We start from the raw sequence: 72089 nt of genomic DNA, 5'->3' as shown, positions 1-72089 counted from the left end.
TAAACCCACCCAGCTTTCCCTAACCTTACCCGTATTCCACCTCAATAGCAGAAAAAGTGTTTTGCAATTCAGTATGAACCCAATAAGTACATTGTACTGTGGGACCGAACCTGATTTCACCAAGTGCAACACGTTCCCGGACTAACATCTTTGCTGATCCTGGAACAACATAACCAATCAGACTTGAGGGACAAGTTTACAGTTTATGTCAAGTTTATGCTTACAACCAGGGTTAGGTGCTTCTACATCAGTGTTGTTCACTTATCATTTCCCTCTGATTTAAGAGATATGGTTAGGATTACATTTTTGGACAGGGATGTCAACAAATTACGTTGACCCATGAATTCAGCTAACTCGGAAAAATCAGGACCTACGCCTGCTGTAGCCCGTAGGATGTTTCCATAAAGTTCCTTTCCTTATGCCACAATCACCACTATATTTCCGAGAAAGCATCTAGTTAATGCGGAGATGTTACGTCAGGACGACAGAATAAATGAGCTCTCAGGAAAGATAATGTCGCACGTGACTGACTGAAAGGGAACCACAAGTGTGATGATCTCAGACAAACTCACTTCAGCTTAATACATAACTGAGAGAATATTTAAAGGGTGAGTTCACCCCAAAATGAAACATCTGTCAATAATTACTCACGCTCATGTTGTCCCAAACCCGTGAGAACTTTCTGGCCACTGATAGACTGCAATGTTTTTACCACATTCAAGGTCCAGAAAGATACTGTAAATCCTAATGCTCAAAATATTTAAATCGGTTTGAAACTAATTATTTCAGTCAAATGAACATTGTATCTAGCACTTACTTTTTCTTTCAAGTTCACAGAACTGATATATTTTAAGTAAACTAAACGGTTTCATTGCTTTTTTTCATTTCTTTGAATTTAGACGAACTTGAGTTTAACTGAAACTGGGCTGGGATTTCGCTTTCCCAGCATGCTTTGACCATGGCACTCAAAAAAGGGGAGTATGCTAAAATGAAGTGTTATATAATGTTTTTTGTGTGTGCAAGATTACATGGCAGATTTAGTAGTGATTAATGTTTTGTTAAGCTAATTTAGAAGAGTTTCTGTTAATGTGGGGTTTTTGGAGAAAAGTGGTGTATGCGGCTTGGTTTGAGAGCAATTACGTTAAATGCTTTATATTGCTGCAATCATTCAGCAAGTGCTATACCACACTAATGTTAACATAGCTAGCTAAGTTTACACTAATAAAAATGTTCACATTGAGGTTACATGAACATTTTATGTTAAATGTATGAATGAGTGTACTCAAACATTTCAAGTTAAGATGTTTAAAATAAAATGTATGAGTACAAAAAAAAATTAGCCAATTCTGCTTACTTGAACTTTGAATTTCTTAACTTAAAAATTGAGGCAAATTTGAGTTGCGCCAACTTACAGTGTAGTAAAGTCGTCGTTAAAAATAGTCCATGTGACTACAGTGATTCGACCTTTATGTTATGAAGCAACAGAGAAAAGATTTTTTTTTCTTAACATATACATTTTTTTTATTATCCTAATCTTTTGTTCATTCTAGCTCACCTTTATGCAGCAGTTTAAAAGTAAAAAAGTTAGATTATGTGTTTCATGTTTGTTTCTGTCTCATGTAAAAGAATCACTGAAACTTTGTGACACAGGTAAGTGACACGGAGAAACTAAACACAAGCAAACTAGAAACAGAAACTGAATCTTTGTGCTTAGAATGATCCAAAAAGGTGTAATACCTAAACACTGTGGGCTTCATTTGAAAAACATCTGCGGGCAGACAGAGCTTTCTGAAGATCGCGATTGCTAACTGAAGTGTTGTCACTAAATCTCTGATCACTTCAGAGGGACTGTCCCTGTGCCAAATGTACAATATTGTCGTGCCAAGTAAAAATGACATGTGTAAATTCATGTTTAAATAGGGACTGACATCGTGAACCAGGGACGGTAGGAAGACATTGGCACTGTCCTCTGTGATTAGAGGTGTAAAAAGTACAGATGCTGTCAAAAATCACACTCATTTAAACATTTAAGTACCTAGTCAAAAAATACTTGAAAGCAAAAAAGTATCTACATTTAATTGTACACAAGTTTGTAAAAGTAAAAAGCTTCTTATAGCGTTTCAAATTTAAGCAAGAATTTAAATTCACTTTAACACGGTATGATGCTAAAAGCACAGTATGTTAACTTAAAGGGTTAGTTCACCCAAAAATGAAAATTCTGTCATTTATTACTTACCCTCATGCTGTTGCACACTCGTAAGACCTTCGTTCATCTTCGGAACACAAATTAAGATGTTTTAGTTGAAATCCGATGGCTCCGTGAGGCCTCCATAGGGAGCAATGACATTTTCTCTCTCAAGATCCATTAATGTACTAAAAACATATTTAAATAAGTTCATGTGAGTACAGTGGTTCAATATTAATATTATGAAGCGACGAGAATATTTTTGGTGCGCCAAAACACTGCTTCAGGAAGATTCGGAGCTCAAACGAATCATGATTCAGATCGCGTGTCAAACTGCCAACGGCTGAAATCACGTGACACTGGTGCTCCGAACAGCAGATTCATCACTAAATAAGTCGATTATATATATATATATATATATATATATATATATATATATATATATATATATATATATATATTTTTTTTTTTTTTTTTTTTTTTTTTGGTGCACCAAAAATATTCTCTTCGCTTTATAATATTAATATTGAACCACTGTACTCACATGAACTGATTTAAATCTTTAAATATGTTTTTAGTACCTTTATGGATCTTGAGAGAGGAAGTGTCATTGCTCCCTATGAAGGCCTCACGGAGCCATCGGATTTCAACTAAAACATCTTAATTTGTGTTCTGAAGATGAATGAAAGTCTTGCCACATGAGGGTGAGTAATAAATGACATTATTTTCATTTTTGGGTGAACTAAAGGGTTAGTTCACCCAAAAATGAAAATTCATTAATTACTCACACACGTCGTTCCAAACCCGCAAGACTTTCATTCATCTTCAGAACACAAATGAAGATCTTCAGATGAAATCTGAGAGCTTTCTGTCCCTCCATAGACAGCTACACAACTGACACTTTGACGCTTCAAAAAGTTCATAAAGAGATTAATCCATATGATTTTAGTCCAAATTTCCCAAAGACTTGATTGCTTTATATGATGAACAGACTGAATTTAGGCTTGTATTCACATATAAACATTAATCAGCTCATACATCATTTGGTAAACCGAAGCTCAAGCATGTTTGCTTGACATGCGAGAACCAATGAGGTTCATTCTCATGTGTTACGCAGCATGTTTGAGCTTCAGCAAGGGTTTTTTTTCTCACACGTCAAGCAGTTTCGTTTGAGCTTTAGTTTATGTTCACTGATCAATGTTTATATGTGAATAAAAAGCCTAAATTAAATATGTTCATCATAAAGCAAAATAATCTTCAGAAAATTTGGACTACACCGGTCAATTCATATGGAGTTTTACAATCCCTTTATGAACTTTCTGAAGCATCGACGTGTCAGTTATGTAGCTGTCAATGGAGGGACAGATTTCATCTGAAGATCTTCATTTGTGTTCTGAAGATGAACAAAAGTCTTGCGGGTGTGGAACGATGCGTGTGAGTAATTAATGACAGAAATTTCATTAACACCTTTTATTAAAGGGGCAATCCCACAACCATGGCTTTCAAGCTGGCTAATGACAAAATGCAGAAAGTTTTGCAAAATGCAGGGGAAGTGCCCTTTCACACTTGATTGGTGGAGGCCTTGTTCCTACATTATACTACAAGTAAAATTCACTCAGAATTAAAGTAGATGTAAAATGACAAAACGTATCAGTTATCAACATTTCCTTAAGCTTCGATAGTTTCTAACAATTAAAGGGTTAGTTCACCCAAAAATGAAAGTAATGTCATTAATTACTCACCCTCATGCCGTTCCACACCCATAAGACCTACGTTCATCTTCGGATTAAGATATTTTGATTCCGATGAATCAAAAGTTTTTGAATCTGATGGCTCAGTGAGGCCTCCATAGACCGCAGTGCCACCGATAATCTCAAGAGCCATAAAGGTACTTTTAAAACAGTCCATGTGACTACAGTGGTTCTACCTTAATATTATGAAGCGATGGAGCTGCTTTGGAGCTTTACAATCAGTGATTCGGATCTCTTATCAAATTGCTAAACTGCTAAAATCACGTGACTTTTGCACTTCAAACCACTGATTCGATTCGTAAAGCATCCAAAGGTTTGTTTTGAAATTGGCAATCACAAGATATTGTTGAAAAGTCGTTATTTTGTTTTCTCATCGCTTTATAATATATTAAGGTAGAACCAGTGAACTCACATGGACTGTTTTAAATGTGTTTTTAGAACTTTTATGTATCTTGAGATTTTCAGTGGCATTGCTGTCTATGGAGGCCTCATTGAGCCATCGGATTGAATCAAAATATCTTAATTTGTGTTCCGAAGATGAACAAAGGTCTTACGGGTGTAGAATGACATGAGGGTGAGTAATTAATGACATTATATTTATTTTTGGGTGAACTAACCCTTTAAAGATGAGCGTTAACTGAAATGTTAAATAGTCCTTAGTCAGGGTAGCACCATATATTCAATTTTTGACAAGAATGAAAACAAGGCAGTGCGTTCAATTGATTGTACTGTTGTTTAACAATCCAATCCTAAATGTTCAGTTGACAAAACATCATTCCGAAACAAAATGTTGCAAGTTGTGAAAATGACATACAGTACAGGACTTATATATATATAGTGCTTGCCATTATCCCTCAAAGTCTCATTTTTATCAGTGTTAAATTCAGTATGTATTCTATCATAGTAATTCTAATTCAGTATTCTAACCTGACTAAGGTCTATGACAGTGAATGGGAACCTTAGTCACCATACCTTTTATAGGCAGTTTTAATGTTAAATTAAAAATCAGCTAATAAATTATTAGATAATATTACAATTCTGGCCAATGCCGATAATCATTTTCTTGTTAACGAATAAATGGCCAAAAATATAACTCTATGCTATTTTTTTTGTTAAAGGTGCAGTGTGTAAATTTTAGCGGCATCTAGGGGTTGAGGTTGCAAATTGCAATATAGAGAAGCTACGGTGGCCAACACAGGACAAAGATGTCTTCGTCTGAGACAGCAGAGAGTAGCCAGTCAAGCAAACACGCTCTATAGAGCAGTTTGTCCATTTAGGGCTACTGTAGAAACACGTAAGGGGACCCGCAGTGTATGTACACAGATACGGTGTCACAGTCACATGGACTTTTAGTTTGTTTGTTTGCATTGTCACATGTTCCTTTGTTCTGTTTCCCGCCACATTCCGTCACCATGGACACTCATTGGACCACGCCCACTTGTTAACCTGTCTAGCTTGTTTGTGTCAGTGTATTTAAGTTCCTGTCTGTGTTCAGTTGGTTGTCGGGTCTCGTTTGTGTTTGGATATGTTTGGTGTATGCTCTACTCTGGATTCTGTGTTTCTCCCTGTGGATTATCTAGTAAAGACTTATTATACGTTACTCTTCCTCGTCGTGTGTTTGATATACCAGCATCCGTAACATACGGCTAGTGATGGGCAGATCGAGGCTTCATGAAACACTGAAGCAGCTGAATCAAATGTGCCGTAATGATTCGAGGCTTCGAAACAATCTGATACCCGTCTCCACGGTGACCCCTAGTGGTCAGAGCAGTGCAAATGCAATAAAACTCAGGCCAAACATGCGTTAAAAATACACTTTAACCAATGTATTGCAAAAGTTTTATTTAAAGTAAAATCAATTAAATGGAATTAACTAATCATCTAATAAGATTAAATATAGAGTGTCTGTATAATATGTGTTCTTTTATCAATTTTAAAGGCTTGTTTCTCTGTTCCATGGCTCAAGCTAAACAGGCCAATAAGAGATTAATAACTACCATTATTCATTTTAATTATTCTAATGTATAATTAAAACATGTACAACTGTATAAAACTGATCAGAGATCAGGTAAAACCATAGGGTAAAGCCCTAGACACTTGTTCAATAGTTCTCAGTGAATCTGCATGATTCATGGGCTCACTTTATCATCGCCCTCTGTTGGTGAACCATTGAAATTTCGAACTGTTTCGAAACAGTGATGACGTGATGAAGCCTCGTTTACTAAATCACGTGACTTTGGCAGTTTGATACACGCTCCGAATCACTGATTCGAAACAAAAAGATTCATGAAGCTTCGGATCTTCATGAAGCAGTGTTTCGAAATCGGCCATCACTACATACGGCTCATTCTAAGGTAATAAGAACAACGGTTCATTTATGTAAGGTCTTTATACACCACTGAAAACAGTTATGCATATTATATTGCATTTCTGTCAGTAGATCCTCCTAAAATGCACACATTGCACCTTTTAAGATAAAATTATTTTAACATTTATTTATAACAAACTTGTTTTAAATGCTTCAAGTGTATAACAACATTAGTGTACAGTATTAAAATAGATATGCATTTAAAATTTATTATTTACAGTAATTATGAATGTTTTTAAAGATGTATTTTTGTGTAAAGACAGCATAGGTAATCTAAATATAAAAACAAGTGCACAATTAAATACAAAAAGCTCTAATATCAGTCGATTGCAATTTTGCCAATATGCTACAGATATAACGTTCAAGGTTTGATGGCATATCACTTGTAACAAGTACATGATTAACACTTAAGTTTGAGGAACTTCCTAATACCACAATGAACACATAGGTGTTGCCATTATTCAGTCCAAACAGACTCTCCATTTTTATCTCAACCATGAATCATGAGCAGTTAGTCAGATTACAGAGCAGCTAGAGAGAGTGCAAGTGATCAAAAAAAACAAACAAAAAACCCCCACCACATAATGAGATCAAAAGTCACTTTTTCATATTATGTGCCGTAGAGGCTTAATGATTGCCTTTTATAATAACTCACTTTCTTAAAAACTGAATAATCAACTAATAATTGACTTTTTGGTCAAAAGATTGAGTTTTTATTAAGAGAATGACCGTTAGAATTGACTATTTAAAGTGCTCCTCAGGAATAGTTTCAGGGTAAGGGAAAACGTTTTTCTTCCTTCGCATGACTCAAGTGCAACAAATTTGAACTTGATTCCTTAGCTTCAGCCATTCTTATTGTAATAAGGGCTCTTCTGAGAATAAGCAGGGAGAGCTGCCTATGAATCACTTCTTATTTTTTCTCCCAAGCACTCCCTCTCCGCTGCTACTTCATAATAAACACTACGATTAATGCAGCATTATCTTGTTAAATAGATTAAATTATTGCGTGATGATGAATGTCTAGACTCAGTCACAAACATACTCACTTCTACCCCACAACCCCCTGTTACAAAGCCACATATGAGATGTCAGATGTCATATCAAAGCTTGATATTTTCCACCAGCCTGTAGTGGGCATACACCTGTTCCACTTTTAAAGAAATACTTCCGTTTCAGATCAATATCAGCAACTCGAAAAACTCTTGAAATGTTAAGACATTTGTTTTATTCATTGTTTTATGCTGGACACTATAGTTCATTTATGTAAGTGAGGACCACAAAATAAAGTAAACTGTGACATTATACTCAAAAATTCTTAATACAGTGTACTACTAGTAAAATTAATAGAAATTTGGAACCAAAAATTATTCAAACACTTTGACCTGACCATGTTCTGCTTAAGTGTTATTTGACATAGTTAAGATTTTTTTTTTTTCTCCCTGACAGAGTTTAACTCTGAGATCTTGTCATATTTTATTACCATGTTTTTTAAACTATAGTGAATAAACTGTATTAATGAATGAAATGTTCAAGGTGTCTGAATACATTTTGGTTTGACTTTTGGTTTTGGTTTGTATATATATTTTAAATATTCTACATTAATTTTTTATTATTATTTAATTTAATTATTAAAAAAAAAATCCAAAACTATTATCAAAAAAAAGTTTAAAATTAATTTAAAAATATTCTACAAGTTAAATATTTAAAAAAAAAAAATCTATCTATATATATTTTAATTATACAAACCAATGGTTTTTTTAATGTTTGATTATAAAAAAGATTAACTAAAGATTTTTTAAAAACAAAAAATATTCCAAAATAATTATTATTCAAATAGTCTGCATTCACATTTGATTTTGATCATATGTTGATATGTTGTGTATCAATATGCTTTGTGGTGCTTGGGTGACGTTTTACTGCACTGAAATTTACTGTTTGTTCTGCTACAACTTCCCATCAGTGGGCTCTCAACAGACCACCGGGCTTTCCCCATGCAGTGTATACGTCTCCACCTGTACTAAGAGAATGACCTCATTAGTCAATATCAGCCGTTATCTCAGGCGAGCCCCCTTCCCACAGCCCACAGAGAGGTGGGTGGTCAGGCCCGACAGCCTCAGATGAGCAGGCGCTTTTGAGGTGTCAGATATTTAGGACACCCAGTCAAGTTCAGAGGTGACTGGAGGGAGAGATAAGATTCACTGCGGCAATTGCAAAGACGACACAAGCCACACGTGAACCAACAGAGGCTGTCTGGAAATCCCATGGCCAAGCCAAAGGACAGTGTATGGCAACAAGCAAACAAAAATCAGATTGTGTTGTGATGCGATGTGATGTAAACACTATCAGATAATGAGGTTTGAAAGCAGAGAGGAGTTTTATAACAAAGTGGCATACTCTCTCATTAGGAATATCCAAAAACCTTTCAAACATAACTCTCGACAGTTTCACTGTTAGTCAGTGACTATATGAAATGATTAATTTTAGGCGACTCATGAAACATGAGTCTACTTTTGCAGTTCGTACCAAAAGTTTCCAGTAAACCAACAGAGAGAGATGATGTTGGTGATACATTGGCCCCAAAACGTATTTGATCACTTGCAGCAAATTATATGCCAGTGTTATTAATAACAAAATATTAAATCGAGACCTCACAACTAACAATTTTTTTTCCAATGACCTAAGGGTGAGTAAATGACATAATGTTCATTTTCAACTTTGAACATGACACAACATTTGACAACCACAATGTTTCCAAAGTGTCAGTTGTTTTTACAGTTGAACTTAAAACTTTTACCCATTCATACATTTTCTAAACCGCCTGTCCTATGCAGGGTTGCGGGGATGCTGGAGCCTGTCCCAGCCAATGGCAGGATAACTCCCTGAAGTAAGGTCGCTTAATTACCTCACGTGCAATAGAAGAACAGACTGGTGTGATGGTTTTTGTTTTTTTCGGACAAAATCAAGCCTAAACAAACAGCAGCAAACTTTCTGGAAAAAAGAACTACCATTGGTCTGTGGCAATTGACCCTTCGCCGGGAGTTTGATTGACAGGCGATCTAACCAACCATAATGCCGAATCGCTGTTTTGTCCGACAAAACAGTCGGGAGTTAGTAGACTGACGTCAGTGGACTTGAACTTGAAAAATAGTGTGTACTGACATCTTTCCACAGTTGAAACAAGATTCTTTTTGACGTTCATTCATGTATGTTTGATGCTATAAATTAGCCTAATTAGTAGAAAGACACAAGCTGCTTGAACTGAGGTGCCACAGCAATCTTTCAGGATACATTAAAGAGCCAAAAAAGGTAATTATTGTTTTAATTTCTTTAAAAACGACTTTGTTTCATATCAAAAGTAACTTCTCTCTCCCTTTACTCCGCAATCTATTTTTCATTGCGTGAGAACATGATGTGAACATCGATGTGGTGTGAGAGCGTCATGGCTTGTCGGACATAGCAACAGTAACCAAAGGGGTGGGTCTTTGCCAATGGTCAATTACATAATAGATAGGTGTGGCTCTGAGACTCTGCCTTCTTTGATGTGGAAATCATCTCCGGTTCATTTCTTCTGTTCAGTCTGTCGAGGTCCGATGCAAGTAAATACATGAACACCCTGGAGAGCAGCTTTACAGTAGAAATTGAAGGCTGCTGTCACTTTAAAACCTCATGTATGAATCTAATATCCACCTTTTTCCTACACCCCACGAGTCTTTGCACAAATTATGAGAGTAACTTTCGTTAAACTGTAAACAATCAGTGAAAGATTCGCTCTATGAATAAAATTGAGCGTTTTCAAAAACTGGGCCCAAAGAGATGACATTACTCACCCTTCTTCAGTCAAACTGACGGATATGGATTATTTGTAGAGCAACCTTATGATTTTTATATCATTTAACCTACATCATTTTATTGCAGTTTGGCTGTTCGTCCACATGCAAACGCGGTCACTGAAACCAAACATTTTTGAAAACTTGTGCCAAGGTGAAGATTTACAGAAACTCTGGTTGCATTGTTGTCGGGTAGATGGTGAAACCAGAGATTTCGGCTTGTGACGCTGGAACCGGAACAGGTAAGAACCTTTTTTTCAGGCTTCTGATTGGCCAGCATGGCTTTACGGTTCAGGTTATATCACCACCTGTTGGTTTGGCATGCTCTCGACAGCGTTTCATAGCGTTTTTGTGTTTTCATGTGGACGCAATTATTTTTTTTTTTAAACGGAGGAAAAACTACCCGTGTATGTGTGGACTAGGCCTTCCACATACGCCCTCACCTGGGACAATCATGAGTTTTTTGTTATGTTTTTTCAAGCTTACCAAAAGCAGATGAACATCGTATAATTATATTAATTATTAACTTGGGTCAAGATGTATCCCTTGACAGGTCTTACTCTAACCAGTCTACTCTAACCAAATCAGCCAACATGGTGCTGACCTGCGCATCTCAACTGATCAACCATCCTTTAAAAACCTTCAAAGCAAGGCTGTTTCATTCTTTTCCCATGTTCATCACATTTTCTAGAATTGTCTTTTTGGTAGATAATAAATTGTTACACTGTATTACCACATGCACTTACCACATGGTATCTGATCATGCCCCAGTATCTATTGACAGATTAATTTCCACAGATTCATTGTTACTTCAAACTTAATCAGATTCCAGACCGTATGGGAGGCTTTCGAAGCAGTTATTCATGGCCATCAGGTATTTTCATATTCCTCACAAGCAAGGAAAGCCGAAAGACTTAGACAGTTTGATCGCCTCTTCACCTTCATCTTCTCTCTATGATACAAAAGTTCATCTACATTCAGAATTCAACCTTCTGTTAACAGATCTAACAGACAACTTAAATAATGTAGACAGCACTTTTTTGAGCATGGAGACAAGGCTGGGAAGCTCTTAGCTTACCAGGCTTGATTGGCTAGCTCTTTGAGATGGATTTTGAGATGGATAGTTATGGATCCAGTCTTAATAGACTATTATGCTAGACTGTACACTTCAGAAATGCCTCCATATAAATGCTACAAATGTACATCTCCTCAACTCGCTTGAATATCCCTAATATTGCTAAGAATCCAGACGACCCAATTACAGAATCGAAGATACAGGTATTGATTAAATCCATTAAAACCTGGAAAATCTCCTGGCCCTGACTGCTTTACTGTTGGCTTTTATAAAGCTTTTTCTCCCATTTTAGCTCCTACTTTAGCAAAGCTTTTCAATGACTCCTCTAAGGTGGGCTGCCCTCTTCCTACTTTATCTGAGGCTTCTATTTATTTGTTCCTTAAAAAGGATAAAGATCATACCTCCTGCGGTAGTTATAGACCAAAATCACTTTTGAATGTAGATTTTAAAATTCTGGCTACAGTTTTGTGTTTCCGCCTTGAACGTGTATTACCATCTTTAATTTTTAATGACCAGACAGGCTTCAAGACACTAATTTTTTAACATTAGGAGACGTCTCAACATTCTCTTTTGCTGCCTATCTGACTCACCTGAAGATATAGTGTCTCTAGATGCTGAGAAGGCCTTCGATAGGGTGGAATGGGGTTATTTGTTTGTTACTTTTAAAAAGTTTGGGTACGACTCTTACTTCATCTCCCGAATTCAACTTTTTTACTCCTCCTCTATGGCATCTGTACATACTAATAGTATGCAATCACCCCCTTTCTCTCTTCAATGTAGGACACGACAGGGAAGCTTCCTCTCTCTTTTTTTTCTTTAGAAGGAACTTTTCTTTTTTGTTAAATATTATTTCTTATTTTGCTTTTGTCCCCTTTTTTTTGACAGTTAATGGATTGGGGTGGGGGGTGGATCATGCAAGGGATTAATAATGGACAATATCTTACGGTCTACTGTTTTATATGATGTCCTATTCTGTTTTGTAAGATTTGGAGTGTAGAAATAGAGCACTAAAACGGAAGCAATCCTGAGGACAGGAAATACAAAATGTTTTTATTCAGACAGCTTAATTAGCCTCGAGAGGGGGAAAAGCCAAAACAATAAACCAAAATAGGCAGCTAACAAATTTTAACCTCTTACCTTGAAAAGAAACGTGACCAAAAATAATCAACATAACCTTACCTCCATGGCTAACCACAAAACAGGAGAAAAAGGGGGAAAAATAAACAGGGATCCTCCTCCCTAGCAGTCTTGGATGTCTCCCTTGGTTGCAAGGGCATAGTTTTAGTTTGAACACTGGGGGGTTGAAGTGTGAAGCGTTTTAACAGGGTCCCGGGCATATGCTCCCTTGTGAGGTTTATTTATTTGTTTTTGCAAAATGGTCCAAGCATGCAAATTGGTTGATGATAACTGCAATAAAGTAGCCTATATTTAACAATCACTTTTGCCAAAGTGCCATGGGAAGTGTTTACTTAAAATTTTCCTATTATGAACATTAATTTCCTGTCTCAGGTAATCTCCTGGATTATCTGAAAGCCACGTTTTTCCTAATATCTGTCATTATTAGCTGAAAATATTTTACAGATGGGGAAAACCACTTGTTTAATCAATTTAAGAAGGTCCATATTTTAAAGCTCTTTCTTACTTGTACTCTGCCTTAAAAACAGTTCTTGTAATTGTTTAACTATAGCATTTGTTACAATAAGGATTTAAGTACAAGTAAGACTTTTGATGGCTACTCATTACCATGATTAGGGCAATATTAACTTTTTTCTTTCTATTTTTATCAATAGTATGTGTTATGAAAAATATCAACACATTTACAGATTATGGCTACATCATGCTACAGTTGTAATATAAATCTTTAGTAAAAATATATTCCCTTAAGAGATCATCTATTATAAGTTCTACAACTAGTCTAAATTTATCCCAACAGATAAAATAGAACATGATACATTCTAGTAAATGTGGTCATCAGTTTAAAAAGCTTGCAGGATGATATTTTCCCCTTTTCATCAGTCGTTTCAGTGGCAGTTTTAGATCATGTTCCGACTTTCTCCATAGCATTTTACTACATTCTTAATAGAATTCAAATGGGTTGCACATTTTATCATCAGCGCCGCGATAGAAACGGCTCATGCTAATCTTATCTCACTGTTGGAGCACTCTGGTGAACGCACCTACGGTGATTTGCACACCCCTCAAGCACAATTAAACAACTCAGCTTCAGTCAATATATTGCACAGGCAATTGATCCGTTTAGTAACGCTTTTATAGTACGCTTCTGATTAATATAGAGAAGTGGTGGTATTGTGTACCGGTCCATACCGGCGCATTTCAAGCACTGGAAATAGTCAAGGTTTACACACAAGAAATGATCGGCAACACAAAAACAACTGATCATTCGAGTTGGGAGATGAGAACGTCCAGATGGCTTTTAAATACGCTCTGCAGAAGAACCATCACCAATCCACTTCTTATGACCGTAACTGGCTGCACCTGTGCATTATTAGAAGAGACAGATTGGAGAAGGAAACAACAAAACGTGCACAGCACTAAACATGATATACAGTTCAATATTACGTAACATCTTTCACCACCAAAAGACAGCGCATACATCTCTGAGACGTGTTTATGAACAAACTTTAGATTAAATTCCTGTATAATAAAGGAACCAACGCATCAACCGTTGGTTTAGACTGTGTATGTGGAACAGGAACACTAATTATGATCAGTATATGCAATGTTCTACCGCGTAATTAAATCTTAATGTGGCTCAAAGCCATTAACAAAGCTAAGACTTCTTTTTCAATTGTATCTGTTGACTACCATTGAACTTTTCTGAAAAGTAACCAACAGGTAGTTCCACATTTGTATCTGATTTATGTAACAGTACGCAACAACTCCTCTTGCATCGACTTGATACCTGTGAAAAAAAAAATAGTGCCGTTAAAATTGGGGCTTTACATAAGATATCTTTATCTAGTCTAAAAGCAAGTTGGCATTCTGGTGTCCAGACAAATTTTGGGATGCTTTTAGGAGGTCTGTCAGTGGTGTGACTAATGTGGCAAATTTATGACAGACTCCCCGATAATAACCCGTCATTCCCAAGATACGGCGTGGTTCTCAACGGTTAGAGGGTTGTGGAAACTATCACAGCAATGATCTTTGCATTCACAGGTTTCACTTGTCCTTGACCTACTTACTTTTTAAGGTAAGTAATTGTGGCTTTAACGAATTTGCAATTTGCCAGATTCACAGTCAACACAGAGTGAAAATGCCCTTAACAAATCCATGTCCTCCTCACACGTAGAAGAATACATGACAATCACACAAGAACGCTTCACTGTCAGATAAGTCCTGCAACACCAGATGCATTAGGCACTGGAAGGTAGTTGGGGCATTCCGCATTCCGAACGCCATGACCAAGTGTTGACCGAAAAAGTCTGGAGTCACAAAGGCAGATATTTCGACAGCTCGCGGAGTTAACAGCACCTACCAATACCCCTTCAAAAGGTCAAGTTTTGTTACAAATTTTGCTGGCCCAACCTTATTGATGCAATCATTGATTCTTGGAAGTGGAAACGAGTCAGGCTTTGTTACTGCATCGATTTTTCTGTAGTCTGTACAAAAACGGAATGGCCCATCAGACTTCGGTACTAACAAGCAGGTCGAACTCTAAGCACTTTGACTTGACACAGCCAACCATTATGTAAAATACTTAACTTCAGATTTCATGATCTCTCGTTTAACGGGGTTCACTCAATAAGGATTGTTGTTTAATTAGACTCGTGTCACCCACATCAATATCATGAAATAACGTCAGAGAAAATACTAGGAAACTCTCTAATTAGAGAGACATACACTTACACGTCAGTGAAAGAATGTACTGATGCCCTGCTAGTGATATGGGCAACGGGCCCATGCAATCCAAAATTAATCTAATTAATAACTGTATAGGGTGTAAGGGAGCCGGACGAATGTATTGGTTAGGTTTACCTGCAAGCTGACATTCTACTACACTAGATTGTAAACCAGGCCAGTAAAAATACTGAGATATGCGCAGGAATGTTTTATTCTCTCCCAAATGACCGGCCATTATGTGATCATGAACTCATTTCTGCTGCTCGAAATGAAGAGTGCAATACGATATGGTACCTAGGGGCCAAGTTAGCCTTCTCATTCGCTGCCGAATCCCACTTGCACATTAAAATGTCTTCATCCCAGAAGCATGATTCAGAGAGGTTTACTACCTCCTCGAATTTACACGTTTGCGAGCGCACAACGGCACAGACTGGAAACCCGTTAGGATACTGCAGAGATGTAGTCGAATCACACACAGGGTGCTTAGTCACTGTTGGGAAATGAAAAACGTACTGCAAGATCATTACCAAAGATAACTGCTAACTTTGTTTCCTTCGAGGCAACTACGACATGTGCTACTTTCATTATTCTAGCATTCTTCTGTTTTCCAGGCTTTGCAACCAGCTATAAAATGGTCAGGTTCAAGGCAATAGAAGCAAGAATGCATCTTCTCAGTAACGCTTTTTTGAGAAGTTTTTGACCGTGTCTCTAATTTTTGAGTGTTTGTGAACAAGATTTATGTTTGGCACCATTTTTACACTTTGATGTTGACGTTTTCCGAAAGTATTCTTATAAGTTAACACATATTCATCAGCCAGAATGGCCACCTCCGCTAAGGATGCAATCTTCTGCTAATTAAGATGCACCACTAAGCTTTCAGAAAGACAGCTTTTAAAATCTTCAAGGAATATCAACTCCTGAAATCCTTCAAAAGTAGTGAGTTTTGACGCAGCGCACAATTTCTCTAATATTGTTCTCTGATCTCAGGCAAATTCCAGTTAAGTGTGTTTATCAGATTTATTATAACCCCAAACCTCTGTCTATACGCCTCAGGTACAAGTTCATAAGCCCCGAGTACTGCAGTTTTTACAAGATCTTCAGCTTCAGAGACGCAAACCTCCTGAGCCTTACCGATAAGATTACTCTGCAACATCAGAACCTTCGTATCCCTCGGCCAGTTTGATTTCCGAGCAACACATTCAAAAGCTGTGAAATAAGTGTCAACTTCTTTTTCCCCGAAGGTCGGAATGAGATGAACATATCGGTTTATATCAAATTGCTCAGAGTTAGCAGCACCTATAGCCTGAGAGGTTTGAGCATCTTACTCTCACGCTTCATGATTACTAACGCGGAGAAGTTCAAATGCAGTTAACATCCCTTAAATGCAGTGAACGATTTTTATGTTTCTGCCGTTTAACTTTTTAACTTTCAACTTCAACGCAATCATTGGGTCAGGTTTACGTTCAGAGTTTAAATTTTCACTCGGTTCTCCACTCTTTTCTCTGCTTCACTTTCAACCAGAGGTTACTCTGGCAAAATGCCAAGAGCAATCATTTTAGTAAGGTCAGATTTAATCATTTGTGTTGGTGCAGATGACACAACTGAAATTTTGAAAGTGTCCGCAACGTGCAATAAATCTTCCTAAATTTATCCAGCTGCTCAACAGTCGGATTACCAAGAAATGCCTGAACATCCACTTCCATGATAAAAATTAGGCTACTTCCTAATTATAATGATAGTTTAGTATAGGGAACACATATTCACTATTAACTATGACTTTTCCCTCAATAAACTCCTAATTTACTGTTTATTAGTAGTTAGTAAGTTAGTTGTTAACTTTAGGTATTGGGTAGGATTAAGAATGTAGAATAAGGTCACGCAGAATAAGGCATTAATATGTGCTTAATAAATACTTATAAACAGCCAATAATCTAGTAATATGCATGCTAAAAAGCTACTAGTTAAAAGACTCGAAAATAAAGTGTTACTGAACTTTCCCAGACCGGAAGTGCCTCCCTGTTATGAGCTCTGACAAAACTGCTCCACCACAGTTTCCTGTAAGAGCCGCAAAAAATAAATAAAAGAAAAACACGGGTTTAAAAATAGAGCACCTCAAGCTAAACAGAGGTACTAAGAGTCTCATCTCCCACTCTGAACTTAACTAAACACGAAAGAAATCCTCAGGACAGGAAATACAATAAAAAATATGTTTTATGTAGACAACGTAATTAGGAGATCAACAAAAAGCTTTGGGAACCAAAAGCCAAAACAGCCAGTTAAAAATTTTAACCTCTTTACCTTGAAAAGAAACAGGATCAAAAATAATCTACATAACCTTACCTCCCTGGCAAAACACAAAACAGGAGAAAAAGAGGGGAAAAAACAAACAGGCATCCTCCTCCGTATATGGGTCTCTGGGCAAAAAACTAGGTTTACACATAGAAAATTATCAGAAAAAACAACTGAATATTTAAGCTGGGAGATTAGAACTTGAGGATTGAACATCCAGACGGATTTTAAATAAGCTCTGCAGGAACACCATCGCCAATCCGCTTCTGACGACAATAACTGGCGGCACCTGTGCGTTATTAGAAGAGACAGGCGGGAGAAGGAAACAAGGAAAAAACAAAACATGCACAGCACTAAACAACATCACTTAGAGAAATAAAAACATTACTTGGCACTCCCACAATCTAAAACGCAGTAAGATCGTTAGGAAAAAGGTGGATACTGACATGTTTACATTCACTCAAGACATAACAAACTGTGTTTATGTATACTCATTTCGAAAGTTGTGTTTATGACCATAGATGCAACACAAAACCCAAAGTGGGCTTTTCTTGTCTGTGTTTCACTACTTCTATAATACATCTGGTAGTGCACACACAGAAAGCCTAACTGAACGAAGCACAATAATCTCCATAATTGTCTTTCCTTATTCATTGGAAGCTAAAACTGAAATAACCCTACATCTACATGTCTTTGAGATTCTGCGGGAAACAGAAGCACCTGGAGGAAACTCAACTCAAGTCAACATGGAGAGAAGATGCAAACTCTACTCCGAAGGTCCAGCCACATCTACCCTACCCTATCCCTAAGCCTAAGGTGCGTTCAACTTGAAGCAGTGCTGTGCAGACCTACTGGTTTATGACATTAAAGTACCGTGAGAGCATTTCAAAAGCATATGGAGCCGTCTGCTCTCTAATCGCTCTTGCGGTACTTTGATGTCAAGTGGAACACTCCTCTAATTAGGTTAGGTCTTCAGAGGTGGAGCTGGACTAGGTCAGTTAGTTCATACACACAAACTTTTGTACGTTTAAATATTAATTTTTAATGTTGAAAATGTCTCACAGCAATATCACAATGCTGTTCTCTTCATCATCTTTTCTGAGCATCAGTAGCAACAGCCGCCCAGCTCTGTACAACACACTGTATTCATCCTGAATCTATCATAACTTGATTTAACTTTAGATCAATAATATTATTACTCCGCATTACTCAAAAGCTTATTCTGTATTTACAATCTGGGTAAAGAGATCATCAAAAAGTCTGTTAATAGTCTTCTGGATCTGTCATGGTCACTTTCCAGCTTCCGGAGTTTAATTAGGCCAAATATCTCATTCCAAGTTCCATATCTGCGAAAGACTGACTGAAAAATCGTTAATCCATCCTCTTGCAAATGGACTTGGATGGCCAAAATTAAAAAAAAAGGAACAGTAACAGGAAACAGGTGTAGTATATTCCACCTACATGGTGTCAAGGCCTCTTCACTTCTTCCAGAGAGCAAGAGAAAATGGTATCTTGGCATCTGTGGTCTGTCTTGAATGAATCCAGTGAATCAAACTCCTCCAAGTTGGCTCCTAAGGCTTCTTATGGCCTTCGGGTCTCCGGCTCCGTAGCAGGAAGGCAAAAGGAGCCTGTGCATCAAGAGTCAAACACATTATCACTTCCCTTGTTTCTCCAGTGTGTTTAAGGATGAGGCAGGTTCATGCGGTCCTCGATCAGTGTGTTGTCCGCGCCCTGCGTCTCCATGCATTGCCGCACGGTGGCCAACACTCCGTTCAGACGGCGGTCGAGCGCGGTGAGATGCGGCTCCGTCAGCACTGGAAAGGCGGGATCGTGGGCCGTGGCCTGTCGCATAGCTGAACTCAACACTCCACCTTTCAGCAGGTTTAGCCTATTCCAGGTGGAGACGCGGACCCTTTTGGATACAATCAGAAAGAGACAGAAATAACCTATCAAATCCTTGAAAAAAATAAAATGACAAGATGCAACTAATTGACACTGTTGCTCTTGACATCTCTTACTGAAAATGAATGATTTCCATTTGATTTGTTGCTTCAAAATCGGTGTCAGTGGCAGCAGCATTTATGTTGATGAATGTTTATATGTGTAATGCACATGTACAGTTAAAGCAGCATAAGGCTTTTCATCTATTAGTCAATCAATAGCCACGTTACTATTACCCTTTAAATTGCGCAAACTGAAATTGCGATTTGAAAATACGCCCAATGGAAACATGTCAATTTCTCAGAAACTTGCAAAGAAGTTTTTACGCTCACTTGAAGTGGTTTTTCAGGCAATTCGAAAAAGGAATATTTTGCAAAACTGCAATGGAAACATTTTTCACATTTACAGGTCACCTGATGTATGTAAATTTCGATCATTCTTTAAAGAGGGCACAGTATGTTTTGACAGATGATGAGAGTTCTTCATTAAATTCATAAAAGACAAAAGTATTATGGGAATACTGGATCCTAAAGAAAGAAATGCCACAATTTGAATTTATCAAGACCTCGAAGCAGATAGGAGGGAGAAACACCCAGAAACACCTCATACATGGCCACTCCCAAATATAAGGGGCTTTCTTTGCCATAAATTAGGGCTGGCCGATATATCGCATGAGATTGTCATGCGCATTTCGTCAGTAAAGCCGGTTCCCTGATTGCCGCTAGATCGCCATCACCTGCTTTCAAATGGAGCTGCATTTAATAGACAGAGCCGTAGTTCACTGATAAGCTACGCAATATCGCGTTCATTATCGAAGGCGATTCATCTGCGATATTGAACGCGATATTGCGTGGCTTATCAGTGATCTACGGCTCTGTCTATTAAATGCAGCTCCATTTGAAAGCAGGTGATGGCGATCTAGCGTTAATCAGGGAACCGGCTTTACTGACGAAATGCGCATTACAATTGCATGCAATATATCGCCCAGCCCTACCATAAATGCTTGGATAACATGCCTACGTCTGCTTTGATTAAATATAATGGCTAGTGCAGTGGCTGGTACATGCGTAAACCTACCAACATCCGTTGCCATGATTTTTGGAATGACTTATTGCAAGAGGAAAAGAAACACGTTTTATTCGCATAACAATCAGTTAAATGAAACAACGTCATTTCGCAATAGTTTTTATCAATATTTAGAAAATATCGCAAAAGTTTGGCACAATTCTGTAATGGAAACACGGCTATTATCTCATTAAGGAGATCATGAGTATGTGGAGCAATAAGGCATCCAGGAGGATAATTGAAGTATGGAATATCTGCAAGAATGCCTTATTCCAAAGAATGCTAAATTAAAAGTTTGGGGTTTTAAAGACATTAAGACATTTTTTTTAATGCTTTTGAAAGAAGTCACAAAGTGCTCACGAAAGCTATAGTAAAACAGTGTAAAATACAATTTGACAATGGATTTCTATTTTAATATATTTGAAAATATAATTTATTTCTGTGATGGCAAAGAAATAAACTAATGAAATTCAGCATATGCTGATTTGGTGCACAGAAAATTCTTATTATTATCAATGTTGAAAACGGTTGTTCTTAATATACATTTCTCAGGATTCTTTGATTAGTAGAAAGTTCAATAAAGAACAGCATTTATTAAAAATAAAATTTCTTTCTAACATTAAACGTCTTTACTGTCACTTTTGATGTGTCCTTGCTGAATAAAAGTTTTCCAGTTTCTGACCCCAAACCTTTGAACAGCAGTGTATATATTTTGAAGCAATGTTAAAATGTTTCAAATCACTTAGATGTGGCTGGTATTAAGTAAAATGTTGATATTAAATACAGCATGAATATCAAATGGAAACAAAAATTAAATTGGACTAAAAAAAACAGAAAAACAGAAAAGTCACTTTTCTTCCCAATTCCACACAAATGATGGTATTATTCGTATACATTTTAAGCCAAAAAAAAAACAAACAAAAAAAAACAACCGTCTGAACTACCCACATAATCACGTTCCAGATGAAACCTTGACTCATACACGTTAACACAAAAACTCTCAAAATCAGACTCTTGAAGCTTGTTGTATGTAATTGAAGGTCATCAACATGTTAGTGGTTAGACCTCTGTTTATATTTAAAACACAGACCGGGAAGTATTCCTCACCACAGCCGACAAATGAAGAACGAGGTTAGGGACTGTCTGAGGCCTGTCATTTTTAGAAACCAAAAGTGGTTTTATAAGAGGAATTTAAAGTCACCCAGAAATCAATACTGACACTTTTTATTCTTTTATGGAATACTGCAGTATTTTTTATAAATGATTTATCCGTGCACATCAACATTATTATTATTATTTTATAATTCAATGGCCCTTGCAATCTTTAATAAAAATAACTTCCCCTCCCAGCGACATCTCTTCTATGATGACGTGTTTACTGGTGCTAGGGCGGGATAACCTGTCACTCACACAAGATCCACCAATAGCAAACCACAACCATCCAATCAATTCATTAGTTTTCACATGTCGTCACACCCTTATAAGAATGCCCACCTGGAGGGCAGAACAAGGCTTTTCTCAATTGCATGCCAGTGATTTTTACCAGGTTTGTATTAAGTACTAATGAAATAAGATATACCACAATGATGATGCATACTATGTACAGGCAAGCAGCTGAACCCAGAATATAAACATAACACACAATACGAAAACACTTAACTATTTAACACGTGGCATTCATAATCTGGGCATTATGAGCATTCATATGCTCATCTCACCAGTATACAGTATTCATTATCAATAAGGTTATATATATATATATATATATATATATATATATATATATATATATATATATATATATATATATATATATATATATATATATATATATATATATGATATTCAATGCCTGAACTATATGCAAATTTAATATGTTTAATATTTAATATGACGTCAATGAAAAGCAACAGATGTGTGCTGCATTTTATTTATCATCAGCTAACTTCAAGATCAAAGAATGCAATTGGACAAAGAGCAGAATCTGCATCATTTAGTCACACTGCATTTTAATGAAGAGTTTTGAGCATCTGCGACTTGCTTTCAGTTTCATTTGCGGCAGTTTGTGTGTTGGCTTGCTCAAGACACACAGCTACTCAACTGTGGCGACGCGTGCAGTAGCGCCGTCATGTTAGGCTACTACGTGTCATTACAGGGCATTTACACCTGGTCGTTTCAGATACATATATGATCAGATAGACATACAATCAGAGAAAAGTGATCACTGTGTTTGTGTGAGTACTCACATGCAGCACTGATAAAGAGGGGCGAGAATACTCCTCTCATCCAGAGCGGGATTCCCAAAACTACAGGAGAAAACAATTTTACAAATTGTAATAATTTACAATTTTAAACTATCATGTCCAGAAAACAAAACAAAACGCTTTCTCTAGATCACTGCTTCTCAAACGTTTTCAGGTGTGATACCAGTGTAACAGACTGATGTCTGTTGTAGATTGTACATTTTATTAACATATATACAGGGGTGCACATACGTTTTTCATACTGGTTCTCATGAGAGCACCTGGAGATTCGTTTTGGTGCTCACACTGAACAAAGTGTGACCCATTAAATATAACTATAAAAAAAAAAAAATTAACTATTGCACTTTATTTAGTTAGCTTTTTTAATAAAATAAAGTGTGATAATACAATTATATTTTAAAATTAAAAAAAAAAGATTATTAAATAAAAATACAATTATTTTATAGTACACTTAAAAAAAAATTCAATGCTGTTCATTTCTTTTTCTTGTTTACTTTAAAAAAAATAAAAAAATAAAAAATAGAAATTTTAATGAATTTTCAACATTTTCAAACCTAAAATCAACAAGCTTTTATTTTGCCGGGTTGAAAGGTTGACAGTACAGTATATGCACTGCCGGTTATAGCACTGCCGAGTGAAGCACGTCAGTGAATGTCAGTTTTGATATTGATATATTGATAATATATATATATATATATATATATAAATAAATAATGAACCACTTGCAGAATCTGTGAAAATGTGAATAATTTTAACAAAATAAGAAAGATCATACAGAATGCATGTTATTTTTTACTTAGTACTGTCCTGAGTAAGATATTTTACATAAAAGATGTTTACATATAGTCCACAAGACAAAAAAATTGCTGAATTTATTAAAATAACCCCATTCATAAGTTTGTGAACCATTGATTCTCAATACTGTGTGTGGTAACCTGATGATCCACGACGGTTTTTGTGTTTTGTGATGGTTGTTCATGAGTCTCTTGTTTGTCCTGAGCAGTTAAACTGAGCTATGTTCTTCAGAACAATCCTCCAGATCCTGCAGATTCTTCAGTTTTCCAGGATTTTTTTTACATATTTGAACCCTTTCCAGCAGTGACTGTATGATCTTAAGATCCATCCTTTTACACTGAGGACAATTGAGTGACTCAAACACATTAAAAAAGGTTCAAACATTCACTGATGCTCCAGAAGGAAACACGATGCATTAAAACACAGGGGGTGAAAACTTTTGTTTTAAATATCATTGTTTTTCTTTTAGTACTGCCCTTCGGAAGTAACAGAAGATACTTGCATGTTTCCCGGAAGACAAATTAAGTACAATTTACCTTGATCTTCAAATTCAAAAAGTTTTCACTCCCCGTCTCTAAATGCATCGTGTTTCCTTCTGGAGCATCAGTGAATGTTTGAACCTTTTTTAATAGTTGTGCTTGAGTCCAGTGTTCCGTCTAAGCTGCGCGCGTGTGCGGCCGCGCACTTCTGAAGCCGCGGCTGTGCAGAAAAAAATAATTGCCGCGCAGAGAACAGACATGAAGATCATGTGTGGGGAAATCCATTTGATTGTAGTAGTTTAAATGAGAAACAATTGCAGTGCTCTGGACAACCGCTATAGAGTTATTGTCGCTATAGAGTTGGAACCGGTGAATGCGGTTTACAGGTTTGATAGAAAGAGAACGATTGAGCGCGTGTGAGCTGGTTGGTCCTGAGCCAAATCAGTCGCGGTAAGAATACTGTAATGTTTGTGGTCTGTGGACTAAATACCTCAATACGAGAGGCAACGCGAAACGAAAAGAAATGTGAAATAAAACGCCATGTTTTAATGAAAAGTGGTGGAAATAATGGATGATGGGCACAGAATGCTAACAAAACTCTGAGACATTTACAATTACACTCCCACCACAGGTGTAGCTTAAAAACTCAAAATACATCAGTGATATACCTCAGTTTAAATAGATTTTTGTGTGTGGTGGTGGTGTGGGTTTCAGGGATGTTTAGGTAACTATAAACGAGTTAACGTTCACTTTTCATAAAAATATTTAGCTATCAGTTTAAATGCTTCAGTTTGTTTTCACTTTATAATATATTAAAACAAATGGAAGCATTTAAACTGATATAATACTGTATATCCATTTAAATACTTAAATATTATATTATATTTTATTATATTATAATGAAAGCCTAATAAAAAATTGATCTCACAAGGGGATTGTTTAGGGCTCCTTGCCACAAAAAAATCTTGAAACCACCTGGTATATAAAATCTAGGAAATTCTTAAGCAATAAACATGTAATTTTGATGGTTTAATACTGTTTTTTGTTAATAATTGACTGTACAAAACACATTATGGTTGTTCCAAACCATCATTGTAACTGCTTATATTATATTATTATAAATTAGAGGGAACATTGCTTGAGATTTTCTGAAGAACAGAGCTCAGGTGGACGGAAACAAAACAAAACGGTTGTGGATCATCCAGATAACCACACAGTATTAAGAACCAATGGTTCACTAACTTTTGAATGGGATTATTTTAAGAAATGTAGCTATTTTTTGACTTGTGAATTATATGTAAACATCTTTAATGTAAAATAACTCAGGACAGTACTAAATAAAAATGTGTTAAAATTATTCACATTTTCACATATTCTGCAAGTGGTTCATATACCGTTTCGTGCAACTGTATATATAACAAACATTTCTATAATTACTTGGGTCTATCAACTTGTTTGTAGGTGACTAGATCTCTATATTTTTCATCAGTTTTTTCTTTTTTTTCTACCTTTTGGCATTGTCCAGAAGGATGAGCATACTGGCTCCTCCATCATCTTGGAAACTCTCATAGTGATGGCGGTCAGCATTGCCGATAAGGTAATCAAAAATGGCTGTGTCGATAACATCCAGGAGCCTTGGACCGGCATCATAAGGGGGCATTTTCTTCACGGCCTCGCAGTAGCTCTCATCATACTCCCACCTAACACACACAACACAGCCATTGATCGACACAATCAATAAAAACAGACACATCCTCTTGAACAGTGTTCATCAATTCACTCCATCAGCTCTGGATAAATGTGAATTTCTCTTTAAAGTCTGGGAGAAATCTCATTCTCACTGTGTTCCAGGTGTCTGATGCTCAGCGCAGGTTTATGGGCTCTGAAAACCCATCAGGTCACCTGGCAACGGCTCAGAAACAGAACAATGACCACTGCGCTCTGCAGGGGGCTGATGGGATGTTCAAGAGCACAGCGCTCTGTCAATGTCTACACCGAGTCAGGACATTTAATAAACATACAGATAAAGATTAATTGCGGTTTATGTGAAAAGGAAACAGAAAGACAGCATTTGGGAAAAAAGGACTGATTTTCCTTTTTGAAAATCTGATTTTCTTACCATTTACACAGTAAGACCCAAATGTATGAGCAAAATTTCCCACACCGCTACATCAATAGGGATTTTTAGGGGGCCACCCAAGTGAAATCTAATTATCTGATGTGATTTGTGATGCAACCCTGTTGTTCTTTAAATTAAAAAATGCTCAATTTAGAGCAACTTGGAGTACACAGATGAGGAAAGGAGGAGGATAACACAGAAAATCTGCAAAATGACACTTCTCTTCCTTAAATAGAGTGCTGCAGAGATGACATTTTTTTGTAGGCCAGGTAGCATTGCCCTGGTTCCCAGAACAAAAAGCCAATAGGATTTTTTGTATTACTGTAGAAAATAAGCTCTGACTGTGACCAACAAAAGTTGGTTTCTTACACATTTTGTTCATCAAGATATTCTTCAAAAATTTACAAAAATTTCTCAAGACTTCACCATTAGGCTTCCAACAACTCGTTCAATAATTAATATGTACTCGTAAAGTTTAAGGGGATAGTTCACCCAAAAATGAAAATTCTGTCATCATTTACTCACCCTCAAGTTGTTCCAAATCTATATACATTTCTTTGTTCTACTGAACACAAAGGAAGATATTTTGAAGAAAATTTGTAACCAGGCCACTTTGGGGCACCATTGACTTCCATAGTAGGAAAAAAATAAAATAAAACAAATACTATGGAAGTCAATGGTTCCCCAAAACTGTTCAGTTTCTCACATTCTTCAAAATATATTCCTTTGTGTTCAACAGAACAAAGAAATTTATACAGGTTTGGAACAAACTAAAGGTGAGGAAATGATGACAGAGTTTTCATTTTTGGGTGAACTATCCCTTTAAGTTAGAATAATTTGCACGAGCACAAGGTACAAACAGAACTCAAGAAACGGACTATTAAATAGATGACAAGCCACTTGTTAGCAGGCTTGCTTATCGTCAGTGTTACTGGTGTTACACAGTGTTTGGCCATACACTGATTACTTGCCCACTGCGGCCATCCTGTCCTTTTGTTTTTTTATAAAAATAAAAACCATTTTAGTTGGACATCGGATGCTACTGAAAGTGTGTCTTCTGCTTCATATACAGCACGAGCTGCAGAGTCGCAGCACAGTGCAGCAGGAGTCAGATTTCACTTATCATGTGACGAGAATAAGGAGAAATGACTGACGGGATGATGGCGGAGGATTTGGTGAGCAACAAGATTTGCAGTGACATCCATATTTGACATCCCTACCCCACCATGACATCCCTACTTGTTAGCAACATCCCTTTTCAAAACAAAACACATAAAAATCTAGAACACAAAATTAAAAATAATAATGAATGTGGTGTTCCTGATGTATTTATGTCATAGAATAAAATATGAAAATATCTTGAGCTTGTGTTCACCACAGACCTTATTTCAGGTATTCAACCAAAAACCCCCCAAAAAAACAAAAAAAACAGTGAGTTTGGGATGATTGAACAAGAAGTGCAAAAATACTACATTAAATTTCCAAGTTTTAGGTAAACCTGAACATATGAACAAGGACATATTTTGTACAAACGGAAAACCATAATGCATCTCAGTACCCACTCCCCTCCCTTTTTTTCAGGTTTCAGAGAATTACAGACCAAAATAATTTATGTGTTTTTTGCTGTTTAAATAGTAGTCACAATATGAACTGATTAGTAATAGCCAAACCAGACTCATGTTTCATTAAATGGCTACTAAAACCAAAAGTTTCCAGTAAAGTGTCAAAGATAGAGATAAGGTTAATTATATGTAAAAGGGTTTCGTGCATTTTATACTGATCTGTAGCATCTAGTAGCAGCAAACAGAGGAAATGCCCTCAATGTTTTCCAAGAGCTCTTCAATCATGGGTCCAAGATGAACATGCACCAAAACACTATCGACCAGAAAATGGCATCAATACTTTTCTGAAGTCACTCAGTTCCCTTCACAGATGCATTCATATAAACTCCCACCCTCAATTCAATATTTATATTTTTCTTCCAATATTTCAAGCATCACAAACAGTGAGCTTGCTGTGCCTGGTACAGTGTTTGTGCTCTTCTCTTTACATCTGTATTCAGAGTGTCCCACCTCTGGTCTGTTAATGTCCTGTTTACAGAATTTGCAATATTTTCCACACAGATGACATTTTGGGAAATTACTGCAATGCAGTTTGTGTGCAAGTCCAAAGAAAACAAAAACAAAAACAGTTGACTGGTGCATCTCTATTTAAAATTTAATTAGAGCCTGCCATGGAGAGACAGGAGGAAATGAGACTGGAAACATTCTGGAGACCAGGGGCTGGATTCTCTTTTTAAGAAAGCAGTTAAGAAAATTCTTAAGATAAATTCTAAGAAGTTCTTAAGAATGTTCCAAAGTGCAATTCTTAAAAAAATGTAAACAGTTCTGAAATATTTCCTTAAGACCATCTTAATTTTTACTTAAGAAGAAATTGAAAGGTGTTTATTTGATTGAAATTGCTGAAGACTCACTGGATGAAACACACCTCAAAGCCCGTCACTGCCTGTGGTTTACTGTAGATATAATAAGCGCGCAGACTATTTTCGTTGTGATTGTTCGACTGGAGTTAATCACTCAGCATCATGTTTTTAATGCACCGTTAAAATTGTTATTTGTCAGTTATGATGCAGCGTTCGTTCCCATTCATTTGTTCTCAGTCTTTTTCACGCTCTCTTTAGAGTTAATGCGTCCTGTATCTGTGTAAGTGGACTATTTACTTTTTTCCTGCATGTCATGTGCGGGTCTCTGTACTGGTTTGAGTGAGCGCATCATATGCATTGCGTATGCGCAAATGATCAGTCATTCTAATTTCAGACTTTAAGTCTGGAACACACCAAGCCGACACCGACGAACTAGTGGCAACAAAAGCAGACTGCCGGGTTGGCTCACGTCGGAACAAGACATTGGTTCAAGATCAAAACGAAAAAAAAACAAATTATTCGCAGAAATTAAGCAAAAAGGTTTGCTTGTTGTTTATTTACTCATTTATTTAACAATTTACTTCATTTTATTATCACGGGAAATGTGGCCGATATGTGAATCAGTGTCCATTTTGCGAGCAACTGGCCATAAAGGAAAATACCACGTCGCAATATTGAAAATATTTCTATTTTAAACCATGAAGGCGAGCTAGTGGATCTCACACAATCAATGTGCAAACTTTGCATGAGAATTATGCAAGTGAAGAAGTCTCAAACTCCAGTCAATTATTCACTACAGAAACTGAAAGTAAAAACTGACTAAGCTTTTGGCATCCGACGCTGAAATAACGGCGCATATTCTCTCAGAGACAATGAGAGATTAATCTAATTTATTTTCTTGATATTTCTTTTGTGGCCCATAGTGAGAAAAAAAATAGTATTTTTGTGAATCGAGATGTATTTCATGTTAAACAAGTTGTTCTTTAAATGAGGAGTAAGCTATCTAACTCATATTTTATTGTCCTCGCCATTTATGCTGTGATGCTTTATGATATCGCAGGGCAAATGAATTGCAATATTAATTTAATAATAAAAGAAGCATTATAATAAGAAAAATAATTTAATAGCCCTGCATGCCCGTCCGCTATATGCCACTGTAAAGGGATAAATGGCGTTTGGGCACGGCATCAAATCGATTAACTGTTTTATCCAAATCCTGCATGGACCATTCAGTGTTCAGTATTGTCTCATGATGTTTCTCATGTGTTTTCAGTCGGCGCAAGCAAGAAAAGTTTACTAGACTGTGGACTAGCTTTGACTCTCTGCTCAGCCGGATTTTTATGGCCATGGATGGTGCGCGTGCATGCAACGAACGCGTCTTTCCACGCTCGGGCAAAGGAGTATTTTTGAACGTCTTGCGCGCTCAGGGGGCAAATGAGTATCTTTGAAAGGCTTGCGCGCTGCGACTCATTCAGACGCTGCATAGAAACAGCTGCTGTTGTGACTCTGGAAAGCTGAGTTTACAGACGCAAAATAAAAACATATGTATTTTTAATAATACATTTTTCAAATTATATATAGGCATTCACAACAGATATGACTATTTCCAGACCAAAGTAGTGTCTGGAAATAAAACGAAATATTCTGGCACCTTTGATTGGGTGGGCCAGCCATCAATCTGGGTGGGCCAGTGCCGCCTTGGCCCTTCTGTAGCCTCGCCACTTGTGTACGTACATGTTTAAGATGAAATTTACAGAAAGTTTCATAAATGAGACCCCTGAACAATGCGGTAACCTCATGATTTATCCCAAAATAATAATGGTAATAAAAATAAATCCAGAAAGGTAAGCATGATATTCAGGGGCCATATTTACAAAACATTTTTCTCCTAAATAGCAGTAAAAGTTCTTAACTAAGAGTTTTCTCTTAAAACGGGGTTGACCTCGTTGCTATGGAGTATACACACAGTGATTGGCTGATGGGGAGGAGTCAGGGATTTAATCATAGAAATATTGTAGAATGAGGTGTCGTGTTACCATATTAAAATAAAGGTTTTAAAATACAAATGTTGCATTGTTCAAATACATTTTTAATAAAAATGTTGCCATAGTCAAAATAAAATGTTGCCATATTGTTGCCATAAAGGTTTTAAAATGTAGGCTAATGTCACTAATTAAACTAGTATAGAGTTAATTGTCCACCTCTTGGATATCTGCATCTCAAGAGAATGCAGAATTCAAGCGACAAATTACGTTTTATAAACAAAGTTTGGGAGGAACACATTCAAACAGTCTTTCTAATCAGCTCGAGAGGAGGTATTTACAGACGAGAGCAGACTCGCCTATAGTTACTTAGACAGTTTTCTGCATCCCTCCGTCAACTTGCTCCTCACTCTCGGCTGGGGATATAAGGAGAACTCTGGGTTTGGGCTAAATTCCTTGGACAGCACGCCAAATACGCTTATTATATATATATATATATATATATATATATATATATATTTTTTTTTTACTCTATTCAATCATTTGTAAATGCAAACTCATGAAAACCATTGCTACAGGTGATCGGACAATATTTATTTATTTGTTAAAGGTTTTTTTTTTTGGCGTCTCATCGTAGATTCAAATCTATAAATCAAAATGCATTGCATTTATGAAGAAAAGGTTCAGCACCCAAGGCTCTATCGTTATTCCCTCAATGGTGTTCAGTGTCTTTGGGTGGATTAGGACTGTTTGTGATTTGCTCTTAGTGATTTAGGAGTCCTCTTGACTACTCCTAACTTTTCACAGATTTAGGAGCTAGTTTTAGCCTTAAAATGCTTTGTGAAATACTCTTAAAGCAAAAATTTAGGACTCCTAAAATAAGGACTGACACGCCCATTATTTTTAAGAGTTTCATTGCGCATTACATTTAAAATCACCTGCTCAAAACTATAACCCAAAACTTAAAGCAGTGTTTGCTTTTGGTTTTGTGTTTGTAGGTTTAGGAAAAAAGTGTGTCTCATTTCAGGAAATGTGTCTTAGGTGGTGGTAAAACTAAAAACCCTACAGTCTTCACTGAGAATTTCATTTTTCTTTGCTGTTCTTTCATTTTGATCAGTTCCTGTACCACAGCCAGAATGTGTGAAAATGGCATGCTGGACCATGCTATCCTTGGCTAACCCAAAGACCACAAGTTTAGCAATGCTCAGTGAAAGTCCCCATTGACCATTAGATACTCATAAACAGCCCCACCACAAACTTTCAGGCTGAAACTACGCTGAACCACTAATAAACATATCAGTGTTCACCTGTACACTCATTTGAGTCAAATGTTAAAAATAGATGGTGAAGGGAGAGAACTAGTGAAAGATTTGAAAGAGAATTACTATACCTGGCGAGTTTACCCTCTCGATATGTCCGACCCCACGGGTGTCTGTGTTTCTGTAAGGGCCAGACATCAGGGAGCCACAGGGTAACCGATCCCTCCATCACATCCCCCTCTGCACATGCAGGCTCAGTCTCACGACAGTAATAACACTTCCCATAGAAACATGTATTATTTCCTACAAGAAGAGACAAGATGAAAAAAGATGAAAAATGGAAGGAACTGTGCTGCTCGTGAGAGGATTGTTTTGAAGGAAAGAACAGCTGGTTATGAATCTTCCCCACAGGGAACTCAAATATACTACTTGACTGAAGCAATACTGTTCACCAATATACCTTTTATTATGTGACATTTATCAATGGAAATTCAATGGAAACTGTCCATTCAATGGGTTGTACTTCCTTAAAGGTTTAAGCCTTGATGAAGAGAGCGCAAGGTGCTGCAGCGGCGAGTAGGACAGTGATGCACGCGTAAAGGAGTGATTGATTGTTCACGGCACTGTGTACAAAAAAATACTTCACTACACAATTATTTCGTTATTTTCGTTTATGCTTATTAGCATTAGGCTATACAGAAAGGTCTGATTTACGCACTTACTTACATTTACATTACATTTATTCATTTGGCAGACGCTTTTATCCAAAGCGACTTACAAGTGAGGAATACAACAAGCGAGTCGCCATGAGGCAAATAGACAAAAATGAAAATTCTGTCATTTACTCACCCTCATGTTGTTTCAAACCCGTTAAAACTTTTGTTCATCTTCTGAACACAAATGGAGATATTTTAATGAAATTTGAGGGATTTCTGTCCCTCCACAGACACTTTGACACTTAAAAAATTTAATAAATAGATGTAAAACATGATCGCTTTATATGATGAACAGATTTGATTTAGGCTTTTATTCACAAAAAAACATTCAGTTTTGGCAGATAGGAGCTCAAGCATCTTTGCTTGATGTGCAAGAACCAATGAGGTTCATTCTCGTGTGTTACGCAGCACGTTTGAGCTTCCACAAGAACCAATGAGGTTCATTCTCATGTGTTACGCAGCATATTTGAGCTTCCACAAGAACCAATGAGGTTCATTCTTGTGTGTTACGCAGCATATTTGAGCTTCCACAAGAACCAATGAGGTTCATTCTTGTGTGTTACGCAGCACGTTTGAGCTTCCACAAGAACCAATGAGGTTCATTCTCATGTGTTACGCAGCATATTTGAGCTTCCACAAGAACCAATGAGGTTCATTCTTGTGTGTTACGCAGCATATTTGAGCTTCCACAAGAACCAATGAGGTTCATTCTCGTGTGTTACGCAGCATATTTGAGCTTCCACAAAAACCAGTGAGGTTTATTCTCGTGTGTTACGCAGCACGTTTGAGCTTCCACAGGAACCAATGAGGTTCATTCTCGTGTGTTACGCAGCACGTTTGAGCTTCCACAAGAACCAATGAGGTTCCTTCTTGTGTGTTACGCAGCACGTTTGAGCTTCCACAAGAACCAATGAGGTTCATTCTTGTGTGTTACGCAGCACGTTTGAGCTTCCACAAGAACCAATGAGGTTCATTCTTGTGTGTTACGCAGCACGTTTGAGCTTCCACAAGAACCAATGAGGTTCATTCTCATGTGTTACGCAGCATATTTGAGCTTCCACAAGAACCAATGAGGTTCATTCTTGTGTGTTACGCAGCATATTTGAGCTTCCACAAGAACCAATGAGGTTCATTCTTGTGTGTTACGCAGCATATTTGAGCTTCCACAAGAACCAATGAGGTTCATTCTTGTGTGTTACGCAGCATATTTGAGCTTCCACAAGAACCAATGAGGTTCATTCTTGTGTGTTACGCAGCATATTTGAGCTTCCACAAGAACCAATGAGGTTCATTCTTGTGTGTTACGCAGCATATTTGAGCTTCCACAAGAACCAATGAGGTTCATTCTTGTGTGTTACGCAGCATATTTGAGCTTCCACAAAAACCAGTGAGGTTCATTCTTGTGTTACGCAGCACGTTTAAGCTTCCACAAGAACCAGTGAGGTTCATTCTTGTGTTACGCAGCATATTTGAGCTTCCACAAGAACCAATGAGGTTCATTCTTGTGTGTTACGCAGCATATTTGAGCTTCCACAAAAACCAGTGAGGTTCATTCTTGTGTTACGCAGCACGTTTAAGCTTCCACAAGAACCAGTGAGGTTCATTCTTGTGTTACGCAGCATATTTGAGCTTCCACAAGAACCAATGAGGTTCATTCTTGTGTGTTACGCAGCATATTTGAGCTTCCACAAGAACCAATGAGGTTCATTCTTGTGTGTTACGCAGCATATTTGAGCTTCCACAAAAACCAGTGAGGTTCATTCTCGTGTTACGCAGCACATTTGAGCTTCTGCTAGAGGTTTGTTCTCGCACATCAAGCGAGTTCGGTTGAGCATCTGTTTGTTTGCTGATCAAGGTTTATGTGTGAATAAAAGCCTAAATTACATCTGTTCAGCATATAAAATGTTCATGTCTTCAGAAAATTTGGACTCATTATGAACTTTTTAAAGCCTCAAAGTGTCAGTTGCGTAGCTGTCAATAGACGGACAGAAAGCTCTCAGATTTTGTTTAAAATATTTCATTTGTGTGCTAAAGCTGAACTAAAGTGTTATGGGTTTGGAATGACATGAGGGTGAGTAAATGACAACAGAATTTTCATTTTTGGGTGAATTAACCCTTTAAGCCTTGTTCACACCACCAGCATACATTTCAACAGAGAGTTAGCCATTTCCGATGACGAGTGACAGTTTGTGGCAGGACATAAGTAGGGTGACCAGACGTCCCGAAAAATTCGGGACAGTCCTGAAATCTAAACTGTTGTCCCGAATCCCGAATCTGGCCCTAATTGTCCCGAAAATTATACTAAAGCAAAATCTTGAGAAGTTATTGTCTGATAAACATTAAAAACTGTCTGAGGAGGTTCGTCCTGCAACCAGCCCCCGCCGCCTGCTCATTGGCTGCAGCATCTTTTTTCTAAGTTCTAAAAAAAATACCGTAGGTGGCTAGGCGCGAATTTAGATATGCATGCTCTTTTTGTTTTAAGCCTTGATGAAGAGAGCGCAAGGTGCTGCAGCGGCGAGTAGGACAGTGATGCAAGCGTAAAGGAGTGATTGATTGTTCACGGCACTGTGTACAAAAAAATACTTCACTACACAATTATTTCGTTATTTTCGTTTATGCTTATTAGCATTAGGCTATACAGAAAGGTCTGATTTACGCACTTACTTACATTTACATTTACATTACATTTATTCATTTGGCAGACGCTTTTATCCAAAGCGACTTACAAGTGAGGAATACAACAAGCGAGTCACCATGAGGCAAATAGACAAGAAGTGCTCATAATGCAAGTTATAGGCAGTGCTCAGATTATCATAAACTACAATAGAGAGGGATTAGAGGAAGTGAAAGGATAGGAATAAGTGTCAATGGTTTTCATGATGAGGTTAAGTGCTCACGAAAGAGATGGGTTTTCAGCTGTCTTTTGAATATTGCCAGGGATTCCGTATTCCGGATGAAGGCAGGAAGATCATTCCACCAGCAAGGGACAGTGAATGAGAATGTTCTGGAAAGTGATTTCGTGTATCTCTGTGATGGTACCACAAGCCTTCGCTCCTTTAATGAGCACAGGCTTCTGGTAGGAGTGTAGACTCGTAAGAGTGAGTGGAAGTAGGAGGGTGCTGAGCCTGTGGTAGATCTGTAAGCAAGCGTCAACGCCTTGAATTTGATGCAAGCAGCAAGTGATAACCAGTGAAGAGAGATGAAGAGAGGTGTGACGTGGGCTCTTTTGGGCTCGTTGAAGACTAGACGTGCTGCTGCGTTGTGAATCATTTGTAGAGGCTTGATTGTGCATGATGGCAATCCAGCCAGAAGTGCATTGCAGTAATCAAGCCTAGAAATGACCAGGGCCTGGACCAGAAGTTGTGTTGCATGTTCTGCTAGAAAGGGATTGATTTTACTTACAAAAGTCATTATTATTTTTTTTTTCACAATGACATTTGAGTTCATGATTTTGTTTTTTTTTTGTTTTGTTTTTTTGTGGCAGACTAAAGACTAATGACAGACTGTTTATCTTTGAATAAAAATATGTTTGGTTCAGGTTTGAAATACATTATGTTCTTATTGGCTGAAATTACATCCCGAATTTCAGCCAATCTCATCTGGTCACCCTACACAAGTGATATGACAAAGTGGAGAAATGTTTACACTTTATGCAGATTAAAGGGATAGTTCACCCAAAAATGAAAATTTGATGTTTATCTGCTTACCCCCAGTGCATCAAAGATGTAGGTGACTTTTTTTCTTCAGTCGAACGCAAATTATGATTTTTTTAACTGCAACCACTGCCGTCTGTCAGTCAAATAATAGCAGTAGATGGGAACTTCAACTATAACAGTAAATAAAACTTGCTTAGACAAATCAAAATTAAAACCTGCGGCTCGTGACGACACATTAATGTCCTAAGACACGAAACTATCGGTTTGTGCGAGAAACCGAACATTATTTATATAATTTTTACCTCTAATAGACCACTATGTCCAACTTCGTTCAGCTTCCTGTTAGTGAACTGTCTTAACTGATAACAGGTAACATTAAGACTCTTCCTACTAATGATCTTTATTAGGGTCAAGAAACTAATGATTTGTCAAATTCACAAGACATTTTGGCAAACTAGCCAGTTTAAATTCTATTTTGATAGTCATCTGGTTAATGATTTAAAGGGGACATCTCATGAAAATCGGTACCTCTACCAAACCAGAAAATGTGAAAAAGGTGTGATGGAAATATTTATGTACTGGTTTTAGAAATATGCAGACTAAGGATGCTCAGATCAAAGATCATGTAAGCTTACTAAAGTCACTTGATTAGCTCAGCTCAGATCATTATAAACCAATCACAAGAACAAATCAAATTGAAAAGACTAGAGTGACATTGATTTTTACTCAACTAAGGTTTAAATGTGTATGTACCTTTCTATTCATTGAGACTCGCTTCGTTGTTATGACCAGTGATCTCCCGGCCGTAAATAAAACTTCATTTCTACAAAGAGCAACTTGGAAGTCGTGTCAGGTATATGCTGCGCAGCTAAATAGAAGATCCTACGCTCAAAAGACAACAAGTGTAACAGCCAAGTGTGATTGAGGTAGTGATAGTAGCTTCTTGACGGGACGCCGTCACCATACTTCAGGGAAGCATTGGATTATATTGTAAGTATTCAGGAATTCAGGGAATTACCATGAGATACTGTAGAATTTTATTAACAACAAGGAGTTGTTTAAATTGTCAGTGGTGAAGTCAGATTTGTATTGAGAATTTCCACGACAAAGGACAACCCAGTAACTTTGTTTTGGTAAGCCTTTTTTTTCAAGCATGTGAAAAACGAGCCGCTTAGATTAGTGACGTAGGAAGGGGATCTTATTATAATATTACCGCCGCTTAATTTGCACGTTTCCTCCCATGGCGCCGCCATTGTTTTCACAAGTGACAACCGTGTACCAGTTCTAATGCCATGGCAAAAGTTCGAGCAAAGCATGCTTATTTAGAGTCTCAGCCTCAGAGGAGACAAGAGAGCAGTGGATTTATTTTCAATGAAAATCCCCCAGAAACAGTAAGCAAAACCTACTTGTGTGCGCAAATCTATTCAAGCTGCAGTGCTTTCTCAACCTTGGACAGTAAAGTCAGTGCTGACTTATATGTTTGTACTGTACATTTTACCAATGACTGTTTTGAGGACAATTCACAATACGATACTCAGGGTTTTTCCTGGCTCTAAATGAGGTGGAGGTGGTAAAATCCTGATCACGAAACCCTTTTACAAGCACGAATTTAAGTTATTTTAATATTAAGAGAATAAGATTTGTATTTTGAGAACACTATCATATATACAGTGTTTTCCACAGGATTGTGTGTTTTCTGTGGTGGTTGTAACTCTGTCCTTATAGGGGGGTTCGGGGGCATGCTCCCCCGGAAGAAAATTATGTACATTTTAAAGATGAATTCATTAATCTGGTGCACTTTGAGAGTTCAAAATTAAGAGCTCCAACCCATGTTCAGTGTGCAAACTGAACAAAGAAAAAGTTTTTACCTGAACTTTAAAGGGGACTCTATAGGGCTTGTGTGACATTTAAGTAGGCTGCTTTTAAATAAGTATCTAAAATAAAAGTTTAAGAAAATAAAAGACAGAGCTGTAGTTCACCGACAAACCACGCAGTATCGCGTTCATTATCGAAGGCGATACATCTGCGATATGAACGCGGTATTGCGTGGCTTATCAGTGATCTACGGCTCTGTCTATTAAATGCCGCTCCATTTGAAAGCAGGTGATGGCGATTTAGCGGTAATCAGGGAACCGGCTTTACTGACGAAATGCGCGTGACAAAAGCATTCGATACATCGCCCAGCCCTAACTAAAACTGTCACTGTTTCAATACATCATTGTTGGAAAACACTCATCAGAATAACTTCTGTTAAGCTTGTGTATATTTCATCCACCAGCAATTACTTGGAATGTTATTTAGTATTACTTGTCCGGCTCAACCCGCCGGATTATCTGATGCCGATATAACCGCGATCCATGCATCACTTTTGTGTACTTTCGCAGAATGTCCTGAGCGGCTCCATTCAAGGCCAGCAAGTTGTAGTGCCGGAGTGAAATTGATTTTCTGTTGTAGGGATGGGCGAAACGGTTCGAAAATGGACACAGGCCGGGAAGCTGCAACGGAACTGTGATAAAGAGGTATCTGAGCATGTGACTGCCTGTCTGAGTTTTGTGAACACTTGGAATGAAATTTGATGGAGGTGGCCGCCTTGTGATTCTCTATGCAGGAAAAACCCTGTACTGGCTTTGACCAAAAACTTTTGCTCAAAGGTCAGGAATCAACTATTCTAGAAATCAGCAAGGACCCTTCAAACTGTAAGTAACGCATTTAATTTTTAAACCAGTAATGACAGTTCAATTTATAATGAATAATCCTAGTATTTTTTCTTCAAAGAATGCTCTCTTTATAATGACTGAAGCTGTTGATTTCTGGACACTTGCCAAAACTCCCATTATAGTGACACAAAAAAAAAAAAGAATCTCTTGCTGTATTTAAATCATGTTTGCATCGTTAGTTACAGTGAAAGCATTCTGTGAAATAGCAGAAATTGCATTGCAATGACGAGATCACTGCCTTCACATGATTAACAGACATCAGCTCAATGCTCATCACTGCAACCTTCTATGTGATAGGAATAGATCTAAATATAATGCAATAATCAACACTTTTCACAAATCGCTAATCTCGACAGCTGTAATAGAGCTTCCACAAGAACCAGTGAGGTTCATTCTCATGTGTTATGCAGCACATTTGAGCTTCTGCAAGAGGTTTGTTCTCGCACATCAAGCAAGTTCGGTTGAGCATCTGTTTGTTTGCTGATCAAGGTTTATATGTGAATAAAAGCCTAAATTACATCTGTTCAGCATATAAAATGTTCATGTCTTCAGAAAATTTGGACTAAACTGCTCAATGCACAATCTCATTATGAACTTTTTAAAGCCTCAAAGTGTCAGTTGCGTAGCTGTCAATAGAGGGACAGAAAGCTCTCAGATTTTGTTTAAAACATATCATTTGTGTGCTAAAGATGAACTAAAATGTTATGATCTTGGAATGACATGAGGGTGAGTAAATGACGACAGAATTTTCATTTTTGGGTGAACTAACCCTTTAAGCCTTGTTCACACCACCAGCATACATTTCAACAGAGAGCTGGCAATTTCCGACAACGAGTGACAGTTTGTGGCAGGACATAAGTGATACGACAATGTGGAGAAATGTTTACAATTTATGCAAATTAAGAGCTACTTTCAGGAGTGACAGCCAATAGGAGTGAAGACTGTCAGTAGACTTCGACCGTCTGAAGTTCAGACAAAACAGAACAGCTATTTTATAGTGATTTCACAGTTCTTTATGATTTTGTCAGTAAACATACAGTACATGAATGAAAAAAAAAAAATGATTCATACATTGATAGTTCCTAATTATGATATAATGAGCAGTTTAGCACAGATGCAGTTAATATTAAAACAGTGTTCTCTTCCTCCTAATGATCTTTTTAGGGTCAAGAAACTAATGATTTGTCAAATTCACAAGACATTTTGGCAAACGAGCCAGTTTAAATTCTATTTTGATAGTCATCTAGTTAATGATTTAAAGGGGACATCTCATGAAAATCGGTACCTCTACCAAACCAGAAAATGTGAAAAAGGACAACCCAGTAACTTTGTTTTGGTAAGCCTTTCTTTTCAAGCATGTGAAAAACGAGCCGCTCAGATTTGGCTCCCCTAGTGACGTAGGAAGGGGATCTTATTATAATATTACCGCCGCTTAATTTCCTCCCATGGCGCCGCCATTGTTTTCACAAGTGACAACCGTGTACCAGTTCTAATGCCATGGCAAAAGTTCGAGCAGAGCATGCTTATTTAGAGTCTCAGCCTCAGAGGAGACAAGAGAGCAGTGGATTTATTTTCAATGAAAATCCCCCAGAAACAGTAAGCAAAACCTACTTGTGTGCGCAAATCTATTCAAGCTGCAGTGCTTTCTCAACCTTGGACAGTAAAGTCAGTGCTGACTTATATGTTTGTACTGTACATTTTACCAATGACTGTTTTGAGGACAATTCACAATACGATACTCAGGGTTTTTCCTGGCTCTAAATGAGGTGGAGGTGGTAAAATCCTGATCACGAAACCCTTTTACAAGCACGAATTTAAGTTATTTTAATATTAAGAGAATAAGATTTGTATTTTGAGAACACTATCATATATACAGTGTTTTCCACAGGATTGTGTGTTTTCTGTGGTGGTTGTAACTCTGTCCTTATAGGGGGGTTCGGGGGCATGCTCCCCCGGGAGAAAATTATGTACATTTTAAAGATGAATTCATTAATCTGGTGCACTTTGAGAGTTCAAAATTAAGAGCTCCAACCCATGTTCAGTGTGCAAACTGAACAAAGAAAAAGTTTTTACCTGAACTTTAAAGGGGACTCTATAGGGCTTGTGTGACATTTAAGTAGGCTGCTTTTAAATAAGTATCTAAAATAAAAGTTCTTCTTTGACAAAATTACATTCCTTAATAGCCTATAAACAGGTTTACTCCCTTAAAACTAAAATTGTCACTGTTTCATTACATCATTGTTGGAAAACACTCATCAGAATAACTTCTGTTAAGCTTGTGTATATTTCATCCACCCGCAATTACTTGGAATGTTATTTTGTATTACTTGGCCGGCCCAACCCGCCGGATTATCTGATGCCGATATAACCGCGATCCATGCATAACTTTTGTGTACTTTCGCAGAATGTCCTGAGCGGCTCCATTCGAGGCCAGCAAGTTGTAAGTGAAAGTGATTTTCTGCAGTAGGGATGGGCGAAACGGTTCGAGAATGGACACAGGCCGGGAAGCTGCAACGGAACTGTGATAAAGGGGTATCTGAGCATGTGACTGCCTGTCTGAGTTTTGTGAACACTTGGAATGAAATTTGACGGACATAATTCTCGTAATTCTCTATGCAGGAAAAACCCTGTACTGGCTTTGACCAAAAACTTTTGCTCAAAGGTCAGGAATCAACTGTTCTAGAAAGCATTCCGTGAAACAGCAGAAATTGCATTGCAATGACGAGATCACTGCCTTCACATGATTAACAGACTGTCATCTGCTCAATGCTCATCACTGCAACCTTCCATGTGATAGGAATAGATCTAAATATAATGCAATAATCAATACTTTTCACAAATCGCTAATCTTGACAGCTGTAATAGTAAAAACGTGGTAAAAGTATTCAAAAAGATTCCACATGTAATACTTATTTCAACTGCAAAGATGTCATCCAATCACAGCAGTGGGTGTTCAAGTCTTACAGCAGACACGCCCCTTCAAACAGGGTGCTTCTCAATATCCCTCCTCGTTTCCTCGCTCCTCCTTCCTCCATCCTATGACCCGGAAACCGATACAGCTCAGCCATCTTGAATGACATCTCAACAAGGAAAGGAAACGAGGACGCACAAATAAGAATTGAGAAGCACCCACAGTGTTCAAATCAGAGGGCTGAAATCAGGGTAGAAAAAATTGCCTTTTATTTCTAAATTATGACAATTTTTGATGTAAAAATCATATTAACATTTTAAGTGCACCTCAGGAAACATAATAAAAAATCCATTTCATGACCCCTTTAATATATACAACAACACTCTCCATCAGCAGACAACTAATTCGTAGAACATTATATCTTAGTTTTACCCTCAATATTTATCATCTGTGATCACATTTTCTAACCGTATGTCCAGACGTGCAGTCTACCAATAACATTAGAGCAAAAGCACTATAAACACCTACAAGTGTTCTGCATCAACAAAGTCGCTGGTAGTGTGAATAGGGCTATAGTCTTGTATCATGAGTAATTTCCATGTTTCCATCACCAGGACACTTTTAGAAAGATGCATTTTCACATCACAACATCTATCATTCATAGCATTCTCTTTTAAGTCACCAAAAATTATACATAATGCCACTTTGGCGAGGGTTGATTATTGTGGTTTCAATGATCAACAAAACTGTGGATGGTTGTTTTACATGTTGGTCAGATAGCATTTAAGGCTGGATTTACACTGCAGGTCTTGATGATCAATATCCAATTTTTTAGACGACGTGCTTAGTGACCTGTATCTGATGTCTGCATTTTACACTACACTTGGAAAAACCTTTCTAATGCAATAGTTACATCTGGACATCAAAAAAATACAAATTCTTCATGACAGTGACTATGTACTCAGTTCTGCTGGAAGTGTGCGAATGGAATAATACTCAGGTGGTAGATATTTATCAAATATGTCACAGCTTCTGGGTTTGAATCTGCAGTCGTATAGGTTTTTTTACTCATTAAAACCAAAATGCGTTCATCAGTGATTGTATACCAAGGGCAGGGACATGTTTGTGTGTATTTTATTTTATGGTTTCAATGGAACGAATGGGTAGAGGCTAAAGCGTGCATCTGTGCATGAGACGCCGTCACTGACAACAGTGGCAGCGAGCACTCAGCATGATTTCAAAAGCAACACATTTCAACCTCAGATTGCCTTTTATTTAACACAAACTAACAAAATGAATACTCTGCTAGTCAACTAACGTTTCATTTGTTATGCCAGCAGTTATATCACCCTGTAGCCCAAGACAGGTTGCCCACTGAAGCTAAGCAGGGCTGAGCCTGGTTAGCACCTGGATGGGAGACCTCCTGGGAAAACTAGGTTGCTGCTGTAAGTGAGGCCAGCAGGTGGTTTTCACCCTGTGGTCTGTGTGGGTCCTAACACCCCAGTATAGTGATGGGGACACTATACTGTCAAAAAACACCGTCCTTCGGCTGAGATGTTAAACCGAGGTCATGACTCTCTGTGGTCGTTAAAAATCCCTGGATGTCCATCGGAAAGTGTAGGTGTGTAACCTCAACATCCTGGCCAAATTTACCACTGGCCTCTGTCTATCATGGCCTCCTAATCATCCCCATATACTGATTGGCTTCATCACTCTGTCTCCTCTCCACCAATAAGCTGGTGTGTGGTGGGTGTTCTGGGTCAATATACCTGCCGTCACATCATCCAGGTGGATGCTGCACATGGTGGTTGAGGAGATTCCCCCTTCCATATGTAAAGAGCTTTGAGTGCCCAGAAAAGTGCTATACAAATCTAATGAATTATTATTATTTATTATTGTTATAGGTATTTCCGTACCGCAAAATATAAAAAAAAACAAAAAAAAACAAGTGTCATATTTACATGGGGAATAACCGATCTACTTACAAGGCAGGTGCAAATGCACGTTTCTGATTCATATCATATATATTGATATATTTCCACAAATGAATGAGGCCTGAAACGGTGAATATCGGAATCCATGCGCTTTTTCCTGCTTACATGGTAGTGGCTCATATTTGGCTCATACTAGTACAAGCTCTAAATTGGACTAATCTTTATTATGACAAACAAATATCTGGTTTTGTGACACTTTGCCCCAAAAACAAAAACATCTAAACAATGAAAGTACTTTGGGTTGAATATGCCAATAACAAAATTCATGCAAAGTGAAGCACTTCTGTTTTTGCTACAATCTCAAAAGTGGTGTTAAGAATTGCAAAATTGTACTGGTATCTTATGTACAATTGAAATTTAGTAAACAAACTAGAAAATTGCTGTATTTAATATCATGAAATCGCCAGGTGTGGAGCACAATTTTCTGCCCCAGAACCTTCTTTTCTGTGTCGAAGTATGTATGAAGCGTTTCCAGAATGGAGAACGAAGATGAGAGAATGTGAAAGAAAAGCAAGAAAAGCAAAAGGGTGAAACTGACCGTGCATCAGGAAAGTGCTCAGCAGTTGATCTGTAGCTACTGGCTTTATCTCTGTTCGCAGATTCATAAACCTCCCCACCACCAGGGGTGCCCTCCTAAAGCCCAGGATCCTGTTGGAAGTTATCAAAGAATCTCATGACTCATACAGTAACGACACATCAGCATACAGTTGGTTATCACGCTAGGCATAAATGCCATGTAATATGGACAGGTTTTTTCTGTGCACTACATGTGATAGTGTTTCAATGACATAATGAATCATATATTGATCAAGATTACGATTAGGGATTTTCAGTGAACTAATTGTGCACCTATGTCAACTAGAGCAGGGGTTTTTGAACTTGGGTCTGGGACCCCAGGGGGCTGTGTGGGTCAATGGAAAAGTTCAGAGAAATATATTATAATAAATAAATAAATATATAAAATACAGATTTACATCATCTGACATTATTACTGTTGACTGTTATTCTGTACTATAAAGACTGGTAATCATGAGATTAATCAATTATTTTATTCTATTGGCAGCTACAGTTAAGCATATTCTAATATTCAAATTTTCCAGACAGTATTTTACATATTTTCATTCTCCATAATCATTAAAATAGACTACCGTTCAAAAGTTTGGGGTAAGATTTTTATTTTTAGGTTTTTTTTTTTTTTTTGATGATTTTGAAAAAAGTTCTTATGCTCACCAAGGCTGTATTTATTTGATCAAAACATGCAGTGATATTTAACATCATTACTCCAGTCTTCATTCACATGATCCTTCAGAGATTATTTTAACATGCCGATTTGCTGTTCAAGAAACATTTCTTATTATTATCAATGTTCAAAACAGTTGTGTTTCTTAACATTATTGTGGAAACTTTGATATTTTTATATTCTTTAGTCATCATGGAATGATGGAATAGTTGATAAAAAAAAAAAAAAAATCGAACTGGTGCTGCGTTCATTCCGTAAGTAGAATAGGGAAGGCGTAGGACATACAGCGTGAGCTTTTTGAAGAATACGAAAATGCGGTTTTGGTGGAAGCACTCGCAAGATGACCATTTGTTTATATAAAGCATATTTATTTAAATTTTTTTCCAAAATGACCGATCGTTTCACTAGATAAGACCCTTATTCCTCGTCTGGTATCGTTTAAAGCCCTTTGAAGCTGCACTGAAACTGTCATTTTGACCTTCAACCATTTAGAGGTCATTGAAGTCCACTATAAGGAGAATAATCCAAATAATTTCTTTTTGATTGAAGAAAGAAAGACATGGACATCTTAGATGATATTATCAGGAAAATTTTATTTGAAAGTGAACTAATCCTTTAAGCCATTACGTTGTTCTTTTGGCGGTATGTTTAGGATCATTGTCGTGTGAAAGGTGAATGACCTCTTCAGCTGTCTAGCAGAGGGACACAGATTTTCCTCAAGACTTTGGATGTACATGGCAGCATCCATTTTCCCTTCAATCCTGACCAATCACCCAGTCCCCACTGAAGACAAACACCCCAACAACATAATGCTGTCACCACCTTGCTTCACAGTAGGTATGGTGTTTTGGGTGGTATGCTGTGTTTGGGGTCAGTAAGTATACTTTTGAACAGCAGAGTAACTAGCTGCCTATATTTTAAGAAGCAATATACTGTATTTGGGGGTCCACATTAAAAAGTTTGAATCTCCCAGCAGAAGAGCATGTTTTACTACTGTTTTGACCCAAGGTTTTATTTACAAAGTTTTTCTAGACAAGCTGAGCACTGTAACCAATCACAGACATATCAACTGTGTCCATGCATGCAGAAGTGAATCTGAGGCCTAAAGGGATCATTCAACCAAACATGTCTTTCCAAGTCTGCATGCAGTTATTTTTCTTGTGGAATACCAAAGGGCTTCAATTTCAATCTGTTTCTCACACAAAGCTATCGTACTGCTTCAGAAAACATATAGGACACCAATAGCTAAGACTTCTTTTATGATAATCCAGTGGTGTTTTTTGCTATGTTATTTTTGAAGCTTCGTAGCCATGGTCACTAAAAACATTTGTATGGAAAAGAGTAAACAACTTTCTGTGTGCCACAAAAAAATTAACTTCATATGGTTTTGGATTGAGTCATGACATGAGAGTAAGTTGGGAGTAGCCAATGGAAATAAGAAACACTGCCTGACAAAAAGCTTTAGTTGAAAGCAAAGTTGCATGTTTGTGAACAGTCAATAAGATCATGCTGAACAGGAAGACAAGTCATTGTAGTTTTGGTCAGTAATATCGTTTACAAGTATACAAAGTCGTAGTTAATAGTTAGCTAATAGTGAGAATTGGACCCTAATCTAAAGTGTGACCAAAGATGTTGTTTTTTGTTTGTTTGTTTTTTTAAATCGGGTAGACAAATATATCAGTGAAGTTTGAGATTACATATGGAGACGTGAAGAAACACTGCCCAGTTGGAGAAATGCACAATTCCTGTGTGTGTGTGTGTGTACATTACCTGTCCAAGTGGAAAGCAGCAATTTCTGCATTATGCCGATCATACCCTGCATAGGGCTCTCCCTCGACCACATAATCTCTAGCGTACCTAATAATGAGAGACAATAAAGTAGAAATACATATAACACACGCAGACAATATAAGAGAAAAGCAAAAGACAACAAAAAGATGAAAACAAAAAATCTTGTTTAGCTGTGTCCTAATGAACTCAGGCAATGTGCAAGCTTAAATTAAATTATTAGTTTTTGCCTTCATGTCTCAATGTCTGTAGTGTTGTGTTGTGTTGTGTATACAAACTGAATTCTCATTGGACCAAATTCCACTATATTAACTATCAGATCTTTGATTATGTTCTGACTGGCTGTAATCGTGAGGCATCACACAGCATTTTCACATTCAGTATGGACACTGATATGATTACAGTAATTAGTATAACTAGTCAATCCATGACATCCTGACATAAATTTACACACACTCCTTTACTTTTATTACTTGTTCCTTAAATAGCAGGATGTAATGAGCAAATAATAGTTTCAATACCCCAGGACTGATACCTGGACTGCATCCAACACACACAACGCCCACATAAGTCTTAACGCAAGACCGATTTTTCAGCACACACTTGTTTGGCAGACTGTACATTATTCTATTGATAAAACCACATATAATGAAGCGGATATTACACCCACAGAAGACATGAATACTGTGGCCACGCCATGCTGCCTGGAAACCTGGAATATTTCTTTTTACCTGTTCAGAATTTATTGACTTAATTGAGACTAAGAGTGCTGCTGCCGCAAAAAAAAAAAAAAAAAAAAAAAAAGTAAGGTAAACACGCAGTCAGCACGCAGACAGCATATTCTTCCAGGTCATTTTGAAACTACTGACACTGCAGCAGATTTTTAAGAAGAAAAAAAAAAAAACATGGCTAAAAAGGCTTTATTATAAAACCTTATTTCTCAATCTTGCTCCTGCAAAGTGCAAAGCTCAAAGCAAAAAAAAAAAAAAAAAAAACTAACGCTGCAATCCATTCAATGTTATTCTGACTTTCTAACCTCCTATTTGGAAGATATTCCACATTCCACGTTGAATGGCACACAAGTGGCATGCCCAATTCAGCTGTTTGGGATCAAAATGTTCAGTGCAAATGGATTGTGTCTGGATGTGAAGCCATTAGAGATAAGGTGTGTCTGATCGATGACCTTAGAGATTAAGGACACCAGGAGAGTTTCCTCACTTATCTAAAGTCCCTGTAGATCCATGATAACTCTAATAGGCTCAGACGAGAGCAGGCAGCTGAACTCACCTGAAGTAATGACAGATCAGCTTTGTGCTTTATGTGCACATGCTATATTATTCTAGAAATATACTGGTAAAATTTTACAAATAGGTTCAATACTATTATTTTATGATACCTAATGCATCAACTAAAAATCTTTTACAATGTTTATTACTGCAGGCTGATGTTAATTTACAAATAATGTACTAAGTTACTAATGTTCATTTTTAATTCATCTAATTTTTATTAATACAACTTGAAATGTTAAGAATTTTTTTCAGCAAGGATGCATTAAATTGATCATAAGTGACAGTAAAAACATTTATAATGTTACAAAACATTTCTATTTCAAATAAAAGTTAAACTTTCTATTCGTTAAAGAATCCTGAAAAAATGTATCACGATTTCCAGAAAAATATAAAGCAGCACAACTGTTTTGAACACTGAAAATAAGAAATGTTTCTTGAGCAGCAAATCATCATTTTAGAATGATTTCCGAAGGATCATGTGACACTGAAGACTGAAGTAATGATGCTGAAAATTCAGCTTTGCAGTTATTTTAAATTGGAATAATATTTCACAATATTACATTTTTACTGTATTTTTGATCAAATAAATGCAGCGTTGGTGAGCAGAAGACACTTCTTTCAAAAAATTAAACACATTTTACTGATCGCAAACATTTGAATGGTAGCCTATATGTAGAAAATACATTAATCTAGTTTAATAAATGCTGTAAAAGTTTTGTTTACTGTAAGTTCATTATTCATTGGTTATTGCCCTAATTATTATTATTTATTTATTTTTACTTTATGTGTTGGTGGTGTGTATTACCACAATAGGAAAAAAAGTGAAAGGAAGAGAACATAGAATGAAAAATAAGATCTTTTTTTGGGTAAAAAAATATGTCTTTTCCTAAAGGAAATGTTCATTTGTATAATTGTATTAAATGTGTTTGAATTTAAAGACATAATAAAGTATAAAAATGCATGGGCATGAAACTGAATTTAGTCGTTTCTTTCCTGTTGTGATGTATAAATGAGGGAAACGACTTCTCGAATGACAAAATGATGTTGGACGGTTGTGGTTCGCTATCGCAACAGGAAATGTAGGTCATTGGCGGTATGTCTTTCAGCTTCACTGCACCTAAATTCAGGCTAACAGTTGTTTTGTTATTAATTGTTTGTCACATTTTCCGTTGCTTCCAGTTTGTATTTTTGTTTCATATTCTACTACTCTTGTTATGCTCTTTGCTTTGCTACACATGCTCAGACTTTGCTACAAATGCTCAGACAAGTCTCTGAAAGGTGCAGTATAAATAAAAAGGACTATTATTACATCTCTTATTCATTCATTTCTTTTTCTATTTCACTCACCAAGTTTTCATTCTCTAATTTGCTCACTCACTCTTCCCCTCACTCTCCCTTTCGCTAAATCACTCACTCCTTTCATTTTAACCTCATTGACATTCTCATTACTTTCTCTCTTTCGTTCCCCATCTTAATCATTTTCTCCTCACCTCTTGGGTTTGAAAACCACTTTCTGTCCTCCGTCGAGCACCAGCAGAGCCTTCAGCTGGGTGCCTTTATAGCCCACATCCGCCCTTTCCACGTGAGCGGTGGCCAAGGCGTTCAGCACAGCGGCTAGCTCGGGCGTTTCGTCCGGGTACACCTCCCGCGGACCCACCCACTGGGCGGCCACTTCCCAGGGCGACTGCAAGGTGTGTGTGAGGCGTGCGCCTTTGGACAGGGCCAGGCTGGCTTCCATCTTGCGGAAAGCCCGGAGATCACGCCGGCTGGCGGCCGATCCCTCCCCTCCATCCAGCAGGAAGACCTTGGCCAGGCCGAGGAGAAAGAGCACAGCGCACAGCACCACCACACGCTGCTTCAGCTTCATCACCTCCCACAGCCAGACGCCCACCACGGGCCCACCACGCCTGAGTCTGCCAGGAGACACGCACTTACGCCTGGGACATGGCACTGCCCGCTGTCTGACCAACACCACCACCTGTCAGACTGGACAGGAGTGAGGACGGAAGACACTACCTGTGAGAAGAGAGAGCATGGTTGTCATTTTAACAGAGCACAGTTTTGACTCAGGATAGGTCTATCATGAGCCAGTGCTGTTATTTATCAAGGCTTTGAACAAAACTTTACTGAATAATGGGCCTCCTTCATGAAACTTTTGTAAAATTTGAAGTAATTTGTGTGTAAAATTGACCTTCCTGAAAACGCTCCTCCGGATTCACAAATGCTTCGTAAACGTAGACAGGTGAGCAGCTGTTTGGATACATTCACTGACAGAAAACTAATCATGTTATATAGCTCAACACAGTAAGACTTGATTAAATCTCATGATTTACCACGAGTACCATGTTTTACCATGACTAATATTGATCTAGCTTACTGCAGTGTGCAACAAGTGTCTCATAGTAGCCGCCGAGTAAACGCCGAGTAGCATTATAACAACCCCACATACGCTTGAGCGTGCTCGTCTGCGGCATAATAAAAGCTCCACTGCTCTCGAGCCGTGCATTAGCAATCGCTCCAGCGGTCTCATACTACAGTAATATTAATAAATCTTTAATACATTAGATCATCCATGAATATGATTTCTGCCCAAATCCCATCGGATTCTTTTCTACCAGCTGTAGATGTGAAGACAACACCTCCCATAATTCCGCGAAATCAAGGCATTGAATAAGCGACCTCTAGTTGCGAAAACTACATAGGGTGCCTTTAACTTCTCCATTGTTGTTCATTAGTTGTACAAGTAGGATATTGGTCAGTGTAGTATTCGTCCCATCTCTCCTCCAATGATTGGACAGTGACAAGCGTTGCCTATTACCCAAAGTTGAACACAAAAAAAATAAAAATAAATAAAGACTACATTTCAACTCGTGTAATATTATTATGGTACATAGTGCATCAAAATGTAGTGTCATCAATTTACCTAAAAGAACACAGAACGTTCAAATGTTTTACGCACCATTTACACAAGGTGTAAATTTCTTTCGTACCAACTAGGGCTGTCTGGATATTAGATTTTTCACACCACTATTATTGTGGCCACAAGAATTCACAATGTCGATATATCACGATATCTACAGAATCCTTGGGGGGAAAAATGTATCAGTCAAATTAATTTTTACTTTTTTTATTTAGTTTTTCTTTTTCAGGTTTGCTCCACATTTTTTTAAAGTGAAATTTAAGGCTTTTTAAGACCTGAAGAAATAAAAATTAATACTAGCCTAGTAGCCTATAAATTAGGGCTGTTACCAATCAAATGAAATCATTATCAACAAAATCCATCTTTGCAATACAGAGGTGACACAGTATGAGAAGTGGCATTAATATATTTACACAGCATTTACAATTTACCTACATAAATTTAATTCAATATTTAAATATGGAATTATTTCTAATTTTAACTTTTTAATTAAAATGTAGGTGGCAGCAAGTCACCGTCTTAATGAGTTCATTCATTCATTCATTCATTCATTCATCCGATTTGTTCAAATGATTCATTCATTCAGGAAGGAAGCAAGTGACCATCTTTATTGAATAGGTCATTTAATCATTAATTATACTAACTGAATCCACATTTTGAACGAATCAGTTTAACAAAAACATTCCTGTCTGTTGCACGACACTCTTGCTTGTGTGATATTGTACATCATATCATATGATATAAGTTAATGACAAAAACTAGTTGAGGCAAAAAATGCTGTGTATCTTGAATTTTGAGGGCATATAACTGCATGCATAGCTACATCACACTGAGTAAGACGAGTAAAGAAAACGCAGTACTTATTAAAAGAATCACCCTTTATTTAAATATATGAACACAGAAAATCGCTGTTAACAGTTTAATATAGCCTAACATTTCCCATTCCATGACTAGTAAAATAATCGCAACTTACTCTCTGTAAAATGGCGTAATCCGCAGGGTGATAGACACGGAGGTGGGTAAAAAGATTGGTGGTGTTACCACCCTTCGCACTGATGTAGCCAGGCAAATTCAAAAGAGTGTTTTCTTTGAAGCCGGAAAACTCTCATACTGTTGAGCTTATTTTATTCTGGAGTGGACAGAGCCTCTCACCCTCTTCTCGGAATAGAGAACCCCAGGGATGACGTGTTTTTGTAGGCCAACCCAGAAGTTAGTGGCGCCCGGGTTCCCTCGATTAAAATCCTATGCATTTTTCCCATAGACTTTTGGAAAATCGCAGAAAATAAGCTCTGTGTTTAACAAAGGGTTATGACACTTACACGTTTTGTCTATCAAGATAATCTTTACAAGTTAACGCAACATTTATAGATTTTGAAGCCTAAATAAAGTCGTCAGATATAAAAAGCTAACAGTGAGCTATAAATGGACTGCACATGGTCGCGGATCAACGTCACCACCACCAAGTATCCTCAAACTTTATTTAGAAAACAACTTTATTTATAAACATGCTCGCTGATTATGATCTGCGCTGTGTATGAATACTTTTTCATGAGAAATGCTGCCCAAATGTCCCGTTTTTAATGATGACGTCTAAAGTCCCCGCCAAAGGAAGTAGTCCCTTTTAGCAATTTGTTAGCAACCGCCGATTTTAAGACACAGTAAAAGTTTAAAATAAATCACAAGTGGGTTATAACTGGTGTGTTTTATGTCATAGATTAAAACGTGAAAGTATTTAGAGGCTTTGTTTACCACAGACCTTATTTCAGGCGATTTAGCAAAAACCAATTCAAAAAACCCATAGACTTTATGCCGTTGGATCCGGAAGTCCTAAAATGCTAACTCGCTTCTGGGTTTTGCCTACAAAAATGCGTCATCCCTGAGGCAATCTATAGCTGTGTGTGCTGCGTCTTCTTGTTTGACAGGTGTCAGCGTTAAAGTGCAATACTGCCACCTGAGAGGTCAACCAGGTACTGGCGCTGGAGTATTTACTTGTCATGATATCATTAGAGTCCTATTCATTTTAAATATTGTGGTTATCGCCGATACCGGTATATTGCCACACCCTAAATTAACACAATGTCAATATTTCATGCTTTGAATGTCACGGCTATCGTCAATACCGGTATATTGCGACACCTCTAGTACCAATTAACATTTTGAAAATACGAACATTTTCACGAATCTGAAAATTAATTACAGAACGGCTTTACACAATTTACACAAAATTTGTTCTGCTCATGTTTCATGAATGAGGCCCATGAATGTGTAGCGCGCCTCCCATCCAATAACTGCGATAATCTTTGTGCTTTGTTACTTTTGATATGAAACAGCTTTCAAATTCTGCCAATTTTAATAAGAATTTCCAACAAACATCATTTTGGAGCTCTTAAATGTGGTGTGAAAGTTCGCTGTAGAGCCTCGTGGATTGATCATCTCTTCTGCTTTACTACTAGTAATATCACGAAACAAACATGTATGAACATCCGAGGGTATGTTAAAAGATACAGTACAACTTAACAAAATCTGTATCATGTCATATGTACAGGGATGGAAACTCATAAGGGGTGAAAAAGGAGACAAAAACGTGAGACATCTCCCCAAGAGGCTCTAGACGGGCATACCTAAAGTGGTTTGCAGAACTTCGCACACTGGATATAAAACTCCACGTCTTTAAATAAGAGAAACAAATACATTTTAACAGTCACTGGTTGCCACCTACTGGCATAACAATGTAATAGATACAATCTTTACTTGAAGCGTAACATTATTTTCAAAGGTCATTTACTCCTTCTGATCGTGATTACGCGGCACAGTTGAATTTTACCCACATTTGGTGGGTGTTCATTTGCATAGAACATCCTGTGTGTGTAAAAGCAAACTGTTTAATTACGTTGTGGTTATGACATTGTAATAGTAGCGCTCAACTAAAGTTTTATTTTTTGGCAAAATGGTAATGTTAGTGGTGTTATACAAGTTGTATTTGGAATAAAAGTACACTAGCAAACGTATAATGCTAACAACATTACATAACTACAGGTCGGCCATGTCAGGCTAATTAGTCCCAAGCCTGACATATCGTTACTTATGCCAATAAAGGTTACCATAACGCTACTTTATGTGATTTTTATGTTAAGGCATGCAGGCAGATCTCCCAGAGATGGCTCTCTTCCGTCATGTTCAATCTTTCCAGGATCGTTGCACAGGCAAAGCCATTTTAATCAGCTTACATTTGAACCTTTAATAATATAGTAATGCACCAAATGACAGGGTTTCCTGTATCAGGGACAAAAATTGGCATGTACTGTACCTGATATATACTTATCGATATCAAATTGAATCAATATTGGAACTGAATCAAACCAAATCATGAAATTTGTGTCGACACCCAGCACCTATTGGTACTGTCTGACTGCCGTGAGTCAACGCAGACAGACATGACACTGACAGGCGCAGAACAAAATCAGAGCACTTCACATAAGAGCACTCAATGATGCAGGAGAGCTTCCTCAGTTATATAAGACATACCCGGATGTGTCTGTGTTAGCATTTCACATGACACTCACCAACTCAAATCCTGCGAACGTATGATTTGGAGTCCAGCCCAGTGTTGTGTTCAGGGTGGGGCTGCCACCTGTCTGCTCAGGTGTGTCTGTCTGTTACTGTCTGGACGAGACTGCTGTCTGGGGCATCTCTGAGCAGTCTTGATCTCCTTAAAGAAAAAGAAAGACAAAAATAAGAACACAAAGCTTCCAGTGCATCAATAATTACAGCTAAACTAGGTGGGTCAATGTAGAATTAGTTTATTCAAAAAGACATTAAAAATGCAAATCATACATACATTCATTTGAATGCACCTCTTATGATGAGCATGTTTTTAACTTCTGGATTAAAATTCAAAGATATATTTTGGGAGGAAAAAGAAATGTCAAGGTGATGCAGCAGATTTAATATCATGAAGAAAAAATGCAAATAAATAAACCATTAAAGGAGCAATATTTTCTGTCCGCTAGAGGTCGCTAGAGGCCTTTTCAAAACAAAGTCATAACTTGATGATGCCAAGTTTGAGCGCGGAATCTTGGGACATGTGGTCCCAGAATTGGGATAGGACTCGGGAAGAAATCATGTTCATGGATGTGATTATTAACGTTACTGTAGTATGAAGCAGAGCAGAACCGAGTGTTGTGGGAGCTGAATGAGGCCGCTGGAGCGATTGTGCAACACACACCTCATGAGCAGCGGGACTTTTATTATGCCACAGTCGCCGGCGCCGCTTCCACTTTTCCGGTCATGAGTATGAGGTAACAGCTCTGTTTATCATATTAGATACATTTGAGTGTGTTGAAAATGATGTTATAACGCTCGGCAGCTGCTGTGAGACACATGTTTGAGACACACTATAGTAAGATCGATTTTAAAATATTATATTAAATGCTTGATGGCTTGGCTTTAATTTTAAAAGGTGCCCTAGAACGTGTTTTCACAAGATGTAATATAAGTCTAAGGTGTTCCCTGAATGTGTCTGAAGTTTCAGCTCAAAATACCCCATAGATTTTTTTAAATAAATTTTTTTAACTGCCTATTTTAGGGCATCATGTTTCAATGAAACATTTAGAAAGACAATTTACAAATATCACTAAAAATATCATGTTATCATGGATCATGTCAGTTATTATCGCTCCATCTGCCATTTTTCACTATTGTTCTTGCTTGCTTACCTAGTCTGATGATTCAGCTGTGCACAGATCCAAATGTTAATACTGGCTGCCCTTGTCTAATGCCTTGAACATGGGCTGGCATATGCAAATATTGGGGTCGTACATATTAATGATCCCGACTGTTACATAACACGGTTATGACGCAATTGACAGGCGGCTCCTCACACATCCCGGAGCCTTGGTTAAAATTAGTTGGAAACATTTGGGATGTTGTAAGTACTCTATATAATGAACAAAATATATAACACTGGCCTAGTGGTTTTTACATATTTTACTGCAAAATTCTTTTTGCATCTTCAAAATGTGTGCACGCACTAAAACATTCCTTGAAAATAGTCTAAAAATGAATATCTTGAAAAACTTGCTACATATTTTAAACTAGATTTTAGTGACTTTTCCTCTTTTTCCCCTTTTTTTAAAAAAAAAAAAAAAAAAAAAAACATTTTTCACCGAACCTTGTATGCTAACATTCAAATGATTGGGGTTGGTAATTTTTTTTTTAAAAGAACTCTCTACATTTATTTGATAAAAAAATATAAAAACAGTAATATTGAAAAAATATTATTTATTTAAAATAACTTTTTTTAAGAAGTCACTTATTCTTATCAAGCCTGCATTTATTTGATCAAAAATACAGAAAATACAGGAATATTGTGAAATATGAATACAATTTAAAATAATTTTTTTCTCTTAATATATTTCAAAATATAATTTATTTATGTGATGCAAAGCTGAATTTTCAGCATCATTACTCCAGTCTTTAGTGTCACATGATCCTTCAGAAATCAATATATTATGCTGATTTGATACTCAGTTATCATCAATATTGGAAACCGTTGTGCTGCTTATTTTTTTTTATATAACCTGTGACACTTTTTGCAGGATTCATTGATGAATAAAAAGTTAAAAAAGAACGGCATTTATTCAAAATAGAAATCTTTTCCAACAATGTAAATATTTACAATATAATATAAATATAATAATCACATATTTCACAATATTACTGTATTTTTTCTGTATTTTTGATCAAATAATTGCAGGCTTGAGAGACTTCAAAAACATTAAAAATAGTAATGTTAATGTCACTGTATTTTGAAATATAATTTATTCCTGTGATGGCAAACAAGAATTGTGTGCTGCTTAATTTTTTTTTGTGGAAACCGTGATGCATGTTTTTTTCAGGATTCTTTGATAAATAGTAAGTTCAAAAGCCTGAAAGAAATTATTTTCTAACAATGTGAATGTCTTTTCTGTCCCTTTTGATACGTCCTTGCTGAGTAGTGTAATGTATACAAAAAACCTTGATCGAAAGATGGATTAGATTGACTCTGTCTTATAACAACAAGCCTGCAACATTCATGACGGATCTCAGGGCCTAAATTAAAGAGAAAGAGCCACCCAAGCAGAAGCATCGGTTTCGGCCCAAACTCTGCAATGCTGAGCTCTGGCAAACTCTCTCTCAGCACTTCCTGATCTCAGCCTGGGGCTTATCTGTGTGTGAGAGCTCTGGCACTCCAAAGACTTCTACTAAACACACACAGACCTTTACTACAGCGCTCTGTGAGCTTATATACAGTATGTGGAATCAGCCCACTCAAGACAACAGCATGCAGCCAATCGTTTGGCAGACATCCACAAAATACATCGCTTTGATTATATAACATAAGACGAAAATCACAATGCAACATTTTTTCCTCATGCTATATAGATCTGTGTCAATTCTCTCTGGTGCCTAAACATTTCTTTAGACCTGAGACAAATGCTCATCCAAGGCTCAATGATAAAGATGGCCTTAATGGAGTCAGTTTGAGAGTTTCAGGTCAATATATCTTATATTCTTTTCCTTAATCATTTGCGTGTGTGTGTGTGTGTGTGTGTGTGTGTGTGTGTGTATGTGTGTGTGTTTAATAATGCATATAAATGGGTTTTTCTGAAATGCTCTCAACAATGTTGTTGTGAATTTTGTTGATTTAAATACGTCACCAAGGTCAAGTTATCTGTCATTGAGTTTCATTATAGCTATAGAATCTCCAGCTATTATTGCAGTTCCGGTTCTTACATTTGTTTGGTCAAGCGATATTCCAAGAGTGCCAATTGAACTGAAATTGAGCACAGAGGAGTGGAAGCTGAGTGTTCAAAAGTTTGGGGTCAGAAAGATGAAATGCTTTTAAAAGAAGTCTTTTCTGCTCACCAAGGCTGCATTTAGTGCAGTTCAACAGTAATATGGTAAAATATTACTACAATTTAATATAACTTAACATATTTTGAAATTGAATTTATTCTTGTGATGAATTTTCAGCATCATTACATCAGTCTTCAGTGTCAGAAATCATTCCAATATGCTGATTTGCTGCTTTTTTTTTTTAAACATTTGTACGGAAAGAGGTCCATGGCACAATTTTTAATATTTCATTGGTGAATAGAAAGTTCACATAAAGTGTGTATTATCCATAATGAAAAAGCCCTGCATTTGTACACCACTAACCCAGAATATCTGTCTGGTCTTTAATCGAGTGATCAGCCCAAAAACGTTTATCATCAGCCACATCCAGGTGAGTATTTGTACACTCATCCTGAGAACCGGAGCGCCTGCAGCATATCCTGTACACGCAGGCACTAATGATACACAATCCGCCATTCATATGAGCTCCAGCTAGGCGCTAACACACGGTTATCACACCTACTACACAAACAGGTAGATTTGTACATGAAAACAGAGGTGCTTTTACATATAAGATAACGTTAGTCAGTAAGGTTACTACTCGAATGACTGGACCTCTGCTGTCATGCGTTTAAACACAACTAATATTGACTTTTAATACATTTACTCAAATAAAATGACATAAAACAGCTTGTTTAATATCCAAATGTTAATAAAAATGTGTTTTCCCTGTCGCTCAATTTTATGTATTTTATGAGCAATAGTGCTAACGGCGGTTAGCCAGCTAGCTCATAATTCCCTCGTTTTCTTCATATTAAAGCCAAAAAATGACCACAGATATAATCCAACGACAGCCCTGAGCTCACTAAGGGTGTCCCCTCTATATATGAGTGTGAGCCGTGCTGTGAATGAGTTTGAGTCATAGTTTTTAGTCAGAGCAAACCCGCACGGCTAACAAGCTAACAGTGAAACCGTGACATTTAAACGTATCGACTCACCCTTGCGATACTGACAAAACATTCAAACAGAAAAACCCCGACGGTCAGCCGCTCACACTTCGACACGTTTATCGTCGATATCCAGCCGCCTGTCGGTCAGGCTCCATTCATTTCTGCTGCTGGCGCGATTTGAGTGTCTGCTTCTCTGCGCGTCTCTTCCTGACTGTGTGTGAACACACAAACACACACGAACCCTGCGCGTCTTAAAGTGAACACGGCATATTAGTGTTTGTGGGTGCTTAGTTATAACAGAATTTAAAATACATCGAATAACTATCCTCATCTGGGTTTCAAATGTCACATAAATTAACAACAAATGCAACAATACTTATATATTTAATACAAATTCATAATTTATAGTAGTATTTATATAACATTGGTTATCTATCCATCCGTGTCTATCTGTCTGTCTATCTATCCGTCCATTTATCTATCTGCAGTCTAAAAAATGCTGGGTTGTTTCAACCCAAATTTGGGTCAAATTTGTCAATTTTTGACCAAAATTTGGGTTGAAACAACCCAGCATTTTTTAGAGTCTATCTATCTATCTATCTATCTATCTATCTATCTATCTATCTATCTATCTATCTATCTATCTATCTATCTATCTATCTATCTATCTATCTATCTATCTATCTATCTATCTATCTATCTATCTGTCCGTCTATCTATCTATCCATTCGTCCATCTATCTATCCATCCATCCGTCTGTCCATCTATCCATCCATCCGTCTGTCCATCTATCTATCTATCTATCTATCTATCTATCTATCTATCCATCTGTCTATCTATCCGTCCATCCATCTGTCTATCCATCCATCCGTCCATCCGTCCATCCATCCATCCATCCATCCATCCATCCATCCATCCATCCATCCATCTATCTATCTGTCTGTCTGTCCATTCATCTATCTATCTATCCGTCCATCTATCTATCCATCCATCTATCTATCCATCCATCCGTCTATCTATCTATCTGTCCATCTATCCGTCTATCCATCCATCCATCCATCCATCCATCCGTCCGTCCATCCATCCATCCATCCATCCATCTGTCTATCCATCCATCCGTATGTCCATCTATCTATCCATCTATCCGTCCATCCATCCATTTATCTATCTGTCTATCCATCCATCTGTCTGTCCATCTATCTATCCGTCCATCTATCTATCTATCCATCCATCATCATCTATCCATCTAGAGTTTCCATGTTTAATAGGAACATTCCATAGACAATGATTTTATACAAACTGTAGGCCTATATTCTGCCATCTAACCCTTAAACCTACTTATCACAGAAAGCTTTCTGCATTTTTATATTTTCCAAAACAAACAAAAAACATCACTTAGTATGATTTATAAGCTGTTTTCCATCATGGGGACCAAAACATGTCCCCACAAGGACAAGGATTTCAGATATTGCCATCTTTGTGCCATTTTGTCCCCATATTGCAGGGTTATGGGGACAAACACTGTGTTATGGACACACACGGACACACTCACCTTTGATTTTCTTCTAGTCTGTCTCTTGCTGAACAGCAGGGGGAGGTATCACACAGTGTAGAGCTCCATTAGAGTCTGTGTTATACATGAATATACAATTATCATTAATCTATAACATTCCTTATATTACTGTCATGTTGCGCTTAATCATGAACATGTGAAAAACTCTTAAAGTTCAACCAAAATGAAAATGAAAAATTATACCCACCCTCACATTCTTCCAAACCTGTATGACATAAAAAAACATATTTTGAAGTATCCTGGGAACTGGTTTTGGTGGTCAGTGACTTATATAATAAATATATATATATCTTGAATGACATGAGGGTGTGATGAGTAAATTATCTTTTCATTTTTGGCTGATCTAAACCTTTAACCCCTCTTTAAAACAAAAATCCTGTCTTAATCATCCTCATATTCATATTTTTAATGTGTACATAAACAAATTAAATTGCTGAGCTACAGCCTATGCCCTTTTTTTTAAGTGAATGACTTCAATTTGTTGCATGCTCACAAAAAAACCCCTTCATGTGTCTTCATGAGACTGTTTTTGTCCTTTTTAGTGCTCGACAGCTGTCGTCACCACCCTCTGTCAGAGTATTAAATGAGCAGCCTGGGGGATTGTAGCAAACTCCTTTTGTGTTCTACAAAAATTGTGTAGTGTTCACTGGAAAAACAAAACCTTACTGAAGCCCTTTCTGTGTAAAAATGTAGCTTTTCACACAAAAGGACATCAAAAACATTCTGCCCTCCTCCCATGCCCATCCTTTGAGTACAGTATGGTTCTCACATCTTTAAGAAACTCAGCTAAAAATACCTCACTGAAAGATAAAGGATCACACATTTAAAAGAGCAGCACATCCAGATGCAGAGATTTTTATAGAATACTTGTTTTAATACAATACTAGAGACTAGTGAAATTCAACACAAGCTTAGACACAATGTTCAGAATGAAATACTAGCATACTGCTTATGAGTGTTGGAGTTATATAATCAGATTACTTTTCTCAAGTAACTATAAGTATTGCATTACTTTAATTAAATTTACAACAAAATATCAGAGTTACTTTTTCAAATAAGTAATGCTGGTTACTTTGTTTTCCATTTATTGACTGAAAGCTCTCCTGTCTCCATGTTGAGAGAAATAAAGTGCAGGTGTTTTGTCCGCCATGTAAACATGATGGTTATTGTAGTTCTAGACTAAATATGAGCATGCAAAAACAGATTCAGTATTCCTTAAAGGGTCATGAAACCCTAAACCAAAATTTCTGAGATTTTAACAGAGGTATGTGTGTTGAACACCATTGAAGACAATGTTAGCATGTGTTAGATTTAATAGTAGGGGGGAAATGGTTAAATTTTAGTTTTTATACGCTATTTTGGTCTTCCGGGTATAAAATCTTCATCCTTTCCACGTCACAGGCTGTGACGTGGCAGAGCACGATAGTGCTTTGATGACTCATCGGTGTTTCATAATTATTAACGAGACTGAGTTTTTTTATCCAATGAGAAGACACTCTCTTAATTATTCATGACACCACGTGGATCTTTCCAATGACGAGGACGGTTAACAGCACTAAACAGCGAGAGAGACTGACTGACTGACGGTGCGTGTCTGTTGGCGAAGAGCGAGCGGGTAAGCGTGAGTGTTTTCGGTTCATTCCTATTGAAGTTGATGCGCGCGTAAGTTAAATGTGACGCTCAACTTCCATAGGAATGAATCTAAAAATGCTCTGGTCGCTTGCTCTGCTCCAGTCGGCACGCAGCCTGACTGACTGAGCGTGTTGCAGGTTCGGCGCGTAGATCTATGGTATGTACGCAAGGTTTTTTTTTAAAGCGTTATATATATATATTTTTTTTTCAAATATATGCATGTATAGTGTGTATATAAACAACTATATATAATTACACGTGTACATAAATTGTTTTAAATAGAATTACGATAACTGTAGTCTGTAGAATATATGTAGCAGGGCATTCAGTAACTCTTGAAAAGACAAAAATAAAGTGTCAATGTATTTCATTAGATTTTAACTTTTCCAGTGTTTTTTTAAAAAAAATGTAGTATTTCCTCATGTTTTACCACTGATTTTTAGTGACAGTCGATATGCATGGGCTACTTGCGATGAGTTTCCCCCCTCCCCTCCTCTCCTGTCTTCTCACAGCAACCACGCCCATTTAAGTTGCATTTTTCAAAAAGATTGTGAGCTAGACTTGAGCTGAAAGAGGGGGGTTTCATGACCCTTTAAATAAATAAAAAAAGCAAACTGAGATTACATAAAGCTGCAATAATTATCTAATACAAATATACGTAAGGGATTAGTTCAATAATCTATCTAAATGATAATTACTCCAAGATTTACTCACTCTCAAGCCATCATATGACTTCCTTCTTTCTGATGAACACAATCTGAGTTATTTTAATAAATATCCTGATGCATCTAAGCTTTATAATGGCAGTGAGGGAGGATCAACGAGTGTGAAGCTGAAGAAAGTGCATCCATCCACATCCATCCATCATAAACGTACTTCACACGGCTCCGGGGGTTATTAAAGGCTTTCTGAAAAAAAAAAAAAAAAATCCATCTTTAACAAGTTATGAAATATCTAGCGTCCGCCAGATCGCCTTCTGTATTCAACATACAAAGAAAGTGTAAAACTCTTCCAGTTCAAATATCTGACGCTACGTCCTATGCGATGCCAGTTTACACTTTCTTTGTAACTTGAATACGGAAGGCGTTTTGGCGGAAGCTAGATATTTTACTTCATAACTTGTTAAATATGGATTTTTTTTACACAAATACATCGCTTTGCTTCAGAAGGCCTTTATTAACCCCCCAGAGCTGTGTAGTACATTTATGATGGATGAATGTGAACGGAGGCACTTTCTTCAGCTTCATACTCATTAATCCTCCCTCACTGCCATTATAAAGCTCGGATGCGTCAGAATATTTATTAAAATATCTCAGATTGTGTTCATCAGAAAGAAGAAAGTCATATACACCTAGGATGGCTAACAGATTGGGCTAATTTCAATCCGTTAGTCTTTGTTTCTGACCATCAATGATCCAATTCAACCATACTAGTTAGCAAAAATGACTATTTGTGTTTAACTTTTTATCTCAGAAATAATTCTTCTGTGATCCAGAATGAGAGGTTTGTTTCAGCTGTGCCCTCTACTGAACAGGCATGAATTTGCATTTCTTTTTGTGGTAAAGGAACATTACAATTGCCCAAAATATAACTTTTGTTAATTAAAATAAATAAATAAATAAATAAATAAACAAGCAAGCACAGCCCAGGTGACAAAAAGTAGTGCAAAAGTAAGTGTAACTTTCCATAAAAAGTAACTAAGTAACGCAGTTACTTTTTAGGGAGTTACACAATATTTTAACGCATCCCAATACTGCTGCTTACTGTGTAGTATACACCACTTATTGTCTTAAAAACATGAAACTGTATACAGTATGCAACAATAATTAATAGTAATATGGCACATTGCCATCACATGACCTCAATGTTGCATGCTTAAAGGGTTGGTTCACCCAAAAATGAAAATAATGTCATTTATTACTCACCCTCATGTCGTTCCACACCCGTAAGACCTTCATTCATCTTCGGAACACAAATTAAGAAATTTTTGTTGAAATCCGATGGATCAGTGAGGCCTGCATAGCCAGCAATGACATTTCCTCTCTCAAGATCCATTAATGTACTAAAAACAAAATGCTCCGAAGCTTCATGAAGCAGTGTTTTGAAATTAGCCATCACTATATAAGTCATTATTTAGTTTTTTTTGGCACACCAAAAATATTCTCTTCGCTTTATAATATTAATATTGAACCACTGTACTCACATGAACCGATTTAAATATGTTTTTAGTACATTAATGGATCTTGAGAGAGGAAATGTCATTGCTGGCTATGCAGGCCTCAGAGCCATCGGATTTCAACAAAAATATCTTAATTTGTGCTCCGAAGATGAACGAAGGTCTTACAGGTGTGGAACGGCATGAGGGTGAGTAATAAATGACAGAATTGTCATTTTTGGGTGAACTAACCCTTTAATTCTGTGAATGGGATCAAAGATTGTATCCAATTAAATCTGAAATAAATTTTTTTTTTGCATTTTATGTTTCAGTCAGAGTGTGCAGAGTGATTATCATTAATGAAAAATAAAACAAAAATCAACTGAAATAAAAATAAAAACTACATCTTCATACAGTTTGTTAAATAGATAATGTGAAATGTGAAATAGCAAACAAATCCCTAATGTGATTTTTGAAAATATATATTTTTTATACTTTAATTTTTAAACAATAAGATACTGTACTAACAACTGTGTCTGTAATGTAAATGATGAAACTAGACTAAAATTTTCATAACTCCACCGGCCACATGATTGCCACTAATTCGCCAGTATAACACTAGATTGTGCTGAGAAATGTAATGGCATTAAACATTTTTAATGAAACCAGTTTTCAGTTACGATAGCCCTAAATACTAAAACTACAATAAAAACTAAAATTGAACTAGAAAAGGAACATAATGGAACGTTACACCATGTCCTAACTAGACGCGATAACATTCCAGTGTCTAATCACACCAGATAAGACGCAACGCAACTATGAGACACGATAAAGTTGATCAAAAATCAGAGCCAATCAGAAGAGCTCGTGGGCGGGCTCTCACGGCAACGAAATCAATAAGTACCATAATCAAATTCATGAATATTACACCATTTTAACATTATTAAAAATACATACCGAGTTACTGAAACAATCTTTATCGTAGAATACACTTGTCAGTTCACAATGAGTTGACAGTTTGAACATTCTTGTTTCTGAGGTGAATTGTCCATTGTTGCTTTCAGTACGGCTATAAAAGACACACAAAAATAGAATCGTCACGTGTCGCCGTCGCGGCTAGTTAAGACAAAAAAAATTCTATAAAACTATAATAATAACCCTGGTCTTAACAATTAATGACTCAAAAAGACATTAAAAATCATGACTGATAAATGCAACTTGGGTTTGTATGCCAAAATGGAAATACAAATTCAGGCCAACAGCAATGCATTGTGTGATGCTCTCTTATATACTGTCTTTAGGCAAAAAAAAAAAAAAAAGTATGCATACAGAAAATTCACATACTACATACTAGTGATGTCAAAAGTACCAAATTTTAAAAATCTGACGCTTTGAGCGCTGTTGAGCGGGTTCGTAAACACCTCTGATTGGCCACTGTGTTCACGCACTCATCAGATATGTCTGTGATTGGCTACAATGATCAACGCATGGATACGGAAGAGGATTAGGGCCAAGCAATAATAAAAAAATAAAACCAGATTAAATCGAGATAAAATCGAGATTAAAGTTGTTAAATTTCGAGAAAAAACTCGTTAAATTTCAGGAAAAGTCGAAATAAAATGTTGAGAATAAACTCGAATAATCGCATTAAATTATGAAAAAAAAAAAGTCATTAAATTACGAGAACAAATTTGTTAAATTATGAATTTGTTCTCATAATCTAACTACTTTTTTCTCGTAATTTTTTCTCAAGTTTATTCTCAACATTTTATCTCGACTTTTCTTGAAATTTAAAGCTTTTTTTCCCGTAATTTAATGGGTCTATTCTCAACATTTAATTTCGGCTTTTTTTCTCAAAATTTAACAACTTTAATCTCGAGATGGTTTTATTTTTTTATTATTGCTTGGCCCTAATCCTCTTCCGTACATGGAAGCATTTGAAAGCGTTTGAAAGCAGGCGTCTATCAGCGGACCAGTCCTGCTTTCAAACGCTGCTGTGTCTATCTGCGTAAGCACTTGGTGAAGAGCATCATTGATGACTATTTACAACGTTTTTGAAGAGTAGATCATTGAAGCCAATAACAGACGTATCTGATGAGCGCGTGAACACAATGGCCAATCAGGGATGTTTTACTTCACAGCGCTAAAAGCAGCACATTTTTAAAATTTCATTACCGACTTGGTATTGAAGTCGGTACTTTTGACAACACTACTAAATAGTGCAGGAACAGTAAGAATAGACCTTTAGTATGCAATTCTGAACAAAGACACACTTAGCCAAAAGAAGAATACTAGACCCATGGATTAAAAAACAAACAACCAAAAGTGTTTATTATTTTTGTCCTGTCTGGAACCCAGGAGCACATCTCTTAGGTCAAAGGTCATAGCGCTACCTTGGGTCATGGGTCCCAGTGGGTGTGGGATCAGACAGTGTGGGTGGGAGCAGGTGATACAGGATGGCACAGAGTGAGACACACACACACACGCAAACACACACAATCAAATTCATTTCTGAAACAACTCACTACAAATCATTATCAGTCCTTTGTAACACCATCACATTAAACGTGTGATGCAGTGACGTTCAAACAGCCAAAGAAAGCGGCAGAGAAGATGAGAAGTCCATCTGTCAATATCACATGTGTGTATAATATCACACGTATTGTACATATAAAGACAGTGAAACCGAATAGCACAAAGTATGTTGGAGGATTTCACTGAAAAGACTGAACAAAACTGTAAACTGTATAGAGCGGGGAAAAAACCAGCAACAACAAAAATAACATTTATCATTACTGTAGTTACAGAAAAAAAAAAAATCCATGAAATAAATGTCATGGACAATTTCATTATTGTTCACAGAGAGAGAGAGAGAGAGAGAGAGAGAGAGAGAGAGAGAGAGAGAGATGTAGTGTGAAATAAACAACCGAGGGGAAAAAGAATCCAGAAAAAAAAATTAAAAAGGTCCAAAAATGTATTTCATGACAGAGGCAGCTTAGTCACGATTTCCACTGTTCTTCTGTCTCTGTTTATTAACCATTCCATTCCACCGTTTATTACTATTCCATGACGTCAACTGTTATCCATGTCTAAGGAACATTTTAGAGAAAGAAAGCTAGACAATGCTGTGGAGCCAATAGAATTGTAATTTACTTTGGTCCAAGTCCTCGCTGGAAAAGGTCGGTGACTTGTCAAGATGCATAAATCTAAAGTCTGGCGTGATGTTTACGAGCATACAACCACTTTTCCACTTCATTTAATTGGAAAAATTCCCATTTCAACACCTTTGTGCAAAGTTCATTTGATCACGACCACACAAGATCTTCCGAAACTTCACCGCATGTGCCATGACGACAGCTCAAACACGACAAACCAGCCTCACAGAACTTCACAGTATGAGCAAAAATAACATTTCTCCGTTCATGTAAAGGCTTTGTCGGCAGCTTTTCGAGTGTCTCATTCTGCTGATTGACTTTCGTTGCTTTTTTCACCTCTTGTCTCTTTTATGTGGCAGATCTCAGAGCTTCTGCACAACCCAAAGTGCTAACTTCTGATATTAAAAGCACAGAAGAAAATAAACGTATGTAAACAAAATACCTACCCCAGATCAGCTAACCAGTCACAACCAGCATTTCTCAACTGTCTCATTGTTGCCCCATATACTACAAAATCCTCCCTTTTATGTCAAAGACACCTTACAAAAATATTCTGTTTAAAGAAGACAAGCAACGCAAGACTTCCTCTACCTCAGCATTCAATCATCTCCACTCAAATCCACGCAAAAACACCACAAAGAAAATGGCGATAACTTGTTGATGAAGTCAGGCCTTGTATAAACCTGTTGCCAACTCCCCCATTACCATTTATTCGTGTCAATTTGGTTTATTATTGTTGGTCAAAGAAAGATACTGCAACACTTCAACACTCGGGAAGAAGTTTCTTGCGCACATTATTCAATCAAAGTTGGAATCATGGATTCATTTATTGCCCAAGATCTTTTCTCCTATTCTCAGAGAGTTTGAAACAAGACTCTGAAACTCAGTATGGCGTTCCACACAAATGGAAACAGTAGAGCTGAGCTTGGAAAAATAAACTAGTCAATGAAAAACAGAAGAAGAGGATCTTATGGAGCCCCTAATGGGTAAAGAAAAAATATGGGATGGAGGAAAAATTACTTGTCAATGCTTCTGCATTCTCTCGCAAATGTTTTGCATTCCAGAGAAATTTTGCGTTCTCTTGCTAAAGTTTTGTTCCACAGTGAAATTTGCAAACACAAAGTTTCTCAGAGGAATGCAAAACGTTTTGGAAGTGAACGCAAAGTTTCTTGGGAACAGAAAACGTTTTGCATTCCTCTGAGAAACTTTGCATTCGTTCACAAAGCATTTTGCGTTCCCCCGAGAAACTTTGTGTTTGCAAATTTCACTGTGGAACAAAACATTAAGCGAGAGAACGCAAAGTTTCTAGGTGTAATACAAAACGTTTAGGGAGAGAACGCAAAGTTTCTCTGGAACGCAAAATGTTTAGCGCGCGAACGCAAAGTTTCTAGGTGTAATACAAAACGTTTAGGGAGAGAACGCAAAGTTTCTCTGGAACGCAAAATGTTTAGCGAGCGAACGCAAAGTTTCTAGGTGTAATACAAAACGTTTAGGGAGAGAACGCAAAGTTTCTCTGGAATGCAAAATGTTTAGCGAGCGAACGCAAAGTTTCTAGGTGTAATACAAAACGTTTAGCGAGAGAACGCAAAGTTTCTCTGGAACGCAAAATGTTTAGCGAGCGAACGCAAAGTTTCTAGGTGTAACAAAACGTTTAGCGAGAGAACGCAAAGTTTCTCTGGAACGCAAAATGTTTAGCGAGCGAACGCAAAGTTTCTAGTTGGAATGCAAAACGTTTTAAAAGAGAACGCAAAATGTTTAACGAGTGAATGCAAAGTTTCTGGCTGGAACACAAAACATTTTGTGAGCGAACGCAAAGTTCCTTGGGGGAGCCAATATTTGTGTAAGAGCACAAATGCATCGAATTATTATTTTTCCTCTCATCTCATATCCACCCCCCACTACCATGTCCCATAAGATTTAGTCACCATAAAAACAAAAGATAAAGATGGACCCATTTAATCAAACATCCTGGTCCGGCGGGATAACGTCTCCTCCTTTAACACGAATCATTTGTTCTAAGCTTAACAGACGACATCTCTTGTTCCCAAAAGAAAATGATAAAGCTGTTCTCTAAATGAACAGAACCTTAATGGCTCAACGAGAAGAAAACATCTCCACCATCCTACTGAAGCCAAGTTGAGGTGGCGTTACTTTCGAAATGACAAAATATTATACATGTAACATGTTAATGTAACAGACAATTAAAATAGTCTAGACATGTGCAACTATCCCAGTAATACTGAAATAAAATAATAAAATAAAACCACATTAAAGCAAAACATTACATAAAATTAAATCATCAACAGCAGTAAACGAGGGCTGCTGATGCTGTGAAAAACACTAGCGCACAAGTGCCTTATCTCCTGCTCCGTCTCCCACCGTTCACAATATTCCATTGGAAAACCACTGGTAGATTGGAGAAAAAAAACTAAAAATAATAGTACTAAACACAAGCTTGGAGATGTAAACCTCTGTGCCCACTAACATTCACAGCTTGAAAAGTGTGTTTATGTACGTGTGTCCTCATAGACGACTCGTATTGTGAATCCGGAAGCGAACACACGATTCTTTTACTGTTTGATTGAACTGGTGTAAACCGGTGCTTATTGCTGATGTTTTGAAGTCTTCAAACATCTTGATGAGCTCTTCCTTTCTCAATCGTTTCATCCTACACACCGTCCTGTTGAACATTTCAGGTGTCTTCTAGCAAAACGAACATGTTTGTGTTGATATAAGCTAAAAAGAAAGCTACAGGATCCATAAAAGAGAACAGAAGTCGAATAGAAAACTCTGAAGGAGACATTCAGAAGAAGAATAGAGTCTTTTCATCTGGAATTCATTGAGTATCGGAGCCCTTTCTGGTTGCGTTTCGGAGTTGGGTTTTAATATGTGAGGGTCTTCCATTTCCTGCAGTTGAAAATCATGTGTTATGCTTGCATGAGCCTAACTCAAGTGTGCAAAGACACAATCAACGTCTTGTGTGATTATGCGTTTGAAGGTCGATTTTGGAGAGTCGGAGAGTTTCCAGGGTGTGCTTTGTCAGAGGAGGAGGAGCGTGGATTAGATTTACAACCAGTTAATACATAAAATTCAAGCAACAAACAAGGTAAAGAAGGTGTAAACAAACTCCAGAGGTCCATGAAGAGTCCATGACTCCTTAAAGAAGAAACCAAGATCCTCACTTTCTGGGAATCAGATGGAAGGAAGTGGAGGAAGTGTAAAGAAAATGTAAAAGGAATAAGGTCCTTTCAGGTCAGACCAGCAGAGGGGACACCATTGCTGCTGCGTCACGCTCTCTTTCACACACACATACACTCACACTCTGCTTGTTAAGGCAGTGGTGCTCGAGGAGTTTGCTGTGGGGTTCAGGCTGGGTGATGGCAGTGGAAAAGCTCCAACGCACACAAAAAAAACACAAGTCATTTGCTCTTTTATTCATCTCTGGTCTCTCCTCCTTCCCCAGCGTTCCTCATATTCCTCCGCTCTCCTGTCATCCAGCTGCTCATGAACTTGATTCTTTCTGGTCTCACTTATTCAAAGGACATTAGGTTCGCTGGGACCTGGAATGGAAAAAGAGAAAGTGACAATGATCAAATTTCATCCTGCACTGATATATATTTGGCATCTATTTCAGATGGTCAATCCTCTAGAGAAACCCCAGCAAAAGACCAAACGATCTTTAGCCCTATTCGGACGGTGATTGTCTCTCATGTGGACATAAATTTGCATGGTACCTTGGTGATAAAACTCATGCATTCAGATGGTGATTTATTCATGGAGAAGCGAGTTTTGGGATCCTACGAACTGTAGAACACGCTGCTCACATGGTCGCATGAATGTGTGCTGTAAATAAAATGTCATATGCTTGGAATAAATAAATTCATATTTAATTAAAGGTGCCGAATTAAAAATTGAATTTATCTTGGCAGTGTCAAATAACAAGAGTTCAGTACATGGAAATGACATACAGTGAGTCTCAAACATCATTGTGTCCTCCTTCTTATATAAATCTCATTTGTTTAAAAGACCTCCAGAAAACAGGCGAATCTCAACATAACACCGACTGTTACGTAACAGTCAGGATCATTAATATGTACGGCCCAATATTTGCATATGCCAGCTCATGTTCCCAACATTATGAATGGCATTACACAAGGGCAGAACGTCTGGATCTGCACAGCTGAATCATCAGACTATGTAAGCAAGCAAGAACAATAGCGAAAAATGGCAGATGGAGCGATAATATCTGACATGATCCATGATATCATGATATTTTTAGTGATATTTGTAAATTGTCTTTCTAAATGTTTAGTTAGCATGTTGCTAATGTACTGTTAAATGTGGTTAAAGTTACCATCGTTTCTCATTGTATTCACGGAGACAAGAGCCGTCGCTATTTTCATTTTTAAACACTTACAGTCTGTATAATTTATAAACACAACTTCATTCTTTATAAATCTCTCCAACAGTGTAGCATTAGCCGTTAGCCACGGAGCACAGCCTCAAATTCATTCAGAATCAAATGTAAACAATATAACAGTATACAAAACTCGCATAATCCGACGCATGCATGACAAACACTTTGTAAAGATCCATTTGAGGGTTATATTAGCTGTGTAAACTTTGTTTATGCCCTGTTCAAGGCAAGCATGAGCTCTGGGGGCATGGAGCAGGAGAATTAAAGGGCCAGTAGCCCTGAATCGGCTCATTTATAATGATGCCCCAAAATAGGCAGTTAAAAAAATGAATTAAAAAAAATCTATAGGGTATTTTGAGCTGAAACTTCACAGACACATTCAGGGGACATCTTAGACTTATATTACATCTTTTTTTAA

General features: G+C 37.3%; 2 protein-coding genes across 4 annotated transcripts in view; both read right to left on the bottom strand.

Moving 5' to 3' along the window:
* Window positions 1-17449: 17449 nt before the first annotated feature.
* fam20b (FAM20B glycosaminoglycan xylosylkinase) lies at window positions 17450-60647 on the bottom strand. Of its 2 annotated transcripts, XM_067384775.1 has the most exons (10): window positions 60292-60647; window positions 58788-58950; window positions 54477-54622; window positions 49484-50009; window positions 46687-46773; window positions 44215-44324; window positions 31814-31985; window positions 25409-25600; window positions 22609-22668; window positions 17450-19268 (listed from the first exon to the last, which is right to left on the bottom strand). In XM_067384775.1, the coding sequence occupies exons 4-10, from the start codon at window positions 49858-49860 to the stop codon at window positions 19037-19039; spliced, it is 1230 nt and encodes a 409-aa protein (XP_067240876.1). In that variant the 5' UTR covers window positions 49861-50009; window positions 54477-54622; window positions 58788-58950; window positions 60292-60647; the 3' UTR covers window positions 17450-19036. The 2 variants fall into 2 exon arrangements, with proteins under 2 accessions (XP_067240876.1, XP_067240877.1); XM_067384776.1 differs by lacking the exon at window positions 58788-58950.
* A 6316-nt stretch (window positions 60648-66963) lies between these two features.
* Window positions 66964-72089, bottom strand: part of ralgps2 (Ral GEF with PH domain and SH3 binding motif 2) — a 148454-nt gene continuing 143328 nt past the window's right edge. For both annotated transcript variants that reach the window (XM_067384770.1, XM_067384771.1), the window contains one exon: window positions 66964-70814. In XM_067384770.1, coding sequence (XP_067240871.1) covers window positions 70785-70814 — 30 coding nt within the window. In that variant the 3' untranslated portion in view covers window positions 66964-70784. The remainder of the gene's footprint in view (window positions 70815-72089) is intronic.

The sequence above is a fragment of the Chanodichthys erythropterus genome, chromosome 4, assembly GCF_024489055.1.
Source record: "Chanodichthys erythropterus isolate Z2021 chromosome 4, ASM2448905v1, whole genome shotgun sequence".
NCBI lineage: Eukaryota > Metazoa > Chordata > Actinopteri > Cypriniformes > Xenocyprididae > Chanodichthys > Chanodichthys erythropterus.
Note: the sequence above shows the minus strand (reverse complement) of the source record. Positions and strands in the feature narration are given on the sequence as shown.

Excerpts from the sequence above, each read along its gene's own strand:
- fam20b (XM_067384775.1), bottom strand. The coding sequence starts at position 49,860 with ATGAAGCTGAAGCAGCGTGTGGTGGTGCTGTGCGCTGTGCTCTTTCTC. Across the intron at positions 44,325-46,686 it reads GCTGCTTTCCACTTGGACAG|GATCCTGGGCTTTAGGAGGG; the intron begins GTAATGTACACA and ends AACTTCCAACAG. Across the intron at positions 19,269-22,608 it reads CCTCTTTATCAGTGCTGCAT|GGTCCGCGTCTCCACCTGGA; the intron begins GTGAGTACTCAC and ends TGTATCCAAAAG.